Raw genomic sequence first — 72,089 nt, forward strand, 5'->3', positions numbered from 1 at the left:
AGAAATGCCAAACATCTCTAGACATTGGTCTAATCATTGTAACAGAGATGCCGCGAACCTGTCATCAATACTTTTCCTCCTAGTGCCAACACATCTCAGATGTCCCTAGGCAATATAGCTTAGGAAAAAGTAGAGCAGTTGCATGGGCGAAAACTTCTTAATCAGACAACCCTCCATGACTAGAAAACCACTGATGAACAATAGTGGCTTCACAGTTTTGTATTCCTCGCTAAATGCATGGGTTGCAACTAGTAACCAAAAAAAAACCATCGGCTCCCCGCCACTCTAATATTTGAATTGAGTGATCAAGTAATTATTAGAAAAAATTACAGCAACACCTTTAATTCTTCCTGACTTGCACCCACAATGTTTCAATTTTTTATTCTTTCAATTAAACCTCACAAGTCATCCGAGCTCTAGCATCAAATGTAAATGACTAATATATCGCCGGATTCCCGTTCCCACCCAAATACAACTTTTGTAATCTAGCTAGGTGAAATTCTATATCCAAACTTATCTCACATGATTCACATGTTTACAAATCCTCACTGAAATAGATGGTTGGATAACATTACCATCAAAACTTTTAGAATTTAATTGAAAAAATTAGAACTTTTAATGCAAATCACGAAATATTGAAGGAGTGTGCTATACTTTTTCCTAATTATGAATTCCAGACTTTTTCTCAAATGTGAGATTTCCACCCTCAAACTTCCCGGTTGGACGAAGATACATGATGCCAAACTGATGCAGCAGTCTGAACCACACAAGTTAGTACACCTGCTCAAGCTTTGCGACAGTATCAAAGAAATCATGGCCAGGTTCGTGACAAATTCAGTGGTATAAAGGATTACGGTAGCTTATAGCATTAATAGCTGTTGTGCGCACGTGTCAAGCAGATCGTCGGAGACTACACACTCCATCCCACGAAGTATTATCCACTTCGGCTAAGTCCGAACGGAGAGCGTGCCCCGTGTCCCCATCGGAGGTTGTCCCTGAAGCCCCTGAGCGGACCCCATCGGAGATTGTACCTCTCCGGTCCAGCGTCACGCAGACGGCCTCACAGTTTTATCTTTCGCCCTATGGGCAAAAAACACCTCGTGAGGAAGGTGTGCTCGTATCCCTCTTAAGCACATGCACACACCAGAGTTGCCCGATGTGGGACTATTAAAGGAGGTCCCTCCACAGCCTGCCCACAACATGCCCCCCACTCTGGAGGGTGCATGTGCGGACAGGGGGCGGGTGCCCCCTACCTGGCGCGCCACTGTTGTGCGCACGTGTCAAGCAGGTCGTCGGAGACCGCACGCTCCGCCCCACGAAGTATTGTCCGCTTCAGCTAGGTCCGGACGGGGAGCGTGCCCCGTGGCCCCCACCGGAGGTTGTCCCTGGAGCCCCTGAGCGGGCTCCACCGGGGGTTGTACCTCCCCGGCCCAGTGTCACGCAGACGGCCTCATGGTTTTGTCCTTCGCCCTATGGGCAAAAGGCGCCTCGTGAGGGAAGGTGTGCTCGTATCCCTCTTAAGCACATGCACATACCAGAGTTGCCCGATGTGAGACTATTAAGGAAGGTCCCTCCACAGCCTGCCCACAACACACGTGTCAAGCAGGTCGTCGGAGACCGCACGCTCTGCCCCACGAAGTATTGTCCGCTTCGGCTAGGTCGGACGGGGAGCGTGCCCCACGATCCCCATCGAGGGTTATCCCTGGAACCCCTGAACGGGCTCCACCGAGGGTTGTACCTCTCCAACCCAGCGTCACGCAGACGGCCTCACGATTTTGTCCTTCGCCCTATGGGCAAAAAGCGCCTCGTGAGAGAAGGTGTGCTCGTATCCCTCTTAAGCACATGCACACACCAGAGTTGTCCGATGTGGGACTATTAAGGGAGGTCCCCCCACAGCCTGCCCACAACATGCCCCCCACTCTGGAGGGTGCATGTGCGGACAGGGGGCGGGTGCCCCCTACCTGACGCGCCACTGTTGTGCGTACGTGTCAAGCAGGTCGTCGGAAATCGCACGCTCCGCCCCATGAAGTATTGTCCGCTTCGACTAAGTCCAGACAGGGAGCGTGCCCCGTGGTTTCCATCGGAGGTTGTCTCTGGAACCCCTGAGCGGACCCCACCGGGGGTTGTATCTCCTCAGCCCAGCGTCACGCAGACGGCTTCACGATTTTATCCTTCGCCCTATGGACAAAAGACGCCTCGTGAGAAAAGAAGTCAAACATCATTCTAGGTCTTCACCAATGGATGCAAATAAAATCGAGCAAACCCTGATGGGTTAAATACAAACAAAACAAACAGCTAGAGACACAAAACGTCATAATTCAAGTCCAATATCGACATGGTTATTAAAGTGTTGAGGCCTGTCATAACAAAGTCTTCATGCACCTCAGTTTTCCACGGCATGAACTTCAGAATCTGGCAAAGCAAATATTGACAGATCTTTCAATTGATTTTAAATAACATGTCATGTCAATTTCTTCTTCTATGATGCTGTATGAAATTAATGGATTGGACTGTACAATCAACTTCCTCGGTATACCATTCTACTAGCATGCTTATTGTGAACAAACAACACCGCACCCTCCCCGGTGTATCGATCTATACCATATAACAAGTCTCTGCCCTTCTTCTGGCTCAAAATCTTGCCAAAAAAGAATAAAACTTTGGCACTAGGAAAAAGATCCAATTTGAGCAGAAGTCCCCTCTCACCGTAGAATCTGCATTAATTTATACAACTGACCGCCTGTGTTGGCACATTTCTTTTTAAGCCTTTAGCTGCTATGGTGCTGTTGGCTTTGGCATTTAGTAGCAATATCGATTGCTCTCATAGGCATAAATTGCCCAAATACTAACAAATCCCATCAGAATATGCCGACATCACTGGTTGATCTCGCATAACTCCCACTTGCCTTCACCATCGACAAGTTTCAGCTCCATGGAATGGAATGGTATGAGGGCAGGACGCTATAGAAAAGTACATAAAATAGTTGAAACAACAAATAAGGAAAGGAAGATTTAATCTAAGCTCAGAAATGAACAACAAATATTATACCATCTGTGCTTACCTGCGAAGATGTAATAACTGTTATGCCCATTTCATTTGCCAGTCTGTATAGGTGTTCTTCAACATCTACACTGGTGGCACTGTAGCAAGTGAAAATAGTATAAGAACCTGATTGGCAGTTACTATTTAAACCACTCAACAAACACATCAAGACAGAACTTGATAGATTGCATACTTGGTGCACTCGTCAAGGATACCAAATTTAGGATGATGGAAAAACAACCGTGCCTAGAAAGTACATAATTAGCCATGTGTTAGCTGCGGAAACTCAAGTAATACAGAAAGGGCAGTAAAATAATGATGGTTCCTCAATTATGAGTAACAATTGAGGATGTGACTCACCATGCCCAGCCTCTGTTGTTCACCTAGCGATAGAACATCTTCCCAGTTAGAAGTAGCATCCCAACCTTCCCTTTCAAGAAGGTACACTAATCGAACATTCTCAAGAATAGTCTTCAGGTGAGCATCCAGAAGATCAGAAGCATCAGGTTTGTCACCTACACATCATGAATACTACAAATGTCAAGCATTTTGTATCTAATAGCAGAAAAGAAAACATTACTCTCCCTCTCTCTTCCCCTCTCTTGTAATATATTCACTGTATAGCACCTGCGAAAAAATAGGTAAAAAAATGCAAGTGTTTATTTTGGGAGGGGTCTTTACTTGTATGTATTTTGCAATTGCAACATATACAACTCTATAATAGCCACCAATGGGTCATATTGACAAGTAATAAATAGATAATTCATAATAGTTTCATAAGACACCTTCGTGAGAACTTTTTTCCTTCTATACATTCAACCAATGTCAACTAGTGATTCGAAGTTGCTAAGGCTACAAAGCTTCTGGAATCCATTAACTAATTCAAAATACTGCCATGTTGAGACATGTACAGGAGAGTCGAACATGTCTGATTTTAAAACATGAAATTCCTGACTGCAAAAAGTTTGGAAATGGTTCACATAAACCAAAAATTTACTAGGAAATGCATAACTTTCAGATATCTTTCGCAAACTCCTAGTCCTTTCTGTAGAATATTCCACAACACAGTAAAGTTGGTTTATTGGAGATGTTTGTAATAAAAAATTGTAGAATTGTTGAACCAGCTGATGGGCATATGAGGTTAAAAGAAGATATGGGAATTCAAGATGCGCTCTGTTAACCTGGTTTATTAAAAAGGTTAACCTTTACATGCAAAGATTCTAAAAGGAATTTAAGTAGGATTAGCAATCTAAATTCAGAAGAATTTGGGCCTCCCTGTTAATGTAATGCTTTCCTGTATGCAGAGTGTACGATTAGAACAAGGTCTTTCTGAATGTAATACACAAATAATCTCAGTTTGGGGATCAAGTTTGAGAACTTCCTGCATCTGATGCACCTGAGTTATGCCACATTTTAGTCCTCAAGAGACACAGCAATAGAGCATGAGGCATGTGGCAACTATCAGGCTTTTCCTTCTCAAGAAAGACAGAATGAAACTGCTAGATACAAGAAACATGTGAAGCAGTCAAGATAATTTTCTTAAATGCTTGAACTATTTACTGGACAAGTCCTTGAGGCTGACACATAACAAAAACAAATTACAGGTACATGCACGCATGCCATAGCATAGTCATGTTCTAGAATTGGTATAGCAGAACCTCTCCCTTTTCTCACAAGCATGTTGGATCCTTGGCATATGATTGGGTCTTTCCCCTACCCATCACCAGAACTCACAAGTGGGTTGTAAGGATCTCCTATTTCCCCTCTTTCCTCAGAAATAACACAGAATAAAAGCATCTGAAATTCTGAATGAAACATATTTTAATCCATCCCACACAAATTCACCCATAACAATCTAATACTTACTCATCCTTTATTTTACTATAGATCTTTGATTAAATCAACCAGTAATCAGAAATAGGCCTTTGGTGATTTACCTGCATGGAACATCGCAAGCATCGTCATCTCTGCTTCCTCACGTGAGAGAGGGTATATGATTTGATCCCTCAGGGTCCCCAGACTTGTATACGGTCGCTGGGGAACATAGAACATGCCTTGGCAGGGCTTGACAAGCCTTCCACTCACCGTAGGCCACAAACCTCGAAGGACTCTGAATACAGAACTCTTCCCACTCCCATTAGGTCCTTCAACAGATGATGAAAAATTAATAAGATCAAGGTTGATCAAGCTCCCGATAGATTTAAAAGAAAAACATTATGCTATTTACCAGTAACAAGCAGGCTTTTCCCCTGTTCGATATCAAATGTTAGATGCCTAGCCAACAGCTTCTGTGAAGGGGTAATAATATCCACCTTAGAGAAAGAAATAATATCTTGAGCAGGTGAGTCACTTGCTTCAAAGGACATTGAAGCATCAGGTAGAGTAATATCTGCATATTCCACATTATATAGAATTATATTTTTCATTTTCCATCAGGGATCAGATAACTAAAAAAATCACAAAGGACCACATTCATGGCACTAGCATGCATGAATTTTTTATAAAATAAATGGAAAGGGAAATTATACATCCCAACTTCCACAGCAGATATTTTAGTGATGAATTTAATAAACTGAAATGAAAAATTAAGGAAAGAAGCAGCCTAATATATGCATACGCTACATATGTACAGCAAGAATTCATGCACAATTATGCATTTAAAGTAGCATTCAGGTGGCTTTTACTATATGGTTGGCAATAACATCCCATAGAAACTGCACATGAAAAATTATGTACTTGCATGCAATAAGTTCAATGTAACAGTAACTCTAGCAGAATAATATAATTCCTAGCACCATTGCATCTAACACTCACATGCCATGCGCCCTTCTACTCATTTAGCACCTGTATGGGTGGTTGGGCTTGGAGAATAGAGGTGCAAAGGGGAACAATGCACTGATATAATGATCAAATGAGACTTACCACTCTGGGAAGCATCAAGAAGCTCCTCCAGCTCAAAGATCCGATTTATACCACCAGAAAGTTCAAGGAACTTCTTATGCAACTCAAGAATGTCCCCAAATGCCAGAAAGCTTTGTGACACTACGGATGCTAAGAAGCGCAATGCATGTGCCAGCTCCCCTGAAAGAAATATACCACTGTGAATATCAGATAACCTATAATTCATGAATATATTCACATGACACTCATAATTGGTTCAACCTTGTGTAAAAGTCAAAGCACGATCTCCTTTGTGCTCCATAGCATATAACAAACTAAGTCCCCAGGTCACATTGTGCGGAAGTTGTTTCGTGACGAAGTCATCTATTATACCGTACAGCCATTTTTTTCTCAATAGGATCTTTGAGTGATGAAGCAAGTCCCTAAACCTTGAATCAACCATCTGTTTAATGTAGAAAACATGTTTAAAGCATCAGGAGCTATAATAAACTTTTTTCATCAGATAATTATATGACAACGTAGGAAAATAGCCAGGTTTGCCATCCCGTACCGATACCGGTACCAAACTAGTGCAGTCTTGTACCGTACCGACACTCGGTACACCTCACCATCTCGCACCATACTGCATATTCCAACACTGTAATAGGATGGTACCAGTACAGGATCTAATATCGAGACAGCAAACCTTGCTTAAAGGAAGGTCTACAAAGTTAAAATACCAAATTATGCAACCAAGTGAAGTCCCGTTGATCCTAATATCATATATCCTCAACAAGACAACTCTGATATGAGGACTCATAGTGATAGTAAAATGGTTCAAATTCAAACAATTGCACCTAATTTTGTTTAAACATATGGGATAAGGAAAATCAAATGCCATTAAATGGTGCAGGGATGCTTTCCACTAAAAGGTCCAGGAATACACATTAAACTGAGATTTATAAATGTTCTAAGTGCAAGTATTCATTCAGCATAATCTAAATATGACAATAGTAGAGGTATCACAAAGATCATGTTAAACTAAGAGACAGAATTTCTTGAGCAATTTATAAAAGAAAACTACTTATCATGAACAGACAGGTGAATACAAAGACACATTGCAGGATATACCCAGTCTAACTCTGCAGAGCAGTCTTAGTAGGCGCTTTCTGCCAATTAGTTGAGCGGACAGTAGCTTGACGAGCAAGATTATATGTTTGGTGTGCTATAGACGTAAGTATCTTAGATTATGTGAGCTTGATAGAATGATCTTAGATAATAAAATGAAGTGACAACAAAAGTAGAGTACAATAATTAGAAATATGCCATCACAGAAAACATGAGCGTCATGATACAAATGGATTGTCATGGCCTTTACAAGAAACTTACAGTTCTTTCCCGAGAACCACCGCCAAAGAAAGCAACAGACTCAGCATGCGTACGGAGTCTTGCATGCATAAACCTAACAAAAAGGACCAAAAAAAGGAAGTAAACTATGAATATAAATAGGAACAAACACAGGAGCAAAATTAAATAATGACAAGATGCATGGAGTTAGAAGTGACAAAGGTTACCTAAATGTTCCCTCAAGCTGTTGTTCCCTACTTGCCAGCTCACCAAAATCAGGGGTGACACTTCTCAAGAAGCCCAAGCCTAGTAACATGTAAGTGTACAGTATAGCAACTCCTCTTTGTCCAGTTAGGAGTTTCATTCTCCAAGTGAACCTTCAGCATTTAGACAACATCAGCAGACATGTAAACATCTATATCAAGGTTTCACAATGACCAAATCTCAACAACCAGACAAAAGTTGCATAAGATATATAACCCCAGAAAGTACCTACCAGAGAATGTCTACAGAAGGTTTTACCATTCCAGTGACCAATCCTGCAAGATCACTGGTCAACTTTTCCACATCATGGGTTAGTCGCTGGTCTGCATCAATATTTTTACCTGCCATGTGAAACACCTGAACACAGAAATATTAAATTATGCTTAGCATCAGAAAAAAGCTGCTATTGCAGCTTATCATAAAGATAAACAACAAAAGCATCCTGTGACTTATCATCCAATATGATCAGTGCAATGGAATTTAATGTCAATAATTAGTGCTAATATGACTTAAACACAAAATTTGATAAGATCAAAAGATCAAAAGCAACCTCTAGTTCCTATTCACACCACATCCAGATCAGTGATTGTGATGTAAAGGCCGATATACCAAGGTGCTAGCTGAGAGATCAAGGGTGCAGATCAAATGAATGTAATGCAAACCAGCAAGAACAAGTATCAAAAGTTGAGTAGTGACACATGTCCTGGCAGTTAATGGGAGCCACTTATAAATATCAATTGTAAATTTGTAACTTGAACTAAAGACCAAGGTTTTGCATCCCAGTGGGACGGGGGGCATCTCGGCCATCCCATCCCGTTCCTGTGAGAAAATAGAACCGTGATGGTTTCGGAACTCTAAAACCCATCCACATGAGGAGAAAAGAAGAAAGAGGAGAGAACAAAAGGAAGGAAAGATGAAAAAAAGGAAAAAAAATGAAAGAAAAGAAGATGAGAAATGAAAAAGAGAAAGGGAGAAAAAAAGAAAGGAGAAGGAGAGCAAAAAAAGAAAGAGAGGAAAAGAAAGAAAAGAAGAAACATAGAGAAAAAGGAGAAAAAGAAAAAAAGAAAGGAAACAAGAAAGGGAGATAGATAAAGGATATCTACCGGGATGCATGACCGAGACAGCGGGGCATCTCGTTCTATGAAAAAATCGGGATACTTTCGCCATCCCACGGGATTTAAAACCTTGCTAAAGACCTTTCACTCAAAGAATCAAACTTTATCTTCATCCTTAATTTATCATTGCCTTTATCCTTTGCAGTTCTTTTAAATTCCTTGCATTTTACCTTCTGAATTTTTTGCCTTTATTTTTCAAGTAGGACACAAGTTTACCAATAGTGATATGGTACCTCGTAGCCCCAGCTACACTCCACTTCTCATCCTCTTTCTAGGCAGCATGATGATAGCAGAAGTCCTTGAAGATCAAGGCACCTAGACCAACACTACTACTATCATCACAACCCCCTTTTTATATCCTTTCTAGCTATTTAGACATCATGTAGCACATCCATGCAAGGTCCGTGGAACCGGAACCGAGATCCATGCTAGCTGGCCAACAGTACGAGTTAGTACAGATTTGTATTGGACTAGACCGGCATGAACCAACATAGAAGAGAAGAAAATCGGGCAAGAGGAAAAAAGTGAAAGAGGAGAGGGAGAGGGTGGCCAGAGGAGATGCACGAAATGGCCATAGGCGAAGGGCCGCCAAGGACTCCGCTTCTTCTGCCAAATATCGACCAAGAGAAAGAGGGGGGAGGGAAAGAAAAGGAGGGAGAGGAAGCCAATAAAGAGGCCGTCGGAGGGCCTCCAGCTGGCTGCCGGACGGCAAAATCACAGCCTACAGCACCATGAGCATAAAACGGGGGCGATCGTCCCTATTTCATGAAAAAAATTTTAAAAAAAATCCAACTACAGTGAAGCCAGCAATGGGTGTGTGTTGGCTTCACCATTTCTTCGATTTTTTTAAAAAAACTTTTGAAATAGTAAAGCCGACAAACTAATTGTCAGTTTCACTATTCATCATTATTTTTAAAAAGAATGCGATGAACTAAACAGGAGTGATTGCCCCTATTCCACTGCCGCAGTTCCACCTACGTATTTTCTGCCGCTCGATGGCCACAAGCCATCCGACGCCTTCGACGGCCTCTCAACCAGTTGTGGTTGTACTGTTGCTCCCCCTTCTCTCTCTCTCTCTCTCTCGATTAAACGCCCCATTGGGTGACACCAAGCGCGCAGGCCTCTGCAGCCCTCCGACAACACCATCCCCTCTTTTTCTCCCCTCTCTTTTCCTCTCCCTCTCTTTCCCTCTCCCTCGTCCGGTGTTCTGATTTGGTTTGACGAACCATCCCTGTTTGCAGTCAGTACAGCTCGGAACGTCCTGAACTGCCCAATTCGGGATGGTTCAGCGAACGCTGCGTCTATGTGATCATTTAAACTAGTTGAAGCCTGCAAACTTGCTATGCCACTCTTGACGAAAAAGGGCAAAGAAACACAAACATGATGCAAAAAGACAGCATGAAGGCTTATGAGATGGAACAAAAAAAGGGCTGATTCCCACACTCCAATCTGGTCACTTAGGTTCTCCTAGTTGGATAGAGCTCAATTTAGGAAAACAAGAGAGGAGTTAAAAAGGAAAGAGTCATGCAAGAAGCTCAAACATTGTGAGGAATTCCTGATAAGGACTCCTCATGCATGGAAAGGAGAAAGCCAGCTGTCCCTGGTGGATTTTCTTTCCTTCCCTTTTCTTTAGCTTTGTGTGATGAGAGTCCTCACTAATTAAAGCTCCACTTTATGAAACCATGAAAGCTGCCCTTTTATAGTTTTTTTTTTCCCCTGTTGTAGAGTCCTAACAGATATACTCTGTAACAAACAAGTGTCCGTCTACAGACAACCTTATGCTTCAGTTCTCTTACACGACTGAAACAAGTTCTTCTTGTCCCCCATATATTTTTAGGACCACTAGAAAATCCTCTGAAAAACTCTTTAAACTGACTTTTCATAGCTTTATGATAATGGGCCAAGCTTGTCCATAGAAGACGTGTTTGCGAGTTTCTAACTTTTTAAAAATGTGCTGTTCTCCCTGTTTCTCTCATTTCATCCTGAAAATTTTAATACAGAACCAAGGTTCTCAACCCATAGGTCACGCACTTTATACCCTCACAACTTTCACTTGAAATCATAATCTTCCTAGTTTAGGGATTTAGAGATTAGGGTTCAGCTCTGAATTAAAAATTTTAGCATGCTATGATTTCAGTTCCTGGTATATTTAAGTGCAACCTAGCTTAAAAATTCTCTCTGCTAACCTTCCTGCATCACATAATTAACACTGTAATGACCCACCCAACCCCCCCCCCCCCCCCCAAAAAAAAAGGTTATAGAATAGTTGTGCAGTCCTCGTTGAGAAAGGAAATCCTCTTTTAAAATTATCAAAGACATCTTCTTACCAAAAAACTACTATAATATTTACTGAAAGAATCTTAATTTCATGAAGAAAAGATTACCTTGTAAAAAGCATTTCTTCTCAAATAATATTTAAGTAAATGCTGAGTCAAACGAATTCGCCATCCAAGAGCAAGCTTGGCTGTGAGATACCTGTAATCCACAAAAAGCATATTTTACACAAGGGATCTTAAATTGTTGCATGGTTGCACTTCCTTAGCCAGCAAAGCTAGGTAACATTCAAATCAGTAATGGAAAAATATGAAACCCAGTATGTATATATCGTTTGCTGTAGCATTGCAACTAGCCTAAAGAGTTGCCAGGAAGACAGTAATCACATACAGAATATAAGATGGACAAATGATGTTTTATCATGCAAAAATGTATGGCAATCTAAAAAGAATGTATAACAGCAAAGGTGGTGTGAAAAAAAGATATTCAACAAATGATTAATGCAGGAAACAATGCATGCAGGAAGCAATATGGACTGCATGCCTATGAACATTCAAAGGCCATACCACTAGAATATAGAATGAACACACATGAATAAGTACATATAGAACCATGATCAGCCTCGAGCCAGTCTCTTATAAAAGCACACATTTATTTAACCATCTCTCAATCAATGCATGTTTGTTATCTTTTTTTCGCATTTCTTTTTTTAAGTAGAAACATGAAATCCAATGCAAAAAAAAAAATGTCCTTCCCCCACGCATCCCAATTCCTCCTAGTGTCCCAACTCCCCTCAACTTGCCATCTTTTTGGCTTCCTTTCCCAACTCCCTCCAACATTCCCGATGACCTATCCCATCACCGCACTGCCCTCTTCTCCTCTGGGCCACACATTTCATCACCCCGACCATCCTCATTGCCAAGCTGCTCACTTCCCATGTCCCCCCGCCCCCGCCGGTGGGACCATTGTTGACCTCTCGACCTTCTTGTCCTCAACACCTACTGCTGCTTCAACGCCTCCATCGAGGCCTTGATCGCCCACATCCTACGCTCTCTCTTCCGCTCCTTTCTTGCCCTGGTCCACACTACTCTGACTGCCTTCAGCGAGGCATCTTCAACTTGGCCAAGCGCATCCTCAAGTGCCTCATCCTCCACCACCTCCACCTCTGGCCGCATTCACTAAACATGTTTTCTGAGTTCTATTGTTAAAAAAAAAAATGTAGCAACTACCAAACATGTTTTTATTATAAAAAATCTAGAAAAAAATTGGAAACAAAAGTCGTATTTCTAAATTTTTCTTTAACAAAAAAGTGACCGTAATATCAAATGCAGCCTTAGTCATTCAGTAACTGACCACTACAGATAAATCATTAAATCCATTCAAGTACTATCTGTCACAACTCACAACATCTCTTGGCATTGTGGTATAACATTGACTAGCATATGATAATATCCCTAAAGTCATTATTGCCAAGACAAAGAGGGCTAAAATACTAGTATTTTCTTGTTGCAAAATCATGTTCCTACTTTCCAAATATATAGATATTTTTGTTTTAAAAAAGGTTCTTACACCTTTTCCTTTCTAAAATACTTCAATATTAGCAAGTAAATACTAGGAAGCTTTGTTTAACAACAAATGACTCGAGGCTTTGAAATGCAGGCGTGCTTTACATGCCATCATTGGTTTATTGATTGGGTGGGCCCCTCTAAGACTAAGAAAAATCTAAAAGGTTTGATCCAAAATTCAAGAGCAACTCTAAAGGCTAAGCACAAATTTTCTCACATGCATACATCTTGAACTTTGCAAGTGTTAATTCATAAGCATCATAATAATATAAGAATATATAAGTGAGATGTAATTTGCTCCTCGCGAGAGGATAGGATATCTACTCCTCTCAACTCCAAAATCAATAACAGGGCATGCAAATCAAAGATCCACTATCGAGCATGATCTATACCATAAAAATGTCTCAAAATCAAAATCATGAATTTTAGTGGTCTCTAATCTATGCATCATGTAAAACACAAAAATGGACAGTTTTCCATGTACTTGTGTGCCAAAATACACAATAAAGCACTTAAATTGATAATCCACCTTATTGATCATGATCTACAGATGTTAAAACATATAGATTGAAAATCAATAAATTTTATTGCTTAGATTATAGCAAAACATGGTCTCTTATCATTTTATCCATTCATTTTTGTGGTCAATATGACGTATACATTGGCCCACTGAAATGCATGATATTTGGTTTCTAGGAATTTTTAGTAGTATAATCATGATCTACAGTGTGGATCTTTGGTTTGGATTCCCCATTATTTATTTTGGATTCAAGAGGAGTAGATTCCCTCTTCTCTTGAGGAACATAGTCCATCTCTGTATATATTTATAACATATTTTCACACCATCTATCATGATCTATACCACTGCAGAAGCCTATAAACCAACCATCAACAATTTCAATTTAACCTATGTCTCACGTGGACACAAAAATAAATAGTTTTCCATTGTCCAAGGATAAAAAAAAGAATGACGAAGTAATTTAAAAGAGAATTCATCTCCTGAACATCATCTACGCATATCAAAACATATATAGATTGAAAATTGATAGATTTTAATACTTCTATCATAACAAAAATGGTCTCATATCATTTTCACCATTCATTTTTGCACCCAATTGATGCATAGGTAACTATCAAAACATGCAACTTTTGGTTTCTAAGTATTTTTAGTTTATAGTTCATGATCAATTATGTAGATCTTCAACTTGAATACCCATTTGAATACCTGTTTTTATTTTGGACTTGAGAGTAAATACCTCTTCTTGAGAGGTGCATAGTCCTAACTAGACAATTGACAGCCCAGCACCGATGATTCGAGTCATTGGATGTAATCTACCCCTCAAAACTCCTTACAGTCTAAAAAACATGTGATCCAGAGATCCCTAGCCTATGCATCGCTTATACATCTAGTGCTCAAAAATGGATAGTTTAATAACATGTCAAGCAATGCATATTTATGCATAATCTAAGGATGTCTAAATCACATGATTATTTGACATTAAGCAGTTTAGAGATATTAGATTACATCTAATAGCTCGGATCATCAACGTTAGGCCCCAATTGTCTGGTCTACACTGACCTTTGTTGGGCTATTGTTTAGATGCCCCTGGCTCCACTCTCTCCCTATGCATACACACATGCATGCATGCATGCATGCATCCATGTATATCCACACACACACATATATATCAAATATATATTGCGATAAAAATACAAAAATAAAACGATCTAGAAGCAAAATTTCATCAGATTGGCTCATATAACTAGGCATTCAATAATCAATTAGGGATATTCAAGAAATAGATTATGTATGTTATATATGTATGCTTCTATGTATGAACTATGCTATCTCATTTATAAATGTGCTAGAAATTAAAAAAAAAAAAAATTACCTAGAAGCAAAATATCATCAGATGGGTTCACATTATTGGGCATTAACTAATTAGTTAGGGATATTCAAGAAATAGACCATGCATAAATCTTAGGAACTAGCTAAGTCAAATTTCAGCTAAACAAAAGATAAAGAACATACCTTAGTGAAGGTGCAACAATAGAGGATGCAGCACTTTGAAGAACACTAATACCAGTTAATCGAATAAAGGCCGCCTTGTCCTGCTCCAAGACATACTTCACACTAGTCCCTGTAAAAGTTAAAAACCACAATTAAGGAGGCAGTTTAGCAGTTGTTTTCTGGATACATTTTGTGATAAAGTTTCACACACCATTCAAGGTAGCAATGCGATCTGAAATCCATGTTCTAGATGCAACAAGTAAAGCAACTGCAAACAACTGTGCACCCTGCCGATCAAGTAGTGTGGGAACCTGGAAATGGAAAAACCCAAAACAAAAGGCACATGAATACTAAATTTATGTGCACTCATGTGTATCATGACCTTCACATATCAATGTTCAAAATAATGGTGCTCGAATTGCTTCAACAGCATTTTTGAAATTTGTTTAGTTTTCTCTAAATTATTGCAATCAATCAACATGACAACTCTATAAAAGCATGCATGCACACATATACACAAAAAAGCAGGGGAAAGACAAAGTATAGTGTCACTGGATTCTGAACCAAGCCAAAGGAAAATAATTGAATTGGCAGTTCTAGATGACGATGCTTACCAGTATTTTAAACATTGCAGCTACTCTAAGTGGCAATATTCTTGGAGTCTTTTGTAATTGTGGAACAATAGGCAACGGAACCTTGTATTCTATTTTAGGAGATGATGTTATCACCTTTGTTGAATAAGAATGCCCCCTGGGTTTTGGTGATGCATTATCCTGCCATTTATAGCCAATGAACAAATTACCATGCACAAAACCTAGAAATCAGAAGAAAATACTCTAATATGTCACAAACCTTTCTGCTGGTAGTAAAAGCTCTTTGAACAGCCAGTGAATCACTTTGTCGAGAAGATTCAGAAGATTTTAACAGATTAGGACCTGCTTCATTAGAAAATGATGGACCATCCCTGCATCATTCAAGAAATTATAGTTTCAGAATGTCCAAAATCTGCCATCTAGATAGAACCAACAAAAAAATCATACAATTCACAAGCCATTACCTCTTATACTGAACACTCCACCCTCCCTCCCCATCCAAGGACAACACTATGTCATGAAATGCAACCAGTGCAGGGCGGTGGGAAATAGTAATACATGATGTCCCCATTGCTCGTACCCTAGCACAGAAACGTTCCTCCATATCGGTTGTGACAGCACTTGTACATTCATCGAGAATGGCAAACTTAGGCTTATGGTAGAACAACCTGGCCATTCCCAGTCTCTGTTGCTCACCCAGGGATAGTTCATCACCCCAGTTAATTTCCTTGTCTAGTGGATAGCGTTCCAGCAAGTATTCAAGGTCAACCTGCCGATTGGATAATGGCCAGGATATTTTTTGACAAACAATTTCTGAATTATGGAAGAAAAATGACAACTGAAAACAGATGGAGAATTAAGAAGATAGGAAGGAGTTTCAATTAATTTACATTTTTCAACAGCTCAACCATTCCATCATGTGTAAGTGGTTCAGTCTCCTGATCTGCTGTAAGAGGATAGATTAATTGGTCACGAAGTGTTCCGACAGCTGTATAAGGTCGTTGCGGCACATAGAATATCTCCTTATTGAGATCAGAACCAATCCCAGGTTTTACAATGTGACCAGATACCAGTGGCCAGAGGCCTCCAAGAACCCGGAAAAGGGAGCTTTTTCCACTTCCGTTTGGACCTGAAGAAGAAGCAAGAGAAACACATAGGCTTTTAGTACTCAAAAAGAGGCTGCATTTATTTGGATGTGTTAGTGGACATTTATGCAAATAAATGTCGCTTATAGCACAACCACAAGCATGGCAGAAAAATAACAATTAAAAAAATATTGACAACTATAGCACATGCAATAATCAGGGTCTGTTCAAGGTTCAAAGTCTACACTAAGTACAACAAAATGAAAAATGAAGACCCAGTAGGACAAGCAAATGATGACTCATAGCAGATACTTTTCAAATACGGACAATCATAAACTGTTTCCTATGTAATTAGGCAAATTTAGATGCTCCCAGGTTAGAAGCAGCGGACACTTCAGTTACATGTGGTTGAATAGTTTGAGATCCAACACACATATCACCAATGGTCAACTGGTTCACTAAAAAAGATGCTTTGCAATTATCCCATATTATAAAGCAAAAAATTGCAAGTAGGGGAAGAGAGAATCGGTTTATCAAGAAATAGGAGCATTTCAAATTTTCAATCACATTCTTAGCTTGAAAAGGAGAAAGAAATAACTTTGGAGGCCATGCACAATCTCTTTTCTGCTCCTCTGGTCTTTGGAAGAATACAAGCACTACGCCCCCACCCCTCCCCCGCCGCCCAAAAAAAAAAAAAAAACAAAAAAAGGGTTTCTGAAGACTTTGATCATTTAACTAGGTAGAAATTTTTCCAAACTACAAAGTTTGGCAAGGAGGAGCACATATGATACTTTTACACGAAGTATCAGCCAAAAGATTGTTGCTTATTGAAGTTCTTTATTAGTTGCATACCACATGAGAAGGTGTACAAAACCTGCCACCCGATTAGTGATAATGCCATGCATAAGGACTAAGAGGAGACAGGATAATACTGATCATGGAGGGAAAGGAGGAGGCCATCAGTGATGCAGTACAGATTGTTTTTGTAAAAAAATCTTATGATCCATAATCAGGATTTTACAATTTGGATAAAAATGGCCCTAAATGATCTGTATCCCATTCTTGGATTGGGATCTGTTAGGATAACATCTAGATCCATATTATAGATCATATAATCCCCTGGATTATCATATCCAACTTCATCATGTTCACTACCAATAATATGTGGAAGTCCACTTTATAAAATTTATTAGGCTATATGATCAATGAAGGATAGGAAGAGATCATCAGTCATGTAGTCCAGATCATTTTGTTGAAAAAAAAAATCTTATGATCCATAACCAGGATGATATAATTTGAATAAAAAATGGCCCAAAAATGATCTGGATCCCATTCTTGGATTGGGATTAGTAAGGATCATAACATCTAGATCCATTTTAGGTATCATATAATCCCCTGGCTTATTGTATCCAACTTCATCATGTTTGCTACCTATAACATGTGGAAGTCCACTTTATAAAATTTATTAGGCTATATGGCATTTAGAATTACTTTTTTTTTTATCTCTAGTAACTTAGTAAGCTCAAGCATGTAAAACACTCGAGCTTGTTAAGGTTTTGACTTCTAAAAAGTTAGGGAGAAACAATGATTTAGATTTATCTGAAATCAAGATCAATAGGCAAAACTCAAATATTTTTACAACCATTCGTTAAAATCCCCTTTTTCCCCCTAAAGTTATTCTGCCTAAGACACTAATTGAATTGAGAAGTTGTATATGAATACCTTCAATATTAGAGATGATGTATGTTTTATACTTTTATTAGACATGATATAAATGGGTTTTTGATGGTCAAAAGTAGACTTCGTAAATATATGGCCTTTTATTCTTCATCTATATACTTTATACTCATTTTTTCAATTATTGCTTAAAAGATTTTAATCTTATGATCCACAATCCAACCTGACGTAACCCACTCAACAATATATGACTAAATCCAACGTGTACCAATAATGGTCCAGAGGCTTCCTAGATGATAAAAATCACTATTTCAGTTCGCTTTGGTAGTCTTGAAAATCTTGTCACCGGAAGGGATTGATGCACTCTCCCAATTCCCTACTAACGGGCCAATGAGATAGAGTTTTTGGTTCATGGGTCAGCCCACCTGAATGGCCTAGAAGGTGGCTTACAGACCTTGGAATTATAGTCACTAGTTTTACATTTTGGGAATAATTCAGTGAGGCCGAAAACTTCAGAATTTAGAAAAAAAATCCAGCAAATTTGGAAATATTTCTAGCAAAATTCAGAAAATTAAATTAATAAATAACAAAAAGAAATCCAAGCATACATATGCTTATACATAAATGAAATCACAGATATATAAATACATTATTGCCTACAAAATTTCACAACAAATTCACTTCGTAAACCAAGGACTCAAGTCCCAGCGGAACATCCCGTGGGACCCTAGGACTGGATACCATCCTGTGTGTCGGGATGGCTGTCCCACTAGCATCACAGCATCCCAATTGGAACATCTTGGGATATCCTCTATCCCAAGTATCGAGACAGGCAAGACAACAGCGCATCCCATTCTATGGAAAAACCGAGATAACCCCATCCCACGAAATTTAAAATCTTATCGTAAACTTTCACATTATATCATCTTCAATTTCAAGGATTTTTAGTTTGGTATATTCCAACGAATCAATAAACAAGATTTTTAAAAAAATTCAAATTGAAAGTTTGGTAAAGATTTTGGATTTATAAGTTCAAGAAAGATAAAAGAATTCATGTCCACTCTCCATTGCTGAATGCTTGGAGAGGAAAGGTTGATGTAAAAGAAGATGGTCAAAAGTTTTACAACAAATTCATGTTCCTCCTCTAAGTTATTCTATAAAAATGTTAAAGAAGGAGAGAGATTAGTTTAGCTCCCTTCATGTTCCCTGAGATAGAAAATACCTGGATCAAGGTTTCCTGTATCGATACCGGTGGCCGGATCGGCCGGCCGGCAGTACGATACGGCACGCCTCCGTTCCGTTCCGAACCGAGACGAACCGACGAAGAAAATCGGAAAAGAAAAAGAGAGAAAGAGAGAGAAAGAGAGAGAGAGAGAGAGGAAAGGAGAAAGAAAAAGAGGGAGGGGAATCCGTCGGAGGCCCTCCGATGGAAAGCCATGGCCGTCGGGCGGCGGAACGGCCTCCCGCGGCTCCGCGCGAGGAACAGAGGCGATCCGCCCCTGTTTCTCAATTTTTTTTTAAAATTTTTTTTTCAAAATGAAGTCAGCAAGTGGTTTGCCGACTTAATTAAGTGAAGTCGGCAAACCACTTGCCGACTTCGTTTTGAAAAAGCTTTTTAAAAAAAAAAATCCGAGGAACAGGGGCGATCCGCCCCTGTTCCCCGCACGGAGCCGCGGGAGGTCGTTCCGCTGTCCGACGGCCACGGCTGCCCGTCGAAGGGCCTCCGGCGGATCCCCTTCCTTCTTTTTCTTCCTTCCTCCCTCTCTCTCTCTATTTCTCTCTCTTCCTCTCTTTTTCTTTCCGACAACGGCATGTATCGTTTTGCATGCCGGAACCGTCTCGATTTCCTGTCGGGATGGTTCGGCACGCCCCGTACCAGACAGTTCGGCCCGATATGGCAAACCCTGCCTGGATAGCTTGAGCCTTGGAGTATTTGGAATGAGATCCATGTACTTATCTAGCTTTTATTTTCCCTCCCCAGATCCATCAAGTCCCTCCCATCCATTTAACTGAAAGAAAGGGGAGACCTATTCCTTTTTTCTTTCCTTTTCCTTCTCGCCATTTCCCCAGGCTGCCATCCCATCCACTTATCTGAAAGATGGAACCAATCTTTTTAACCTTCTCTCACCTTTTCCCTGGGTTGCATGACTACATCGCTTTCAACCATCCATGGAAACCGCAACATTACCGAGCGATAGTCTGAACAATTTATTTTCTCATGAACTAACAAATGAATAACAGAATAATTTGGCCTCCATAACATGAATAATCTATAAATTTTTGAAAAATCAGCAAGTATCATGACTATGCTTGGAGTATATATGTCATAATACAATAGTCTTTCTGGCCATCCGCAAATTATCCTAGATAAAATGGTAAGCTACATCTCCACCTAAGCTTGGTGTTATGCTGCTAATTACTAAATCCTTCATCAACTTTCATCAATGTCATCACATAAAAACCATCTAGTGCATATGCCAACACTTTTCTTTGTCAGAATCATTGGTCCCGTTATCATCATAGATTATGATCTATAGCAAAAATATCTAAATGTTTCCATCATGTTCAGATAATGTCTACAACGGATAAATAGTCAGAACAAGTTCAATATTCTAAACACAAACAAGGCATGAAGTCATCCTTTAACTAAATCTGAGCAAGAGCATTTGGGAATCACTAATGACCTTCCAGTAAAGGTGAGTGCTCTTGACATTTCATAAGAATTAGATTTGGCAGATTTCTATGAACAAAATAAAATTGATATTAATAAGTAGTTTTTTAAATAAAGGTGTAATTGATGAAGAAAATAGCACTATTTGCAAAACATTCTGATTTAAAATCAATCATTTCATTTCAACATGTCTACACGAGTGAGGCAAAAATTGCAATTTTAGATATTTGAAAACTATTACTTGAAGGATGAAAGCTTATTTAATACTTCAAAATCATTCGCTGAACCATCCTGCCGGTGGCTAACTGGTGTGGTTCCGGTGTGCGATTCAGAATGCCTGTGAAAATGGAGGGAGGGAGAAGGAAAGAGAGGAAGAGAGAGAGAGAGAAGGAGTGAGAAGGAGAGAGAAAGGCCCACGATGGCCGGCAATAGCCCATCGAGGTCACCAGAGGGCCTTCGAGGCTCCGCAAGATGCAAGAAGAGAGGGATAGATAAAGAGAGAGGGGAAGGGAGAGAAGAAGAGCCAGGAAAAGATGGTAGAGATGCTGCTGGATGGCCACCATGGCTATCGGACGGCCCAAAATCGCCCATGGTTCGAAACAAAAACGAAGCCCTTGTTTTGGCATGTTTTTTTTAATCAACACGATAAACAGTGAAACCGACAATAAATTTGCCCCTATTTATCATATTTTTAAATGACCTAAATCCATTGTCGTCTTCACTATTTATCATGTTTTTTGAAAAACATACCAAAACAGGGGCGAAGCCCCTGTTTTGAACCTGCGGCGGCTGCAAGATGGTTTTGGACCGTCCAACAACCCTTCGACAGTCTCCCCACCGCCTTTTCTTGCTCCTCTTCTCTCTCCTCCCCTCTCGCTCTATCTCTCTCTGTTCTCATTTTCTCTTACAGAGGACTACAAAGCCCAAGAGGCGCCAACGTCTCCGTTAGCCTCCCTTTTCTTCCCTCCCTCCCCCCTCTCTTTCTCTCTCTTTTCCTCCTCAGTTCATCCTTCGTTTTCATATCAGTTCGGATCCAATATGGTCAGATACAAGAGCATACCAACTCGTAGTCTCCTACCATCAGCTAACTGGCAGAGGATCCAGTTCCAGGTCAGTGATCCTTGCTTTAAATCATAAAGGTTCTAAATATTACACAGTGATAACAAAAAAATAAGGGACAACACTTAGGTTGCTCCACTATAATCCGGGTGTCATGGGTTTGAAACTCGAAAATAGCCTCTCCAACCACATAAGCAAGGTTGCATACATCTAATCCTCCCCAGACCCCATAGTGGCAAGAGTCTCATGCACTAGGACACCCTTTTTTACCTCAGCAAGTTATCTAAGATGTAATCTTCTCCTAAGAGTCTTTTATGTTGCTCAAAAACCTTCTGAAAAGGAAAAAGAAAAAGTTTTCAAGGTAAAGTTTATCTAGCCAGAACCAACTTCCATTATTTTAGCACCGCACCATCCAGACAGCTGAAAATTCAATTTTCTCAAAAACTTCAATTTTTCGGGGCCTTTTTCTATTAGTCAAACAGAAACATCCAAAATTGCTCGCAAGAAATAATTACAGGTCTTGGGTTTTGAATTTCTTTAAACAAAATAATTATAGATTTAAGATTAATATCTACACTCTAGTATAGAATTATGAGTAGCATGAAAAGTTGGGGAAAAAATACAGGAGGTTCTGGACTTAGACCTCAATTCTAGTTTCATTATAACAACCTCGAAAACAATGGCCAGTCCTCGACATTGTAATAGAAAAATATAATTAAAAAAAAATACCTGTGATCAGAAGATTAGAGCCTGAGTCAACCCTAAGACTCAGATTATCCACCAATACATTTCCTTTTGGTGTCACAACCTGAAATTTTTTTTTATTGGCATCATAAAGACAAATATTACAAAGATAATTGGAAAATGATGTATATTTCAGTAAATTTGAGCTACCTTGACGTCTGAGAACTCTATGTAACTCGCTTCACTGATATAATTCCCACTTGAGCCATTTCGCATTAATGATCTGTCCTGAATGGCAGATAGCTCCCTAGAGACAGCCATCAGCTCATGAATGCGATCTGCATAACCACTGCACAAGAAACTGAGTTGGAAGGAAATCTCCAAGGATGGCACATGAGCGATCAATGTTTCGTGTCAAAATTTAGACATCGATAAACCTCTAAACTGGAATTTGACAAGGACATAGAGTAAACTGTTGACTATAACAAGCTACTTGAACTCTTCCACAACAAAATCTATACACAGCAGCATGACAACTAAGACATAATATTTTCAGAAACAATTATGGGTAAACATTGGTAAAAGCAAGTTAATCCATGCATATGAAGGAAAAAATGTAGAAAACAAACTAGAATAAGCATTAAATATCAATTGGGACTTGAACAGTCAAGTCAGAAAAAAGAGTGGATTAAGCAACAACCTGAGACGATTCAACCGCCGAGAACTTATAGAGAGAGTCCCAAGGGATTGAAATAGTGAAATTATCACGCTTGTATGATAACGAAGATTGCTCAACATTTCTGCTCTTCCTAACGTTGAAGCATCAGGTCTAAGATTGCCAGCAAAAAAGGGCTCAATAATCAGGACAACTGCTACTGTAGCACCAAGATATTTTACGAGAAAATCTTGAATCATTCCAAACCACCAATTGTCATGAAGAACAAGATTCAAGTGCTTAATGAGAATCTTGAATTGTTGTTTGATATGAAATGCTTCTCTATTCTCTCCCTCGTAAAATGCGACACTTTCAGCATGGGTCCTTAACCGTGAGTGAAGCTGCCGATAATCCCCTTCCAATTGCTGCTCCTTGGACATCAGTTTCCCAAAAGCAGGTGAGAAGTTTCTTATCATAGATCCCGCCCCTAATACATATGCCTGAGAACCAACAACTAATTAGCATTGTTAAGCTACCTAGTACATAACATATAATTAATTACAGTCATGTTATCATTAAAGGATGCATATAGCTGGCAGCATATCTTACAGAGAGAAAAAAAATGTGAGAAAGAAAATGGAGACCAACAATAGGGGCTTGTGAAGAAACTAATTTATTTGATTTATAAAAGAGGAATAAATGTTACCAGTATCCAGAGCACATATTTTGGACTTGCATAGGAACAGAGGCGCCACGTATATATCAGGGCATCAGTAACTGCTGTGAGATCATCTTGTATGAGGTCACTCAGTTCTGAAGAGAATTTTGGTATATCACTGGCAATTCGTTGCTCTGGATTGGTGACTTGGTCATCAACATGTGAGATTTTGTAGTATACCATATTCTGCATTCCAGAAAAGGATTATATGGAAAATGTTTGGATGTACCTAAAAGACAGTCTGAAAAACCACATGACAGATATGCATCCCAACTAGATATATATGATAAAGAACTCAAGGATAATTACACAAAAGACAAAAAGGACATGTTACAAAGGAGAACTCTTTATAAGTGTCATATCACAATATCAAACTAATGAGTTTCTAGCGATTAAAACCAAACCTCACAGTCTCAGTACAGGACCGCATACCAGTAGGAGACTTGTATAATTTTTTTATTTATATAAAAAAAATATATATTTTTGTTTCAAGGTTTTTAAGCTTCCTTTATTTAGTTTTGAGTAGAAAATAGAATTTTGTGAGTTCATTTTTTTATGTTTAAATATAATATATTTTAATGTTTTTGGTTACAAGTCAAAAGAATTGGTATGACTATATAATACACATTAAATTAACTAAGTATAGCAATGAAAATAAAAGGTTATACCACTATATGGATCTGACTAAGATCTACAACATGTCAAAAAGTCATACCAAATACAGAATTTTAGCATGATTTTGCTATATTTCTAATTTCTGCCCATTTATGGGATGTAACGGGAAAAGAAAAGAAAGAGGGAAATACCTAGATTGGAGCTCCTGCTTACCCTTCCACACTCTCCCTTTTCCTCTCATCCCCTCGTTGTCTTTTTCTCCTTTCTTACCTTGAAAGAGAGGGAAAAGGGCGTCAAGCCCTTTCTCCCTCAATAATTGAAGCCTTGAAGGACTCTTATTGAGCCAAACTGCTCAGAACCAAGCAATTCCGAGAGGTTAAGACAGTAAGGACTGGTGCTACCAACCGAAATGGTGATTAAGCCCAGTATATACCATGACTAAAATATATGGACTAATCACAGATAGTGATAGCACAGAAAATGTTGCACCTTCTAAACTAGTGGAGAACTTGAACCTGAAAATAGAGTGAAAGGGGTATCCCTTTTAACTAGCATGGTTAAATGACTATGATCAAGTGACCATGTTGAAGAAGTCCTATGTGAGTTCCCGTCTGCAACCATGTCCTTTTGGGACATCCTTGGTTGTCCGATAGGAAGGCCATGCATGAAGCATATCATAATACTTACTCCTACACCATAACAATTAGGACGCAGCTTGTTATACATCCTATGAAGCCTGTAGCACCACCAGTGAAGCTGAAGCAAAGCCTGTAGCACCACCAGTGAAGCTGAAGCAATCAAAACTAGCACAGATGACAACAAAAGCAATCAAGCTAGAGGACAAGCCAATGCACAGTAGAAGCAATTGATCCAATCAGATTTCTAAAGTTTCTAGTTGCTACAATAAGGTTTCCAGGCTTCCAGCAGGCATCCCAACCATCCCATTTTCGTGAGAAAATGGAATTAGGAAAAGGTCGGGACTCCATAACCAATCCATGTAGGGAGAAAAGAAAGATAGAAATGAAGGAAAGAGAGAAGAAGAAAGAGAAAAAAAAGAAAGAAAAGAAAGATGAAGAAAAGGAAAAGTGAAAGGAAAGCAGAAGAAGCAAAGGGAAAGAAAGAATGGATGGAACAAGAAATAGAAAGAAAGGAAAGAAGGAAGAAAGGAAAGAGAGAAGAAGAAAAAAAAAAGAAATAAAGGAAGGGATGAGAAAAAAAAAAGAAAAAGGAAAGAAAAGAGGGAGGTAGAAGAAAAAAAAGGCAAAAAAGGATAGAAAGAAAGGAAGGAAATAGGGGGAGAGAATGGAGGATTAAGGTTTTAAATCCCGTGGGACGAGACTGTCTCAATTTTCTGATGGAACGGGATGCGCCACTATCCCACCCCGTCCCGACATTTAAGACAAGAAATGTTCCAAGATGTCTTGATTGGGACGTTGTGATGCTGGTGAGATGGCCTTGTCCCGACATATGGGATAGTACCCCATCCCAATGTCCCGCGGAATGCCCCATCGGGATCTAAATCCTTGTAGAGAAAATCTACCAAGATGCATAATTAGAGCTGCTACTGACACGAGAGGACATACCGGGGCATTTTATTCCATACGAAAACCAAAACACCTCCATCCCACGGGATTTAAAACTTTGGCTACAATTTTATTTTTAGTCGATATTTTCTATTCTAGTGGTTCAATAAATTACAAGGTATTGTTCATATACAGTACCATGAACAGCAACCAAAGTTGTTTTTGGGTTATTTTAGCCATCAAGCCTCTTTTACTTGGTTCAAAGTCCTAATCTGAGTCAAGTTTGCCCATGTTTAGAAGGTTGTTAGGATTAGTTTATTTTCTTTTAAAAGAATCCTAAAACGGTTAGGAAAGGGCAGCAAAGGTTTTTATGAAGGGCTATGTGTGCTGCTGGGAAGATAGAGATTCATTTAATTTTCATTAATAGTCACAGACCACCTTTCTCACCTACTTCTATTCTTCTTCCAACTTCTCTTTCCACCCTTTACAACTGTTTCCACTATCTTTTATGCTAATCACTGCTGTTAAATGGCAGATATCGGGCTGATAATCAGTTCCATAACCAGATCTGGAGCCATTTTATATGAACAATCAAAAGACAGGTTCTAGTCGGTGTGCAAAATTCAAATCTGAATCGATTCAATTGCTGTGAAATTTTGTGGGACACCTAACTCCAATTGGGATTACACCACTTGGCAAACGTTCTCAAAATAAGCAATATAACAACCATTGGAACCGAGATATATACCTCTATGTGATTGAAAATACCATATTTTCCATCTGCTAAAAGGCATGGATTGCCAAACCATGCGAACTAGCTGGTTCGAGTGTACCAAACCGAACTGGCCGGTTACTGACATGGTTCAAGGCCTCACTTCGAAATATTAAAAGCCTCCTCCTGTGGTCCTTTAAAACCCTCTCCACATCCTTTGAAACCCTGTTGAACTTGCTACCTTGTCATAGACCCTCCTCCCTTGGCCTCTCTCTCACCCTCCCATGTGGACCCTTCAACACCCTCACCTCTCTCCCACTCCTCCTCTGCACCCCCCCCCCCACCCTTTTTTTTTCCTCTCTCCCCTTGTAGTATTCCTTTGAAACCCCTCGGAGCTAGATAATGGCCCTGATCTCCTCCCTAGACGTCGATTCTACAAATGAGTCCCCTCACTCTCTCTCCCTCCCTCTCCTTCTTCCTCTACACCCTCTTCCCTCTCCTTCTTCCTCTCCGGCCCTCTCCTTCCCCATGGTTTCGATACACCATAGCTTGGTACAGTATGAACTAGTACCATACTATTCCAGTCACCAGCCTACACACCTATTGGCATTGATTCTGCCATCCTTGTGCTTGAGTTTCTCTTCAAAGTTCAATCTTATTAGACACCCTTTTACATGAGACCTCATCCGTGGATGATTCAATTGAGATTTCATTGTTGAAGCATAAGATACCATATTTCAAGACCTTATCATGAATCACACCCAGTAAATTCAAAAGCTAAGTTCTTTTTTTGATGTTCTAGGCAATATCATGTCTTTTTTCCTTTTTGAATGCACTGGGAGCAAATTCATGCCACTTCATTACTTTGTAGCATCTATCTTTAGTTCTTAACATAATTTCCAATTTATACATGTAAACAATCAAAAATCTAGGATGTTATTCAGATTAATTATTTATGCATATTGCATTAGGACTGGAAGTGGGCTTGGGCTTGGGCCGAGCCGGCTTCAAGTTGGGCTTCGAGCTCGGCTCGAAATCATTCAGGCCGGGCTCGGGCCAAAAAATAGGACCCGTTTTATTTTTGGGCTGGGCTCGGACAGACCTTTGGTTCGGCCCGAGCCTAGTCCGAGCCCAGCCCGAATATCAGCCCAAAGTTCAGCCTGAGATTTTAGGACAAATCCCACGGTGCATAACAAAGCCTAAAGGACGGGGACGCCATTTTCTTCCAGAAAGTTCTCCCAGAGTTCTTGGACGCTGGCGAGGTTCTTGAAGACACCAGCAGCGACGGCCTGAGTGGAGGGTGTGCCGACACAGCAGACCTCAAAGAGGGCGGCAATGCCCCCTTGGGAGCCAACTGCCATGACGTTGTCCTTGGCAAGGGTCAGGGTTTGGAGAGTGATGCAGGCCTACTCTCGGACGGCGCCCCCACCATCGCCGGACTCGAGGGCGCGGGCGAGGTGGTGAAGGAGAGGGGCGCCATCGGTGACCAGCATGTGGCGACAGCTCTCGACGGCGGCGATCCTTGCAATCACGGCCACGGCCTTGGCTCGGGCCTCGCCGCTGGAGGTGGAGTCGAGGCGAAGCAAGGCCGGCACCACCCCTTGAGCGGCGATGATCATGATGTTCTTGTCGTCCTCCTAGAGGAGCGCAATGAGAAAATCCAACATGACGATTCTTGACACCGGGCTCCCGATCTAGAGGCGGGTCACGAGGCTCCTAGCCTCAAAGCGGACAGATTCCCGACGGAAGGTCTTGGTGGCCGCCGCAGCCGCCTTTTGCGACATGGGCGGGGGTTCAAGGAGGGCGCCGGTACGGAGGAAGAGGTCGGCATCAACGGCAAGCTAGTCGAGGGCGGTGGAGGCGGCGGCAATATCGCTCTGGGTGCGGAGCTTGCCAGCTGGGGGATCAAGAGAGTGGCAGTGGAGGGCAAGGGTTAGGGTGAGAGAGAGGGTTTGGGAGGAGGAGGCAAGGAGCGGAGCAGAGGTCTTCAGCGGTGTGAATTGTGGGCTAGGCTAGCCCAATCGGGCTCGGGCCCGAGTCTTTTAGAAAATTTCGGGCCTAAGCCCGGTCCGAAGTCCCAAAAAAAATTCGGACCGGGCTCGGACGGGGGTATAACCCGGCCCGGCCCACTTCCAACCCTATATTGCATATATAAATAGTTGACAACATGATCTTTTAGGCTCATGTTTCACTATAAACCATTAATTTTTTCACAGAGCTGCTTATAGTCCTATGGCACACATCGTATACAATTAATATTAGATGTCACATCTCCCGGACCTGGTTTAAGGATTGCATAACAATGACCACCATCACCAACAAGCTTTATACTTTCTGATTGGTCCATTTTATTGCCCCTTCCACACTCTGAACCCCTTGCTGATAACATATCTTTTTTCAACATTTTCAGAAGCATTTAAACAATTTTAAATCTTCATTCACATAACTCCTGATGCTCCCACGGGAAACTATAATAACCAAATCAAGCTCCAGGTCTACCATACACTTTCCTTGAACTGGCTCACTCTATCATTTCCTATTAAAACTGTCTATGGCACATAACTATTTTGATAGTAGTTCCATACCCATGACCCCAAAGATTCCTTCCACCCCCAGAACCCTGCAGGTGTACTTAATATGTGCGTATGTATGCAAGATGGAAATTCGTAAGTCTGTCAAAGGCAATGAATTACATGAACAATATAAGAGATCAAAAGAAAGAAATCATGTGTTCCAACAGCCAACTTGATCCAGAAACAACGTTTACCTCGAAATAATCAGCATGTATGAGCTCTGTTAATATTTTCCTGAACCGCAAACTTAGGGACCCTGTCAAGTACTTTGAAGTAGAAAACAAGGATGACTGGAGAAAACATAAAAGAATATTTTCAGCAATCAGGCGCAAAAAGGTTGGTACACGCCGAAGAAAAGCAGCTCGAAACAAGAATCCTTGAACTTTTGCCAATCGATTGCTCAAGGCAGTTCTCAATGCCTGCAATAACATTTGAATTAACATTCTTTCACAAACTGTGTAGTACATCAGATATGGAATTATCTATCTCTATAGGCAAAAAATTGATTCCATCCAGGAGCACTCTAGTATACCGGCTGTATGAAAGCAAATCTTGGTAAAGGTGAAATAAACAAACATCATATAGCTAAACTAACTACATGTATTGTAAACACAAAAAAATAGATGGATAATAACAGAAAAATCTTGCTTTTTTTTTTTTTTTTTGAGAGCAGCTAGATATGAGTTTTTAACAGTGAGTAGCAAGCAATGGGCGACAGTTGTCCAGGAGTGTAAATGGCTGCATGCAGCTCTAAACTAGCATGAAATTTATAGAGAGCACACAGAGTTTGCTCAATATCTATCTTTCTGTAGAACTAAGCCAGTATGAGAAAGAAAAATATTTCTTAAGTTGAAGGGGATAAAAACCTAAAACATCAAGATTCTAGAGTTCTCACATGGAAGACCTCTTCCAAAAGTCACATTCTAGATGACTAGAGCTTGATGGTTTTCCGTAAAGTTCCAATGATTTGCAGCTTCAATTAAGTGCTGATTTTCAATGAGGATGTCAATCCTAAACTGACAAGCCAAGAAACTTAAGAGTTCAAACAATATAACCAATATAATTAGGCACCAGGAAATTATAACTAGTACAAGCATCACAGGGAACATAATGGATTGACACATGTGAAAGCCTTGGATGAAGATTGATGTGATTAAGTGCACTATTTTACCAGGATATGCTAGCTTCTACCATATCACATGATAATGACCGAAGATTCCTAAGACACAATGCATTCTTACCAAGCCAAAACACTAAGCATCGAGCATAGATCTCAACAGCATATAATCAAAGTTAGCAGCTTTCAGTTATGCTCATTCTTTCCAAGGTCACCATAGAAGCTTTCAAGTTCCTAAAGGAGCGCTATTGGTACAAAAAAAATAAGTATATACACCTGACCATTAGGTACACAATTGACAATAATATGCATTCCATGGTATGACATGGTTCGATGTCATCAATTTAATGGACAACTTGAGGGAGGAAGTGAACTCATCTTGCCAATTCCACATCTTAGTTAAGTGGACAAGATGACAAGCAGGATGCGTCAACAAGAATCTGCAAACCTCTGATACTTTACCACCTGTGGATGCAAATACAGGCTGCAGATTATCTAATGACCATGGATTTGTTCGGCACCATTGTGGAATGAGATCCATCATATTGTCATTATCAGAGAATGACAAATAGCTGGGCTTGAGGACACATTCAAAGTTATTTAGTACTACTTCATCGGAATCATGGACTACTCATCTGTTCATTCTGGTCCAGAATTATTTTGCCATACCTACAGGCTACACTATCTTCAAATTGTCTATTTTGTAATATGGGCATTCCAGATGACTTGCAGATTATATTTAGAATACTAGGAAATTTCTGAAGTGAATAACTCTGAACTTTAACATGGCAAATGCAAAGCTAAATTTTAAGCCAGCCAGCTTGCTAAGAAAGGTGCTTGTCAGACTAGTTCATTAGTGAACTCTAGGAAGCACCTTCACAGAGTAGGTGCCAATCTGTTTCTTACACTTGACCAAGCCTTGGAGTTGTTACTTGTTCAAATGATAGCAATTTCCCTTCCATTGAGATTTTTTGTTTATACAATAAATATTTATTCATAATTAATAATGAGAGAACCAAGGAACTTGAACCATTAGTGTTATCTAGACCATAACCAGCAATTAGCTTCATAGAGACCAAAAATTACCAGATTATGCGAAAGTACAAACTACAAACAAAAGTATAGCACTAAGAAAACAATGAAAGCATGGTAGAGCAAAAGGGAGGAAGATATCAAAGTTTCAAAATGCCACAAAATATCAACAGTGATCAAATACTTACTGCCATATGATAACTATCACTACTGTTATGATTATGAACAAAGAACAAGACCAGCAAAAAGAAGCTAAATGCTGCATGACATCAACAGTGATCGAATACTTACTGCCATGTGATGACTATCACTACCATTACTAGCATGAAATAACTGTCATCATTGTAACTATATCATGTGAACATTTGTAGTAATTAATCATATGCTACAAAATATATGTTCAACATAGCTGTCCAAGGATTAAATAGAAATGACATCTAGAGTGCCAAAAATGTGAAAACAAAGAAGCTCACAGCTGTGGCCACTAAGGCCATAAGATTGCGCATGCCCATTGGGCCCATCTGTGAGAGCAAGATTGAAGCTAGAACATGTAGGGATCTCAATCCCCTCTTTTTCGCCTTGCTGTCCTAATTGAATTATCATCTACACCATTCTGACTCGAGCTCTCCTTATTTTCACCAAGCGTAGAGAGTTTAGCAGAAGATCCTGGTCTGCCAGATCTGCTATGCCATCGTGATTGCATATATGCAACAGTTCCACCAGCCACTAGAACACCCGAGACCAGAGCAAGTGTTCTCCTGTTTGATACCATAAACTTTAGACGTCGAGATAATACTGGAGACATACAAGACATTCCAATGTACAATTTTTTTAAATTAAAAAAAAAAAAAGAAAAAAGACAATTCTATTATCCAAATGGTAAGCACATGATAATGATGTTACATATAACAAAATTGGCTTCACAATAAAATAATGAAAATAATGAAACAAAAAGACCTACAGAAGATTTGAAAGCTACTAAAAGATTCAATGCCAAAATTATAGGGACATATTGTAATACATGTAAAAAGATTTACTGATTCAACAAAAAGATAACAAATGTTATAAAAACCACAGACATAGGTTAAGTGCAGAGAAAGTGTCATGTAGCAAATAAAACGCAAAAGGAATTGAAATCTAGACTGCAACTTTTGATTATTACCATAACCATAGAATTTGATTATTTGACCTCTTTTACACAGTTGTCATCAACATTATTACTAACACAGCTCCGTAGTTTGATGCAAGTTTATTCAAATTCTTCCTCACTGCCTCCATTTGAGTTTGTGTTGAGACAAGGTTTGCCTAGCCGGTACCAGGGCCCATACCAATCAGTGACAGGATGAACCCTTTTTTGCTGATTTTCAAATGACGTCAGCAAACCATTTGCAGACTTCATTTCCAAGTCAGCAAAAAAATTACAGGACTTTCCTTCTTTTGAAACAAAAAAGGGGGAACCCTTGCTGATAAGCCGAGAGGGCAGCTCTCAAGCACCCCCCCTCTCTCTCTCTCTCGGCCTCTCCTTCTCTCCCCCTCCCTCTCCCTCTCTCTCCCACCCTTCCTCCATCTCCGTCTCCCTCCCTCTCTCCTTCTTCCTCTCCCTCCATTTCCAATCAGTGCACTGAATTGTGTTGGTAAACGACTAGTCCAGTTCAGTACACCCTAAACCAGCCAATTCAGCACAATTCAACAAACCACGTGTAGAGATTGGTTGCAATTCTAACTCTTCAGTAAAATACACAACCCAAATATCACACCTCATTTTGTCCTCCATCAATTTATCAATTTAATCAGTGTGGTCTTGTTCAGTTATTAGTTCAAAAGCATGTAAATAATCAATTGAAATTGCCATATTTAAATATCTTTTCTCACACACATTTTAAATTTTGTCATATGACTTTCTAGCACTATAGCCCCGAACAGATCGAAACACTAGAGTGTATTATTGCAAAGGACAAAACAATATAATCTGATACAAAGTTAATATGTAGGTTACCGTGGCAAAGCCAGGAAGAAAATAGGGTGAGCCCCCATAATATTCCAAATCTCTTATACTAATTTATAGGTCCAGCCCCTAAAAAATCTTCACCATAATGCAACCCCCCCCCCCCCGGCCCCCAAAAAAAAAAAAGGGGGGGGGGGGGGAATGGTGTAATTTCCCGGCCCCTAATTTTACTGTGTATACTTGCTAATGCGATCAAATAAACAGAAGAAAACAAAAGGAGGAATCACAGGCTCAAAAATTCCCCCTCCAATCTCCCAAAAAGAACCAACTCTTACAATAGCATGTCCTCTCTTACCTCACATATCCAGTAATCAGAAAGCTTCAATTAGAATGGAGATAAATTCTGAAAACTTTTCTATTTGTACACTGTTACAACAGCAGGTGCATGCAGCAAGAAAAATATTAATTCACACACTCACTTTTTGGAAACACCCAACACTTCATATCACCAGGATGAAGGGTCCACATCTGGGTCCCAAAATGCAGGATGGTAGTCAATTGGGTGTTGGGAAAAAAGGGCACATCAAGTATTGCATGTCATTTTTAAAATAATGTCCACATTTCACATGAAATACCAATAAAGAAATTTTTCCATTCAATATCACTAACATATGTGCAATAAAAATACCATCTTCTTTCTCTTCTATGATACTATAACAAATAATGATTTTTTAGTGCATGTACAAATTAAATTGATACTCATAATGCAAGATTGTAGAGTATGAAAAAGGTCGTACTGCACATGTCAAATGTCTGGTTAGGATTAATATATGCCCTCATTCTGGACTGAGACTGCATCCACATTGCCTTGCTCACCTACATCATGTAAATAATAAGGTCGAAGAGACTCCTTAGACCTATATTTGATCTGCAGTTAAGTCCTTGCTCACATCAGTTTCATGACAAGCTTGCATAACTATGCGCCTCAATTTTGTGTAGCAAATTTATCTTGCTAATATACATAGTGGGACTACTCAATGCTACTATAGGGTTTGGTTGTGTCTCAATTAACTTCTCTTACTGAGGATACTTTTATTGTCAAAATAGTGTACCTAATCTGACAAGTGTTATATAAGCATCTAATGCTGTTACAGCTTATATTATAATGGAGATAGATATTAACCTTCGTCAGGTTGTTTAATGAGCTGTTGCAGAACCTATTGTCAAAATATTTTCATCCATATACTAATTTCCTTGTTCACATGGTGAGCCAATTTGTTAATTAATCCATCACCTTATTGTGGCTCTTTTGGTATCCTTCGATACTTCTATGGCACTTTCACTTGTCATTTGTCTTTTATTTCTCCATGAATGATGTACTAACACAATCCATGTTCATAAATAATTCAACCAAAAGTAGGCCAATGGCCCTGAACAATGTTTAGCCATAAGTCCATCATATCTAACCAACTGTCAGCCTATAATTTTGCAAGCTAGCATACTTGCAGGTTGAAGCTCATTAACACACTATAAGCAAGCAAATACATTCTCTACAGCTTTCTGCATTTGCATAGATGTCAATTTTATAATTCACATGGAAACCAAAAAAATTTTTCTGCTTCTCATGGTTCTCAATGCAAAGTCAGTTTAAAGATCATGTGCAATACTGTCGGTCAACAGAAGTTTGGAGAATAGAGTTCATAAGTCTATTGAATATTCCCTTTAAACATCTTATTTTAACATTATTATATTTTCTTTTTCTTTTATGGCTATTGTATTCTTTGCTTTGAGGGCGGACCTTAGTATAATGGTAAGGTTGCTACTTGCTCCAATGTAGCCTAGGTGTTATAGGTTCAAAACATGGAAATAGTCACTTAGCATGAAAGGGTAGGGCTGCGTACATCTGCCCCTTCCCATACCCACAGTGGCGGGAGTCTCATGCATTAGCAGCCCTTTTTTTAATTGTATTCTTTGTTTATAACAATATATCTGTTGAAGTCCATCACTGTATAATTAAGTTGCTTCTTTCTTAACATGTTATCATTGTTTTCTTTCTTTTTTTCCCTTTTTTTTTTTTTGTGTGTGTGTGTGTTGGGGTGGGGAGCTTGTTAGGTTAAATACAGTCCAATTTACCAAGGTGAGAATGAGGCGATGAAGCATCCTTAAAGAGCCAAACTCATGGTATTCCAAAAACACAAGTAGAATAGATCCACAAACCTCCTAGAAGCCAGAATGCTGCGCCCATGCTCAGTTAATGGCAATAACTGCAGAGAAGGCATGTTTTAAAAATACTTTATCAATCAGTGAAAAATTTCTTCCACAAGGCACAGGCTGAATGTAAGAAAAGGAAGAAACCACTGTTCTGGTCATCCAATGTTTGACCCTGGCAGAGCAGAGAGATAAAGAAGAATTAATCTCAAAGTTTTTCTGGGCCAGTAAAGTACAACTAAACAAAGAAGAAACTGTTGTGAAAACTGAAAAGCATTAAATGATAAGAAGATAAAAAGGAAAGCAACAAAAGGATTATTGCAAGTGTCCAGAAAATAAACCATCATTCTTTATCAATCCTATACACAGCATAAAATGAATGAGATATTTTTTTCTTCTGTCATTACATTAAATGAATTTCAACTCAGACACTCTTAAATATGGAGGAGGAATTATGGTCATTAACTGTCCATTAGCTTGGTCAATGGAGTTACATTTACAAATTTCAAACCAAAGGATTTGGATAATAATGCATTTTTGTGATAGTGATACTTCTAGTGCTGATCTTTTGCCTTCCCAAATGTTCCAGGCTCGGAAGAGCTAAATTGAGACGGAAGATAGAAGACAATCTTGCTCAGGGTAGATGGATGATTCTTGTTTGAGGTTGACAGATTATTCCTAAGGAACATGTTTCATAGTTACGTATTGTACTTCTCTAAGTGAAGTATTTTAAGAAGGAAGGGAGAGAATGGTGTATAATTCTTGTTCTGCATACATCTATATTACCATACTGATTTTACATATTCATCTTCATACTTGGTCTATCTAGTCAGGAGCAGAAATCACCTAAACAAGATGTCCTATGGTATTACTTCATATTGGTTTTCATTTAAAGCATCATATCATCACAATTATGAGCTTATATAATCCCCTTTACAAAGTTATTCATCCATGATGGTTAGCAATTACACAAGGACTCATCAGTATCCTCCAAACAATTCATTATGGCCATTCTTAGCTTCCACAAGGCAATCCCGAGATCCATAATGCTGTACTTCTTTGTTTCAATAGACTAATATGTTACTTAAAAAAATACTTAACATTGGATATCACTGAGATTTTGGGAATACATATACATATAGATAGATAGATAGATATCAAAAAAAGCACCCTCTAGCTGTTCTTTCTTCCCAATTATACTATTGATCCCTAAAATCTTGTTGTAAAGCAGATATGAATTGAATACATTTAATTCAGAGAGCAATACATGGGAGCTCCAGAAATATCTTAGACTGATCGATTTTTCTTAAGCAATACCAACTTGGCAGGGGTCCCAACGTCTGGGCCAACTTAAAAGTTGAACATTGCTGCAAACAGATTTCTGATTCACCATAGCATGTGCCCTTGTATTATATTTTATTGCATTCATAAGATTGTTTATCATTTGCATTTATTACGTTATTCCGCATCAACCCTTATATCTCACTAGAAGAAACATGTGCAGACAATTGAGAATACGTAATGGTGACAAAAGAAAATCATGGAAATGCAGAAAAAATATATAGGTAAAGACAATGGAAAACTGACAGAGTTGCAGGCAACTAAAGCATGAAGTGCAGATTAAAAAAAAAAAAAAACTGTAGGTGTTATCAAACCAGTGGAAGATGCCATAAAAACTAAGTGTCAATATGCCTGTTGAACCATTGCCACCTGAAGAATCGGTTACCATGGCTTTTAATGTCAATGGCCATGTCTACCAAATTTACTCAAGACTAAAAGAATGCTATCCTTATGGTAACATATGCATATCAAACATTCAATTATAATACCAGAACTTTGGGGGAATTCTTAACATCTATAACTAGATTTTGAACAATAGTAATAAGACCATCTTTCAAGAATGGAACATTGTTATGTCCCATGTAATTAAACATAAGCATGGTGGTAGTTAAGTTCCAGAGATAGATGCAAGATAAGTGGCAAAAATTAGAGCTGAAGTAGAAAAAGTTTATGGACAGCACCTCCAGCGGGCAGGTGTCAAGAGAGGTGTACACATGGTTAAGCGGTTAGATTCTTAAGCGAGTGGAATCTTTGAATTTATAAATGTCATATTTTTGGAAAGCTTTTGCACAGGATAGGACAAGAAGGTTGCATCCAATCCACATATTCTTTGCGAGTTTGGCTATATGCGAACAAGGGGACGAAAGGGTCAACATGACAATATCTCTCTCTAACTTTCCTTCCAATTTCCAGGAAACAGCTCAGCTTCTGATCCAATCATTCGCTTTGTCTACGAATTAGGCAACAAGAACAGGGTTTGCAACAACAACAATAAAACATTTGAAAGATACGTATTATTACGGTGTTGTGATGTTGTGAAAGAAAAATTCTTTGTTGAAGACAGATTACTCAAACTACATAACCAGGAAACATATCCCGGTACGAGGTAATACCTCAAATACCCGTTCAATCCCAACCAACCCTTGTTCCAAAGAAACAAAACTAACAAACTTGTCTTCTTCCACAGAAATCAAGAACGACCAAAGTAATTTAAATCCAAGAATCAACTTTCTTTCATGCAATCAAATCCTAATAACAGCACAAAAGTAAAAGAAATCCAAGATACAGGAAGTGACAACAAGAAAATCTAAGAAAAACAAAGAATCGGAAAATCCTACTTGCATCAGATGCAGCGCATAGATCGCAAGGATCGTAGATGACGATGGAGAAGCGATCGTCCCCTGCTATGCCTCCCAGAACGGCCGCAAGAAGCGAAGTCGATGCGCTTGAAGACCTCCTTAGGGTTCCCAAAGGCAGGCAAAAGACGGGAGAGACAGAGGAGAGTAGGGAGACGAAGAATGGGGAAGAGAGAGAAAGGAGGAGGAAGGGGGAAGAGAGAGAGGGGACCGAGTCGGAAAGGCGCTTGCGGCTCGTGGGTTCGGACTATCGTGTTTTTATAAGTATTTTCGGCGACGGGTAAAATACTTCGACGGTGAAATTTAGCTATCGTGGGAGTTCCCTCGGTTGATTGCCGCACGGTATTTTGATTGGGCACACTAAGTGAGTGACACGTCATCCAACGATGGCCGCACGCCAAAGTACCACCACATCTTTCTGAGGATAAATTCGTTGGGGTCTAGCGTGAGGGAGACGCGTAGGTACAGTTTATTTTTTAATATTTTTAAGATATAATTTTAATATATTATAGAAATAAAAGAGAATATACTAAATATAAAAAATAATTATTTTATAAAATAAATTTTAAATATTATTATTGCTAAAAAACTAACAATTATATATATATATATATATATATATATATATATATATATATATAATGGAGTCAATGTTTGGGTAGAGCTGTCGATTTGTCAAATGTTTGTGTACTATTTTACCTACTATATAATATTATAAATATTATTTATAATATATTATTAATAATATTTAATTAAATAATGAAATGAAAGATATTTTTATCGTATAAAAAAAATAAAAAATATGTACTAGCATATAACTGTGCAAAATATTAGCAATTATTTCTTCAGCTTATCATGTGTAGAGAAAAGTGCACAATAGCGACATTATACTTACATATCGCACGGGATGTAATTTATATTGTTCTTTTCTAATTAGTTTTGAAACTATTAGTTGTCATATTATGCTAATAAAATATATGTGAATGATGATTTTTTTTGCGCTGCTTTTCTATATATTACAGCTACAACATTATTTAGTGCCCCCATCATCATTCAAATGCAAGCAAAATAAAAGAAGACATTCACGTGATTTGGTAGGAAGTAATGGATGATGACCACCAAATGCGTTATTTCCCAAATATCTAGTTATGCTATATTAAGATACCAAAAGAAAATCTACCACAATAATCCAATGAATTTAATATAAAGCATTTTAGCCTACTCTTAAGCAACCAATTACTACAATCTATAAATTTCTCAATGATGACTTTTCTCCATATTAAATAAGAAAGAGAGGTGGGATTTTATCTGTAATGAAATCTCGAGAAAGATTATTTGACAACTTATAAAATTAAATTTCTGAATAACCACTTATCTTGATAGGTATTTTAAATGGTCATTTACTTTTTTAAGGAACAATTGTCTGGTTAGAGAAGAGCCCTATCAATGCAAAGCCTCCAAGATGCGATGCTTGCGGTCTCACCCAACAGAAAATGGGGACCAAGAGCATTCCCATACTTGGGAGAGACCGTTCGTTAGCAGAAATCCATGTTGTCGCTTGTTTATCAACTGGTTGGAGTTGTTGGCACAACACGTGAAAAGTACTCAGGCCCATGGCCTTCGACAGGCCCTCACTTGGAATGCAGTCAAAAAAGCATGTGAACTTCGACCCAAAAAGAGAAAAAAAAAAAAACATGTGAAAAGTGTTGAGAAGCATACATCATGCCAAAGCGAGTTACATGGAAGTTCATATCTTGAATTCAGACAACTACCCATGACTTTTTGTTTTTTTTTTTTTTTTTTTGGTAATGATGGGTTTATGGAATCATACATCAAATCCCACAATCTAGATTGCTCCATAATAATGCATATATTTTCTCATCGATCAAAAATATCATCATGTGATTGGATGAACATCTATATGTTCGCGACTAAATATACCATTTGATCACTTCGGACATTATTTGTATTTATCAAAAAAAAAAATTTCTTCCGGCACCGCTCACTGCACACACCAGCCAGGGCCGGTCCTGGGGCAGGTCAAACGGGGCGACCGCCCAGGCCCCAGGCTTAGATCTTGTATTGATGTTCCAATAGAGTGTAAGGATGGTTTTCTATAATATTATAATAAAAAATAATTAAAAAGATTAATGATGGATTTTATACACTGCTTAACGAATATATCTATAGAAAATTATTGCACGTAGATTAATTTTTTAATGATAATTAATATTTAAAATATATTAATTTTTAATAGAGAAGATCATATTTTTTTATTTAGTCTTAGGTCTAAAAAATATCAGGACCGATCCTGACACCAGCACCTGGAAGGGCTATGCACCAATAGCACGAGAATAAAGGTACTCCTCTCTTCTTCTACCGTAGAAAAAAAAAAAAGAACGTGGTCTCTATTATCTTCTTGGGAAGGGTGAGTTGGGGAGTGGGATCAGGCTATATTTTTCTTATCTTATCAAGGCCACTTTTCATGCTGTCTACAGTACAGTTCGTGGGTGTAAAGGAAGCAAAGTAACTTCTAAAGAAAAAAAAAAAAAAATTATTCCCTCCTTGGAAACATTTGAATATTAGAATAGAGGCATGGGTCAAGCCCATTATGGAAGATTCAAGTCAATATCTCCCACTCTCGTATATCCCACATAAATATTATATCTATTATTTACAAGCAATTCTTAATAGATCAATTCATACGGATATATTTGTCATGCAACCAGCGAGTACATCTGCATTAAGCTTATTATGCACTGGTTAAGATCACATAGAAATTACAATAACAATTTCACTGTACCCTAGACTCAATTAACTACATCAGTCCAAACATCTTTAATTTCTTATAAATATATATATATATATATATATATATATATATATATATATATATATATATATATACTTCTCCCGACATATATTCACAATTAGGTCATAACCAAGTAAGGTAGACATGATTGTCCAACTGGGGAATACATGTATCGATGTAAATATAAATTGATCTTCCTTTCCTACTCAAATCTCTCTATCTTAACCTGGCTGTTTTTCTAACATGTCCCGAAAGTTGCATCATTCTTGATCGAAAAAAATATATCAAAGTAACAGTCACTAGATCAAGATTTCGAAATACAGTCGAAAGTCTTGAGGGTACTATAAAAGGTTTATAACCTTTAGGATCTCACACAGTAGAGAGCAATGATTTATTTTCACAAGTATGAATCACGTACCACGACATTCAAATTTCTCCTTGGAGCATATATCAATATAATTTATAATATTTATATTTATGAACACCGTACAAACCTCAGCTAGTCATCCTTATTTGACTAATCCAAAATCTCATAGGGAGACACTTTTAATTTACTTTTCTCAATATCAGGTGTAACTGAGATTTCTTGTCTGACCTCCAACAGGCTTTGTGGATCATGAGATATCCATGTTGATATATATATATATATATATATATATATATATATATATATATACAAGGTGACTCATAATTATTTTAAGCTTGATCTCTCCCAATGATCATCTCATGCTTAAGAGTCTCATCTCTGCACACACCTCAATGTCAGAGGTAATTACTCATGTAAGAAAACAATCTCAAGCCTGCCTGACATACTCTTTTCCTCACATATCATTTTCTATATATGTGTATTCAAGATGGAGGATTACAGTTCATTTTCAAAACATAACATACATTTTTATAGACAAACTTATGTCTTTGATACAACCTAACGGAGTACTTGACAAGATTACAATACGAAGCAAAAACAACATTTATATTTTGTGCAATCCCAAAACATTCACATGCCTATCATGCACTTCTTTTGGAAGAGACTTTATAAAGGGATCCGCTACATTACTATGCGTAGATATGTACTTCACTGCCATTTCTTTCTTTGCTATAAAGTCTAAGTAATGATAATCAATGTGTTTGATCTTTGAATGATATTTGAGATCTTTCAGAAAAGCAATTATTGTTTTATTATTACAATAAATCGTCACATGATCCTTTGAACTTTCAGTAACCCCCAAATGATTAAGAAATATTCTTAACCAAACAGCTTCTTATATTATAGTATAACTTGCTACGAATTCAAACTCTATTATCGATATGGATACACCATACTGCTTCTTGTTACTTCAAGATATAGTACCATTATTCAGCCACAATGCATAACCAGAAGTTGATTTGCGTTCAATTAAATCGCCGGCTAAGATGGCATCAGAATATCCGACCAAGCATAAATCAGGCCCATTGTAGCATAAACAATAATCGGTAGTGCCTTTCAAATACCGTAATCAATGTCCTCTTTTCGGGTTCGATTGAAACCTGCTAACTAATCCAATCGCATACCATATATTGGGACATGTACACAATATAGCATACATCAAACTTCCAACTGCACTTGAATAAGGAATCCTTGTCATTTCACTTTCTTCTTCTAGAGTCTTTGGGCACATATCAAGGCTCAAATCTTCACCTTTTGCAAGAGGAGTATTCATAGGCTTGCAATTCTTTATTCAAAAATATTTAAGAAGTTTTTTTATATAAGGCTCTTGAGAAAGAGCAATCATCTTTCTACAACGATCCCTTTGAATTTTAACTTTAAGTATATAATTTGCTTCGCCTAAATCTTTTATGTCAAATTTTGATGATAACCATTCTTTTATGGTTCACATAAACTCCTTGCAATTTTCAGCCAGTAATATGTCATCAATATACAAGGATAGAATTACAAATTTATCGATGGATCGCTTGATATACACATAGTGGTCCTCACGAATCATATTAAAATCATACGATATCATCGTCTAATAAAATTTAAGATACCACTGCCTAGATGACTGTTTAAGACCATAGATAGATTTTTGTAACTTGCACATTTTGTGCTCTTAGCCTTTTTGAGCAAAACTAGTAGATTATTTCATATAAATCTCTTCATCTGGTTCACCATTCAGAAAAATAATTTTAACATCCATCTGGTATAATTTCAAATCCAAACGTACTACAATAGCTAGTATAAGATGAATAGAGACGAATCTCACCACTAATAAAAAGGTTTCCACATAGTCAATACTTTTTTGTTCGATATAACCTTTTGCCATCAAATGAGCCTTGTATCTTTCAATTGACCCATCCGCCTGTCTTTTGATTATGAGAACCCATTTGTTCTCAATGGCTCTATGCCCAGGCGGTAAGTCAACTAACTCCTAAACTTTATTCTCTATCATAAACTCCATTTCTTCTTTCATTGTCGTTTTCCACTTTTCTTTAGCAGGATAAGAGAGAACTTTACTCACCGTCTTGGGTTTCTCACTATCTTATGGAGTAACCATCAAGATCTCACCTTCATTCTCACCACTTCCATCTATGACCCTCTTATTTTGTAGAGTAACCATGAAGGTTTTACTTTTAATCTCAAACCGACGTTTCGATATGTGTTTACGGCAACTCCTACGAGGCTTTTATGAAACATGTTCACTAGGTAACGTATTGCTCCCACTAGGCTTATGAATCTCACGAGCCTCTCCTTGTATGTCATTTTCATAACTAAGAGTATTTACGTTATCCAAGTCATTTAACTCATAAAAAATAAAGTCTCAATCAATTTCACCTTTACTAGAAAATCCATTTTACAAGAACGTGGCATCCCATGATTCTATCTTGGTTAAACTCCCGTCGATATGTTCACTTATAAACACGTATCTCTTCGAGTGTTCGGAATACCTTATAAAAATATATTTCTTTCCTCGTGGACCTAATTTTTCATATTTATGCAAGGAATCGTAAGCATATGCTGCTGAACCCAAGATCACAAATGTTTCAGTTCAAGTGTTCTACCTGTCCATAATTTATAAAAAGTTTTATTAACCGATTTGGAGGGCACTTAGTTAAGGATATACGCTGCAATCAATAATACATCCCTCCAAAAAAAATCGATAAGTTGGCTTGAGCCATCATAGGCCTAACCATTTTTAATAAGATTTTATTTTTTCTTTTAGCTACTTTATTTTGTTGAGAAGTTTCAGGAATAATCAATTGCCTTGTTATTCTCTTGTTATTGCACGGCTCTTTGAATTGGTCAGACAAATATTCACATCCTCGGTTAGTTTTAAGAGTCTTAACTCTTTTGTCTAATTAATTTTTGACTTCATTTAAGTATATCTTGAAGCATTTTAATGCATCAGACTTATGTAAAATCAAATAGACATAACCAAATTGAGTATAATCATCAATGAATGTAATAAAATAAAGAGCTCCATGTCTTGCCCTAATATTCATCAGGCCACAAATATCAGAGTGGATTAATTATAATGAATATTCAGCTCTGGTTTTCTTTTCAAATGATTTTCTAGTTGTTTTTTCAATAAAGCAATTTTCACAAGTAGGTAGATCAACTTTATCTAATGATCCCAAGAGACCTTCTTTTGCCAATCTATTCATTCGATCATACCCAATATACCTTAATCTAGCATATCATACATTCACATCATCTTTCTCATTGCTAGAAGAGGCATTTAATGAAAAACAACTATTAACATAAGAGTTTTATATAATATGATTCATATCCAGTACAGTAAAATCATCAACAACATAACCAGAACCATAAAAACAAGCACCATGATAGAGTCTTAAACCAATATTATAGAATTTCAAAGTAAAACCTAAACGAAGAAGAGCAACCACAGATATCAAGTTATGTCGAATCTTCGAAGTATATAACACATCATGTAGGTATAAGGTTCGACCTCCATGCAAAACAAGTTTACATGTATCGATGCTTTTAACTTCAACCCTCGAGTTGTTGCCCACATAAATCTACTTACTTTCAACAGAAATTTGACAGTACTCCATGAAGGACCTTCGATCCCTCGCTACATGGTCTGTTGCTCATGATTCTATATTCCACAAAGAAAATGATTCAATGAATATTACAAGGCTAGAAACGTAAATACTATGATAAGTATTAGAATAAGATCAAACCTTCTTTTGCTTGGTGCACTCTCGAGTGAAGTATCCTTTTTTTCCACAATAGAAGCACTTCATCTTGGTCTTATCTTTCTTAAAATAGCCTTTCTTTCCTTTCTTGAAGAAACTCTTCTTTTTTGGACCTAGTCCTTTTCCCTTTTCCTTTCTCTTCTTGTCATATTTATTCCATTTCTTGAATCTCTTCTTGAAGCCCAAAACTCTCTTGCTAGATTTAGCTACATAAGCACGACAAGGAATATCTTTACTCGATATCAGGCATTCATCCTCCAGGATGTAATGATTTATGACATCCTCAAACGTTCTAATACTTTCATTATGAGTTAAGTTGACTTTCAGATGTTCTCAACTATCAGGAAGGGATCAGATGATAGCTTGAACTTATTGTTCATCAGTGAGAATATAACTAGTTGACTTAAGCTCACTTATCATGTTTGAAATCGTCCGCAGATGTTCCTTCATGGTATGATTGGACTTTTTCTTGTAGGTGTCAAAATTCATAGTCAACATCCTCAACCTAGCGAGAGTAATCTTTCTATACATCTCTTTCAATGCAAGCCATATCTCATGTGCTATAGAAAAATGCTCAAACTCTCTTATAAGATCATCTTGTATACAGCTAATCAGTATAGCATGAGCTATATGTTCTTTTTTCTTCCAAGCTTTAAAAGCCTCTTGATCTCTCTTAGTTTGAGCAATATTTCCTTCACCAGGATCATCCATGACTTGGTTCAAAATCTCTGTCACTTCTTGTTCTTCCAGCACAAATTGCACCTTTCGATGCCAGATATTATAATTTTCACCATTCAATTTCTCACCCTTATTTAGGTCAGCTATGATATTCTTTGCTACAGCTATGATTAGTTACTACATAAATAAGATATTTCATGCAATTAATCCTCAGCATATCACACATTACTTTTGCACACATAATCGCTAAAGCAATAATAATTAAATATAAAGTTAGAAATCAAAAGGTCACTACATTTTCAGTCATCATCCTTGACTAAACATTTAATCACCATTACTTAGCTACATCGCACAAAGTACATAGTTCCACAAAGAAACTCCCACTTAATTAAGTATTTTTTTAAAATTTAATTTAATAACAAACTCCTGGATTGTTACATGATTAGTAAGTTTTTCTACATCTACGTTTTGTTCCTTTTATGCATTCATCGTAGCATAAATGATAATTCATATGCAAAAACAAATTTATTTGATCATTTTGATCTATTAAAAAATTTTAAACTAGTATTTGTGGGTTTGATTGCATCATAAAGAAGCATTAAATAACAACATAGTTCATAAAATACAACCAACATATATTTACATCACGTAAAATAAAACAATATATTTCAAATAAAATAAAAAAACATATGATATCCATGTTAACAAAATAAACAACAGGAGAAATATTCAGGTTATATTTTTTAACCGGCTCTCTTTCTCCATCTCGAGTACACCAAGGAATAAAATGCATCTCTCAATGTTTCTCGATTCTCTTCGAGATTAGTTCAAATTGACATCACAAAAGAGCACAACCCCTTCAGTTCAAAAATAGGTCTCTGGGGGATGCATGGATATGCACTGAGTACCTCCACCATACCATCAAAATGATCCATATTGAGATCTTCGCATATTATCCTCAACCAATATCTCGAGGCATCCAGCAAGGTATCCATCGAGATCTTTTCTTTCCTAAAGATATCTTCACCTCAATTTTTTTTTTTATGTTCATTAAACAGATACTTTAAATATTTAGCATGAGACACTAAACAAGCATTCGGATCAATCCTATGAATTTCATGATAGAATATATTTTCGATCATTTCCCTCTTTTTTATCATTTTTCTTTCTCTGACTATTTTTCCTTTAATAACACTCTTCGTATGAATCCTTCCTATCATTATATCTAGGTAATTTACACGTACAACATAAAAGAACATGAAATTAGGAACAATTCTGAAAAAAAATTATAATATCCGATATACGTAGAATCTTTCACTAATATTTTCATATCCAATTTTTATATTTATACCAAGAGCAAAAACAGAGAGAGAAATGTGCTTATCTAATTTCACAGTATTTGAGGAAAAGATATGGTGATTTGACATGGACAAAATGATGCACCTTTCTAGAGTTTCAGGAATTTTGTTTTCACCAGTTATGAAGAGGGTGATGATTAGGCATCATTTGTTCCTCGAGTTAATGCTAGAATCATTGTTGCATCTGTGCAATAAGAAGTGATCAGTAGCCTTTACTAACAGCCGCCATGTAGGCCAAGCATAATAATCACCTCATTCTAGTTGATGCCTACTCCTAAAATCCAATAGTACTACCACCTGTGATTCAAGGTGCAGACATCACCTAAACAAGAATGGTTAACTCTGTTTTATGAATAATGTGCTCATTCCATATTTTCTATCAAATGGGTTTAGAATGGTTATAGTGACCGCAAGGTCTTGTATAAAACTGCTATGTTGCAAACCATGAATGTAAATCTCTTGCGACTACAGTTATAGTGTAAGATAATATTAAAATAATAAAAAGTTGGAAACTATCAGCACTCCTTTCATGTAAGTCTACCTACAAATCATACAGCCCCAAAAAAAAAATTTAAATTAAATTTTCATTAATCATGCGAGGCAATTAACATATCAACATATGTGTAATTCACGTGAAAATACAATTATCTTTGGAACATATCATTTATTGACATACATAGCATTTTTAACGGATATAACAAATACGGTAGATAATTGACATAGCTCTAATACCAATGATGAATTTTACGGAATCATATCTTAAATCTCAAAATCAAAATTGCTCCATGATAATGTCTGTATTTTCTCATCGATCGAAAATACCACTACGTGATTGGACGGACATCCGTATATTCACAACCAAATATATCTCTTGATCATTTTGGACACCACTTGCATTCATCAGAAGATTTCTTTCTTTCTTTCGGCATCGCTCACTGCACACACCAGTACCTGAGAGGGCTATGCACCAGCAGTGTGAGAAAGAAGGTTCTCCTCTCTTCTTCTATCGTAGAAAAAGAAAGAGTAAGAAAGAGGTCTCTATTATCTTCTTGGGGAGGAAGCAGTGAGTTTGGAGAGTGAGTACAGGCTATATTTCCTTACCTTATCAAGACCACTTTTCACCGTCCAGTGCAGTTCGTGGGTGTAAAGAAGTAACTTCCAAGAAAAAAAATGAAACTGTTCCCTCCTTGGCACCATTTGAATATTGGAATAGAGGCGTGGGTCAAGCCATTGTAGGCGGTCCAAGCCAACAGGTGAAGACCTCTGAAAGTGAAGCAGTCTCCGCGGCCGGGACATTGTCCCCGCGTAAAGTCTTATAAACTGAAGTCAAGTAGTACTCTTTTATTTTCTTTTTTTTTTTTTTTTTTCATTGGAGTGGAAACGAACGCGGGCGGCGCTATTTAAAAGACCAGCTAAACTAGTCTTTCCTCCACCGACCACGAAAAAACTAGCTCCTTTCTCCCCGTCTACCATGTATTTCTGCCCTTGTTGTCATGATTATTTATTGTTTGATGATCAACTGTATATTTATTATGTGCTGTTTCCTGGCTATTGCTTGAAAATGGTATTATAAAAAATTAGCTTAGAACTCCGTATGATACATGATATGTGATTATTTTTTCTCAGATAAATCTTGTGATAATCAACAATTTTGATTCAGTAAAGCTCCTTCATAAATTCATAATTTTTTATAATTTTTATTTTTAATTATTTTTTAAATCTTTCTATCTTTCATTCTCTCTCTTTCAATTCTCTCCTCGTACACCCCCCAACTTTTTCAATAGTAAAGTCGATAATATCGACTGTCGGCCACTACTACGATCAATAACCGTAACATTTTCGAGTTCGAGATGGAGCAAAAATATAGCAATATAATGATAAATATAGTTTTGTGAGATACCGATTAGAATCTTGATGAGTGTACCTCCAATTAATAACTTATGAAAAATTTAAATTTTAAAAATTAAAAAAATTAATATTAAAATTTTGAAAATCTAAACTATAAAAAAAAATTAAAAAAATTTAGAAATCTAAACTTTATTTTTTTTTTTTCCATCTCTTCTTTTATTGCTTTGATCCTCTCTCTAAGATTGATGTATCTAATCTACGGAATGTCAGATGATCAATATCTATTCTTTGAATATAAAAGATAATTAAAATTTTATAATTAATTAATATTATCTAAAAAAATAATTTATAATTAATCATATATTAGATAACTATCTTTTAAATCTCAATTATTGCTCTTAGATTTTTTATTTAACTATCAAGTCTAGGTAAGTTCAAATAAAAAAAAAATCAAGAAGCATCGACAATAAAGTTTACGATATTAAAAGATCTTTACTGTTATCTTTTTTTTTTAAAAAAAATATTTTTTTCTCTTTTTTATCTTCTTTTTCTTTTTTTTTTCTTCCTTCCCTCTTCTTCTTCTCTTCTTTTATGGACGTTCGAGCTCCTCGACCTTTGGACCGTCGACCTCCTCCATCCTGGGTGCCGCATTGAGTTGCTCGATCTCAAGGTCTCTCACCCGATCAAGGCTCTCGAGGATGGAAAAACATAGGAAAAATTGAAGAAAAATAGAGAAAAAAATCAACGAAAGCAAAGAGAAGATAGAAAAAAAATTAAAAGTAAAACCTTTTCCCACCTTGCCATCCCACCCGTAACGCCATGTGTCCCCACCAGAAGCACCATTGGCCATGCCACGATCGTAGCCTTTGCAAGCTCTTTCTCCATTTCTCTCTTATCTCCGCACCAAATCCGTCCGGAAATCATTTTTCATCCTCGAAAGCGGATGAAGAGGGAAACTCCCGCATCAACCGGAGGGCCTTTTTGTGGCTCCCACGTTTACTTCGGCCATAGTTCTCGATACCCCCCATTGCCCTTTCTGCCCATCCCACCTCCGCTCTGGCCGCTGTCAGCATGCGGATGCACTCCTCCAAGCCTTGCTCCCCTTCCCCCTCCTGGTTCTCCATCCTCAAGAGTCATAATCCGCTGGCCCTCTCTGCCCACCCCATCTCTGCTCCAGCCGTTGGCATGTGGATGCACTCCTCCAAGCCTTGCTCTCCTTCTCCCTCTTGGTTCTGCGTCCTCAAAAGTCACAATCAAATGGAAGACTTGAAAAAGCGGTCAAATAGAAAAACTCACGCATGATCAAATAAGGAAGCTTGGGCGATCCACACGGCTCCCTCCTCTTGCATCTAAATGCCCACATGTCAAACGGAGGCTTCTCTATTGAGAGGCCTCCAATTATATATATATATATATATATATATATATATATATATATATATATATATATATATATATATATATATATATTATGTATCAATCTTCAATCTCTACTAAAAAAGAAAAGAAAGTAAAAAATATTATCGTAGATGATAGTAATTGCCTCTATCTCTCGTTTCCAGCTCCAAATGCAAGGGACTCCGCTTCCAAACATCTCCACCTTTCCTTACCAAAGAAACATCTCCACTATTACATTTTCCTCTTGTTTCCATTTCATGAAATATACCAACAAAAAGAGCTTTAATACATTGTTGAAGAGAGAGAGAGATCCGGTTGGCCAGGAATTTTAGTCATCTAGTAAGGTTTATTCTGGATAGGGCTCCAATTTGAACTGCCAAGATCATTCGCATCCATCTTCTATTAAAAACACTGCAATGGCTTGCTATATCAAAACTCCTCTTTTGCTCTTGTAATCTAGTTAGTTTTCATTGCCCGCGAGCCTTCTTGAGTTTCCTCATGATAAATTTTAATGGCAATATGACTAATGGTGACAATAGATTGCGGAGCAAGATTTGTGATCTAAGACTCGAATTCTAGGTTTATAGCCACCGGTGGAAGTTAAATCTTCGATATTTTGATTTCTGGAGCAGAATCGAGGATGGCTTGGGTAGATATTACCAATGATGCAAGGTTGGTTTGGAGTGTTAGCCTCATAGCCATCAAGGATGATTCAGTTATCATGGTCAAATGGATTCGAGACAAATGGAAACGGTTGATGTGCAATCCTACTATACAACATTAAGAGGATTCTGAGGGAGTGTGTCTACTTGGATACTAAACATGTATGACAGGAGACAAGTAGGTCCGTGGACTGGGTTGCCTCTTATATCGTGGAACATTTTGAAGAAGTATGATGAATTGATTTATCGGATATTTTGGTTGCTTTTCATGGTATTTTATTTTTTTATTTTGTTGGATGCACCGTACAATATATAAATATGATCTATACATCTTATCTTCAAAAAAAAAAAAAAAAAAAACAAAGAAGAGAGATACAAAGAGGGAGAGGAGAATAATTAGGTTGCCACCTCTGTCAGTCGATCCATATCGACTTGTTTGGTCTGATTTCTTCATTCTTTTTTTTTATTTTTTTTTGTGGCTGTGCTCTTCATTACCGTCATTAATCCTGCCGGCCTGTGATCTCCACCATCCAATCATATTCTCCTTTCTTGTCTCATTCTATGTTGGTATCACCCAGCGGTGAATCCAAAAAATTTTATCGCTGGGGCACATTATATATAATTCATTCACGTTGACTCTTCAGTCGTCGCCGTCGGCAGGGAGGAAGAGGAGCAGTGGGTGGAGAGAGTCGCGGAGTAATGGGCGCCGGACGGAGTCGGGGAGCAGTGGCGCCCGGTGACGGATGGAGTCACGGAGAAGAAGGTCTGAAGGATGGTTGGGGCCGGCGGAGTCACAAAATCAAGGAACACAGAGCTGGGGACGGCGGACTCACGGAGCAGCGGGCGCCGGAGGAGTCGTGGAGCAGTGGCCAGTAGGCACCGGGCTGCCGGTGGAGTCACGGAGAAGGAGGATTTCGGACTTAATTAGGACTGGGGCCAACGGCGAGGGAGTCGCCGAGCAGTGGGCGTCGGGCGGAGTCGCCGAGAAGAAGGTCTGAACGTGGCGCTGGGGCCGGCGGAGTCACGGAGCTGGGTGTCGGAGGAGTCGCAGAGTTGCGGAGGAGGGTTTCACCACTGGGGGCAGGGGGCCAGTAAAAAATTTAATGGAATTATGAGCTTCGGGCTTGGGCCCCGATGCAAGTTTATTGGATCCGCCCCTGGTATAACCTTTCAATCCAGTTCCCACTTAGAGTTCATATTCTCAATCCTCGGCAAAGATGCGATCAGATTTTATGGTCCAACAATTAAAAGCTTTACCGGCTTGATAAATTATCGTATTTAAAATAAATTAAAAAAATATAATTAAATATATAATATTATAAAATTTATTAATTTAAAAAAAATAAAAAAATTGATCGTATTTGAAAAGATGATGCGCTCTACATCGAATTTTTTACATCTCCTGTGATGCATAAAAAAATTAAAATAGAATTTTTAATAATATTTAAAAAATATTTAAAAGTGCTGTGTAGGGTTAAATACCGTCCATGATTCAAATTAATTAAATATTTTCAAAAAATATATATATATATTTATTTTTTTTAATTTTTTTAACGTGTCTGTGTGAGCAAGAATGACCGTCTACCTTGAAATAGATGATATCCAACCATGTATGGTATCTTATGAAACTATTTGAATACTGCAGGATATCTGCGTCCGAATTGACCAAAGAATTTTCCTTGGAGCTGGGTACGGGCACCTACACGCAAGCACCAGCGGCTCTGCCCAACCCCGTTCCCCACCAGGCCACTCCTGTCTTCTAAGAGATCACGGCCGTCCATGAGCATCATTGCCTGATCATTCCACATATGGTGTCCGTGCTCTCCGGTAGTACTAGCGTAATATCGCAGGCCCTACGGCCGATTACCCACCCATCGTCCCGCTAAAATTTTCCGGAAGAAAAGCTAAGCAAAGAGGAAAGGCGAAGGGCGTTCCGGAATGGCGCCTATAGTACCAAGCTCTCAGCCATGGGTGGAGAAATAGTACTCACTCTTCCATCTCTTTCTCTGCTTACTCTCTTCATGTCTCCTCTTTACCCATTCCTTTCTCTTTCCTTGGCGATGTTGCAGCCGGCCGAAGCAAGTGAAGGACGTGGCTCACCAGGACGAGGTCGTGCGTGTCCTCACCAACACCCTCGAGACCGCCAACGTGAGAGATAACCCCTTATCCGCCCTATTCCCTTTCGTTCCATTTATCCGGAATAACATCGATTCGATGTTTTCCAACTCTCTCTCTCTCTCTCGGTGCAGTGCCCTCATATGCTCTTCTACGGCCCTCCGGGAACGGGGAAGACCACCACCGCTCTCGCAATCGCCCACCAACTCTACGGGTAAGCATTACTTCTCAAGCGCTCCACAAATCCCATTAATGAATCGCGTCCATTTAGGCTTAGAAATCGTTGATGCCCTAGTCAGGGAGCTGGAATTTTTTATTATTTCTCTTAATTTTTTAGAATATGCTCCTTTTATTAGCGTGGTTTTGCTTTGGATTTTGGGAATCCCAAGTCTACTCGCTATTATGGATTTCTTCAAAGTTTGGGTTGGCTCTGTACCTAATGAGGAAGACGATGACTTTTGATTCATTTATGTTGGTGAAAGCTTTACCTCTAGCTGAATATTTTTCTTACCTTTCATTCATGGGTTAAGTTTTGGATCAGTACTTGTTAGCAAGAGGACATCCTATCGAGTGACTAACAATCTTTCAGGATAAAAGACATCAAAAATTTACAGGGGGGGCTCACAGCACTTCTTTAATATGTATTATAGCATATCATTCAGCGAGTGCATGTTTAATGTTGGATCTATGGCTTATAGTTTGTGTAGATGAAGGTAGTCATGTATTTGTCTTAACTCATTAATAACTTCAAACTAGCTAGTTTTTTAGTTTTCATGGTAAGCCTTTTTCTTTCTCAAAGTTGATTGGACTAAGAACTTTAACCCGTTGATAGATAATATAGCCTGAGAACTGAGCATAGAACATTTTCAAACTTTCTTAATTACACCTTGATTTATTTAAAGCCAAACACATATAGCCAGAATTTTGTTGTTGATCATGTTTCTTCTATGACCTTTCTTTTGTTTGTTATAGGTTTGTTCTTTTCGAGTCTTACATATAAAAGCTTTACTTTGAAGCTGCGGTGAATCTTGCCTTTTCCATCTGTTTTGTATCTCCAGTTTGGATCCACCATTTTAAGATATGTCTGGCTTAGTTCATAGAGTTCATGGTGTTCATCGATTTCTTAAGAGTTTCTGTTCTTCCTGAAGTTTGCCCCATTGTGGAGTTTGTTTGGAAAACTCCTTTTAACGTTATACATGTCACAGCCAACTTCATATTAAAAATCCTTTCTATGAGCAAAGTTATGCAGAGAGGAAAGTACTTGCTCAAGTTCTTCAAACTTCACCTATACTTACTTGTGGCTGCTTATAAATTATCTACACAACCAAAGTGACCTGTGCCATACTAGTGTTGTTGTTGAATTATAGGGAGGCAAAGCATCAGTGTGGCTCTACAACTCATTAGTCCCAATGGCTGTGCTTAACTGCTGCTAAAAGAAATGCCACTTAATAAGCAACTCATCAAGTTTTGCCTTAGCTGGTTCAATACTTGAGGGTATTGACTCTGGTACAGCATTTGGGACTTGTTAAGATCCTGGAACCCAATAGATGCGGTTGGTAACTTGGTAAATGCCTCATGCCTAGTTTCCAGCACTTACATTGTGAATCTGCAACATATGTCTTAAGAATTTCCTCTTCCTTCTCCTCCTCCTCTTCTTCTTCTTCTTCTTTGATAAGCTTGTAAGTTGCAGGGCTTAATTAGAAGTCTTTTTTCTTTAATAAATGGTTTGAACAGACCAGAAATGTACAAATCAAGGGTTCTAGAACTCAATGCAAGTGATGATCGTGGAATTAATGTTGTGCGGACAAAAATCAAAGATTTTGCTGCTGTTGCTGTGGGTTCTGGATCTCGACAAGGGTAAACTTCATATTAATTTAAAATAAAGATATATCTGTTTGCCTCGACTTATAATTGTTTCTTTAATTTCTTCTAAATTATTTTCTTATTTGTTGTAGTGGTTATCCATGCCCACCTTACAAGATCATTATTCTAGATGAGGCTGATTCAATGACTGAAGATGCACAAGTATATTATTGCATCCAATTGCCTTTACTTCTTTAGTTTAGTTTCTTGTGATGCCATTGCTGCTCTTAATGGGGTACTGGTTGCATAAATCTGCCTGACAGAATGCTTTGAGGCGTACTATGGAAACTTACTCCAAAGTTACAAGATTCTTCTTTATATGTAACTATATCAGCAGGTGATTTCTTCTCTACCACTGACGTAACATATGCATTGTATGCTTGTAATTAGTGAATAATTTATTTAATTTCTATTTTATAGGATTATAGAGCCACTTGCTTCCAGATGTGCAAAGTTTAGGTTCAAGCCTCTTTCTGAAGAGATCATGAGTAATCGTATTTTGCACATTTGCAAAGAGGAAGGCCTTACTCTGGATTCTGAGGTACAATAGTTGTTACCATTAAGCTTTTCACTGCATTCATTGTTAGCTTTGACACATTCCGTGTTGTTTATGCATCAATCTAGGCTCTTTCTACTCTGAGCTCCATCTCTCAAGGTGATCTTCGCCGTGCAATTACATATTTGCAGGTATTGCATTTCTCTTCTTTAACTTACATTTTACATTTATCTTTGTTTAGATTCGTCTCAAGGTGATTAATTTTGCCTCTATTTTATTTAGAGATCACAAATGTCTCAGATTCTCAAAATGAATAACTGCTTATCCATTTTTGTGTCTTTGAAATCTTTCAGAGTGCAGCTCGCTTATTTGGATCAACTATTTCTTCTGGAGACCTAATTAGTGTTTCTGGGGTATTGAATTTTCACTTATTCTCTTGCAAATTTTATTGTGTATTCCTTTTGGATTGCTTCTTGCAGTGTCCATCATTGTGTTCGAAAATTATGAAAATTTTGGGCTCATTTACTCTTGACACAAACACTCCATTCATGGCCATTTGGGGATGACCCTTATTAATTTATGCTTTACATAAATCGGCCAAGTTATTATCAAATGAATGTTGACTCATTATTTAGAAAACTTCTTTATCCCCTTCTGATTTGTGAATATCCTATGAAAATATCAGCGCATTCCTTAGGGTAAAGCATGTGAATTATAAGAATTCTGAATTGCTAAAACCACCATGAAGGAAACAAAAACCTTGCATTTCTAGTTGTCAATATGATTAATTAGTTTTCTAAAAATTATCTGAAAACATGAATTTTTTTGTTGCCATCTTTTTGTTGATTTTCCTGGTTGATATGATCTTAAATTCTAGGCACATCTTCGAGTCATTGAGTATACCTAAGTCATTCTTGCACTTTAAAGTCTGTCACATCTTGCTTACAAAGTTTTAATTTAGATTAATGATGTGCTATGCTTTAGCCTTCTGTCTACCCTATGTCAGACCTTGTCTTCTCTGCCTCTTCTTAGAGAATGGTTCCTGGTCTAGAAGAACCTCTCTTTTTCTTTTTTGGGCCAGCGAGGCGAAGGAGGTGTGGGTGGGGTTTGGTTTGGGGGGGAAGGCGGGGTTGCTTGGCTAAGATAGATCATGTAGAGATAAGATCGGTGTTTCCATCCACCACCACCACCAACTAGCCCTCTTTCTTGCCTGCAGTTGCCTTGGCGAGGTATTCAACACTGATTCATGGAAGGGTCATTTTTCACTTGGATAGCAAATTGCTTAGCATTTTCCAACACTAGTAGAGTGCATCTTGATAAAGCCTATCTGATGTCATTGGTATGCTGCCTGTGGCCTAATGATCAATCATTTGAGGAATGGCATGCTATTAAAGTCTGTTAATCATATGAACTCAAAAACTATTCAATGTTGTGTGAGTTGCTCTTTCTATAAATGAAGATCTATCAAATGACAGGCTGAAGATATTGTCTTCAATATGGAACACACCAACTGCATAAGGACTAGGGATTAAATTTCTTTGTAAAGCTAAATTAATTGATAAAGGATCTTTTGTTTTCATAATGTTTGCTCCTGCAGAATTTAATGCTGGGACATGTCACTTGCTTAGGAACTAAATAAAGAAAATTATTTCCGTGATTCACAATGTCTAAAAGATCCCCCTTTTTTAATGGTGCTAACTGATTAATCAAAAAAAAAAGGAGAAGAAAGCAATATTGATTTGTTTGTTTCTAACTTTACAAAGCAGTGGCTTGTAAAGTCATATATTTTGCCATGCTCATCAGGTCCTTAAACTTTATTTTTCTTCGAAATTGTTTAGTATATGTGTTGTAGGGAAAAGCGAAAAGCAAAAGTCCATTTATCCATGTGTCATTACCAAGCAACAAAATTCATGTTGACTATTCTTTCTCTTATCTGACTTTCAATTCTTCTGTACTGCTGAAATACTAAAACCATGATGAATTAATGCTTATACATCAATGAAGCAAAGATCATTCAATTTGATACATCCATGTTTTGTCCTTTATATTTTATTTCAGTTCTGCTGACATTTTTTTTTTACATAATTTGTCAGGTAATCCCTCAGGATGTTGTTCAGTCACTGTTTATGGCTTGCAAATCTGGTGATTTTGATGTGGCAGACAAAGAAGTTAGTAATATAATTGCAGAGGGATATCCAGTTTCACAGATGCTTTGTCAGGTAACCATTTTATTACGCCATCTAATTCACTTTGATATCTCCTTTTTATTATTAATCTATAGCTGCTACTGATTCAATTTCAATTTCAGTTGTTAGAGTTGATTGTTAATGCAGATGATATATCAGATGAACAAAAGGCAAGAATTTGCAAGAAACTGGGTGAAGCAGATAAGGTTAGTGCAGATCCTGGCATTATTTGTCCCATGTTATCTTAGCCCTCTTGTACGCAACATGTAGCTCCTCTGCTGTCCTTGTGTTAGACATCTAACCTCAAGAAACTAGGGTCTGATGTCTACACCAATTAGCTACCCTTGTAAACATGATTCTCACAACACTGTTATGGCTATATGGGAAATGTGGCTCAAAACCATCGTGAACCTTTATATGTTTCCTTTAAATTATTATACTTTTGTTTTATGATGATCATTATTAGTCATTGTAATCGCATATCTGAGTAATAGTGAAATAGCAACAATCTGATGCTTCATATTGAAATAAATGATAATATTTATTTTTAAGTAATGATTATGATAGATGCAGTTTAGAGATATTAAATCAAAAGTAACATTGAATCCTGCAATAGCGGTTGCATTAGATAATAGCTGTTTATGCAGCTATGGCGCTCATAATGTACATATGAGGTCTGTTGTATGAAGGCCATTATATATTTCTCTAAAACTATTAATACTTGGGACATTCTAGTATGCATATAAGTGATATATATATATATATATATTTTAATGAGATCTTGTTCTGGACTTCTGCAGTGCCTGATTGATGGGGCAGATGAGTACTTGCAACTAATGGATGTGGCCTCTCACACTATGCGAGCTCTTTGCAACATGCCAGAGGAATTGCGTTTTGATTAATTAGGTTTTGGTAACAAAATGTAAAATTACCAAACTCCAGGGAGCTGGGACTACTTGAATCACTGAAATGCTTGTAGTATTAGAGCTTTAATGTTTTCAAAGCCCTTAATTTATTTGCAAAGTTTTCTGGCAGCAGAAATCTGAACACTCAGGTTTGCTGCTCACGTTCTTATGTTCCATTTCTTTAAGCTGTACACTTGCTATTTCTAGATAAATCTTTTGTCTGCATTCCAGCAGCTTCCTTGAAATCTTCTAGCAATCTTGAGATTTACTGGTTTTTCTGATATCTCAGCCTATGCATCATGTCTAACTGAGCATTTGTTTGGCTGGTATCTGGACAAGGTTGCTGTCTATGAATAGCCTATATGTGGCTGAGCATTGATACATGGCCTATGAATGTCATGTGAATTGCATAGACTACTAGAGCAGGCAACGTTTTTTGCCCTTGGGTTTCAACAAAGGATTTTAGGTTCTCCTTCTTGAGGGGTTACGGGTACCAGGAAGCACTGGATTATCAGTTTATCTATGTCAAAATGGGGGGGATCACCAATTATTATCAGGATTAATGTGAACAGTAAAATGTATGGTCTAGGTTTTGGTCTCTCAGATGTTCTTAAAAAGCCACTCTCTTGAAGCAAACGCAAACTGCTCTTTGAATTAATTACCCTACTATTGTTTTTTGTTTCCGTTTAATTAGGGTACTTTGGTTTGTGGTTGTTGTAGGGATTTTGTGATGTTTATGATTCTCTTATCGTGAAGACTTTCTGATTTTTGCAGTATCATGCTTATGAGATGGGATGCCATGAAGATAACTAATGCAAGTAGTTAATGAAAATTATGCACATTTGGATGTTCATGTTTATACCGATGAGCTGTCTTAAGTGAGGATGAAGCGACAAAATCTTTGAGATTTGTGTTTGATTTTAGGAGGTGTTTGGTTGGGAGAAGTGGGAGTCTGTAATCGAAATCGAAATTGGTGATTTTCATTCCAACCATTTGGTCCGAAAGAGTCCCATTCCGATTTCGATTTCAGAGTGGAATAGGAATTGCTTAGTCTATATAAAACTCAATCCCTATTCTCCTCTATGGATTCAAATATGGATTCAAATTTCTATTTCAATTTTGATTTCGATTTCGATCACGAACCAAATGCTTCGAAGGATTTAGATTTGGTCATTCCGATTTCGATTCCAAATTATTTCGATTCCTATTCTTATTTCAATTTTGGTTACGAATCAAACACTCCCTTGTATTCTTTGCGCATGCATATACCTATTTTACAAAGCTATTGTACATGATTTATTTTTTCAGGTACTTGCATAACGCAAAGATGGACAAGTACTCGTTCCTGGTGCTCATTTCTTTAATGTTAACAGTTAATGTGAATTTGAAGCTTAACATGAGTTACATTCATTCTGTTGAAAATATTAGTAGAAAAAAACTTATTTAGCTTTTGACTAGTGCTCTGTTCGGATTCATGCGTTCTTTATCTGAGGATAATCTCACACTGCGGTGGAAACTTCACTGAAATTAATTGGGAGCTGATGCTGGAAGAGGAGATACATGGGAGTGGAGAAGGTTACTTCTAGATTTTTTTGGAGATAGGAGATTCCAATAAAATCTTGTTTTATCTTATCGCCAAAAGGCTGAACGAGAGTTTCTGTAATTAGAAAATCTTTCTACCCAATGGCTCTTTTTCTCTCTTTGTGGCTAACCTCTTCCCCGACTTCATCTCATATTGGCGTATTTGTTGGATATCTGATAAAGGGCATCCAAAGAGGTCCGAAATATACAACCAGAAGTTCTTGCTGCTTTGCTCATTTTACTTGTTATAAATCTTTGATACGTGGTATGGTGTGACGCATTAGAACTAGTCTAATAGAGCCAGTGAGCAGACACCTCAAGGTCGTCCCACGTCTATGATAACTTTCTGAAAGGTGACGAAAGTGAAGGTGATCTCCTGGTTGACATGGAATGATTCTGAGTTGGAAAGATCCTCTTGATGTCATGCTTTTCTTCTCATCCTTGTGTTGGAGTGATGGAATTGGAATGCAGCCATGTGAACCGACAACAACCTCTCGGGGGAGGAAAAATTATCTCCTGCAGTGCATGCACTAGCATGGCAATGCATGCCACCAATCACTGAGGCGCATCGTTGGTTCTATTTATCATGCACTCGTCTCTTGGTGGCATGCATGGCGATGTAATACATGCAACGTAGAGAATAATTTCTTGAGAGCCTGAATTTTAGACGAAGGACATGGTGACCACCTTATTTGGATGGCAAATCTGATGCAGAGTGAAAGAAAATGTGGGAGATTGCTAAGGGTGCCTTTGGTTATACTTTTTGATTTTAAAAAAAAATATATATATATATATTTTGATTTTTGCTATTGAGTAAAAGTAAAAAAGTAAAAAATATGTTTGGTAACTATGTTGCTATAAAGCAAAAAGTAATATTTGGAGATGGCAGATGAAGAGCTCGACGAGCAAGAAGGGTTTCAAAAGGGAGGGAGAAGGGGATGGGGAGGTGAAGAGCTCGACGAAAAAGAAGAGTTCGGGCTCTTTACTTTTTGGTTTAGCGTTTTTGATGTGCGGAAGCAAAAAAAGCAGAAAAGCAAATTTTGGAAAGTAAAAAATTTTTGCTTTGCATATAAAGCAATTATTTTGATTTTTTTTATTTTTACTTTTTATTTTTCATGGTATTATCAAATATTATTTTTTGATTTTTATTTTTAAAAATTAAAAAATTAAAAAATATTTTTTTAATGACTAACCAAATGCACCCTAAGGGGTCGGATGAGTGTTTAAGAAAGGAGGATGAGCTTTGTTGCAATGGCGAAGTCAAGACATTGAAGGATCGTTGTCCTGGAACAGGAGGGGTGTGAGCTTGGATATCAATGGTGAGGAAGTGGTGGATTGTGTGTGGGGATGGGCGATTGGATCCCACACTAGTATGGAATGGATCCTGGCCGCTTGAGGGATCCATCAATTCTCATTCATTTCTCCAAATCATCGAATAATCACCTTTTTTTTCTTATGCCTTGATTGATTGGGAGAGAAGAATAGAAGAGAAAAGAAAAAAATGAGAGAGAGAATTATTATTTTTTATTGGTTGGGAGTTTGCTCATAAAAGCAATGTAAAGGAAGAAGAGAAATGAAAAAGATACAAATCTTCTTAAATTTATAATTTTTTTCTTCTTTAAATCGAGTGAAATTGGAGAAAAAAGAATTAAAAGTTAGTAATTCTTTTATAAATTCCATCTTACCTTTTTAATCATAAAAAATAAAATTAATATTATATTTTAATTCTAAAACTTATTTTAAAGATCCCACCTAAGCCTTCCATCTGATTGAGACTCCCGCAGATAAAAAAATCAACAAAAATAAAGAGAAAGATGAAAAAAATTTAAAAATAATTTTTTTTTTGATTCTTTTCTTGAGTTTGTAAGTTCCTTTCAAAGATATTATAGTAAATAAATATTATAATATTTTTTTCTTTCTTTTCTTTATTGCTTCCAATAAAAAAGAGAAATTTTTTTTTTTAAACTCTCAATCAAAAAAAAAAAATAAATATATATATATATATATATATATATGTATGCGCGGCGGGCGCGCGCGCACGCATGTGTGTGTGTATAGACACATACATATATATATATATAGTGTGTGTATATACACACACATACATACATACATATACACACACATACATACATACATACATATATATATATATATATATATATACACACGCACATACATATATATATATATATATATATATATATATATATATATATATATATTGCCCCCTCAAACTCTCAATTATGGAGGTCTTGCTTAGCCCAACCCATCCCCACAAAAAAAATTAAAACAAAAATTTCTGCATACCCCAGCAATGTATCTCACCCCCATCTCCAACAAGTTTTCAGCTCCCAGCCGAGGGAACCACCGAACCATCACTGGCGTGGTTCCGCTGGAACACCACAACCTTAAATATTCGTCTCGCACTTGCGAGGGTATGTTGTCCCGCGTTCTGTTTACCGCACTCTCCACCCTCGCCCTTCCCTCGTGCCCCATCCCCGCTGCTTTTCGTGCCAAGAAAAACTCCACCTCCTTCCTCCTCTCCTCTTAGCCCATGTACCCTGCCTCCCCCTCTCTCCCCTCCTCAGGTACTCCTCTCTCTGTTTCCCTCTCCTCTCCTCCTCCATTTCCTCTTCTCTTTTCTTTCTAATTTCTTGCTAGGTCTACATTTCGATCCTCCGATCTCAGTGTCCTCTGATCCATGGCAGATTCGCGCTTCAAATGGCGTAAGAGGAAGCGATGCAGTAATCCCAAGCGCCTGAAGCCCCACGACAACGGCGAGGACGACGACGACGACGACGAAGACGAGGCCGCTACAAGGGAGGTGGCAGAAGAGGATGAAGACCATGACTCCCAGGCCAACAATCCGTCCTCCGACCCCGTCCTCGACCTCCGTGAGGCCGAAGTTCTCCCCGACACCGGCCAACGCATCTCTGACTTCCCCGCCGTCCTCCGCCGGTTCGTCAATCGCCCCCACTCCTCCGTCCTCGACCTCGTCGCCGCCGAGCTCTCCCTCTCCTCCTCCTTCTCTGCTTCCGCCGGCTCGAGGCCTTGGGCCGCTCCCCTTCTTGAAAACATCTCCCACGGCCAGCTCCAGGCTCTCTCCACTGTCCTCCCGGACAACCCCTCATTGCTCCAGCCGCCCGATCTCGACAAGCCCTCGGCCTATGTCTGCACTCCACTGCCACACATGGAAGGGAAGGGCGTCGTGAAGTGGCTTGGGAGGGAGCAACACATGGTCCTCCCCATGCATGCTGGTCGGTGCCTCCTCTTTGCTCATTCTTTCTTCTTTCATTCAAAATATTTGATTGCATGCTTCAAGTTGATTTCTTGGGGTGTACAGACTGGTTCTCGCCAATGACGGTGCACCGGCTGGAGAGGCAAGTGGTACCGCACTTCTTCTCGGGGAAGTCGAGCGACCACACGCCAGAGAGGTACATGACGCTACGGAACAAGATAGTGTTCAAGTACTGGGAGAATCCTGGAAAGAGGCTATCTTTTGTTGATTGCCAGAGGCTTGTTGCCAACAAAGAGCTTTACGATCTGAGCCGGATTGTGCGGTTCCTGGATCATTCCGGAATCATTAATTACCTCGCCACCTCGTCAATGCATCGCGGGCTCAGAATGGCTGGTTCTCTTCTAAATGAGGAAAGTACCGGGGAGCTTCAGCTAAAGACTGGACCTCTGAGATCCATTGACAGTCTGGTGTTGTTTGATAGGCCAAAGTGTAGTCTTAGGGTGGAGGATTTCGCTTTGCTGTCATCTTCGTCTTCTTCTGCATCACTGGATTCTGATTCTGGACTTTCTGATTTGGACAATAGAATCCGGGTGCGGCTATGGGAACATGCATGCAATTACTGCTCTCGGCCTCTGCCCAATTTGCACTATCAGTCACAGAAGGAGGTCTGATTTACTCCACAGTTCAAAGCTGTACTGCAGGGCATTATGCTTATATAATCCTCTTTCTAAATTTTAATTTATTTCTTGATTTTCTGACCACATATTTTACATAAAATACTGATGACCAGGTTAGATGCTCAGGGGAAAAAAAAAAGATCCTGAATATGACAGCATCACACTTGATAATGCTCTTTTGCCCATGGGCGATATTTTTTCAATTAGTATCTAATGCTACACTCAGTTTGAATATATAGATCATCTCCTTCCCCACCCAACTTCTATTTTTAAGTAACAATAATGTAGGAATAGTGTATGCCTTATCCCATTATGTTGGAGCTGCATTTATCATCTGAACCATTGTTACCTGGACACCTTAGAAGTTTTTTGCCGTGTCCAGTCACTTGGACACTCCACATCCAAATACTACATGACACTTCTTGAAGCTTCAAGTCAATGAATCGAGATGATATCATGGTTTCATAACAATTTTTCGCACCTATACCTGGAAGTTTTCAAATCTAGTGTAATATTTAGCACATGATTTATGAATTCCATGAAGTTGTAATGCAATTGATCCAACAAATTATATATTATATGCATATATTTAAACATATTTAAGTACACATCTATGTAATATCAATGTGTCCCCGTGTCTGATCCTTTGAAAGATTCCATATCCGACAGTTCTGGACACATGGATACTTGACACCCATGACATTGGTCCAGGTGACATTGATCCTAACCATTTCCAGATCATTTCTTATTACCTTTTGATTCTTCTTTGGTCCTCATATTGCCAGTGAATGTGTTTACACCAAGTCAGTATCTTATGCACGTTTAACTGTCCTTCCAATCGTTACTAGACATCTGCCTTACATTTCTTATCTATATGTTGCTTGTTATTATTGACCATGCTCCCAACATGACGTTATGATCAATGAAAACAATGGTGTTGGTGGGATTGCTCACCAGGTACCTCAATCTGAAGTATATGGTCTTTGAAGCTTACTTGGAAGGCTCAAGATGAACTTGGATGCCGTGCCATAAGAGAAAGTTGGGAAAATGCATGGATTGCATTGGTTCCCTTATAAGGGTGGTAGCTTGATATACACTCTTTGAAATATGATGCTCACATAGAAAGCTCAAGATGGGCTTTTATATACGTAACAGTTTGGGAAAAAGCGTGGAGTGGGTTAATTCACGTATAAGGGCGGTAGCTGGACATATTGCATATGATTGTTGTAAGTAACCATGGTGTAGAGGATTTACTAGGACGCAAGTATATGTAACTAAATTGATCTGTTTAGATATATCTAGATTCAATACTTTTTAGCAAAGTTTATCATTTCAGTATTGGATCCCATGCCGGTACCATCCTGTTACCATGTTGATATGCGGTTTGGTACAGTAGAAGATAGCGCTCTGAGTGTCGATATGCTACAAGACACCATACTGGTTTGGTACCGGTATGGTATAGTATGCGGTTCAGTATCGGACTGTATGGGGTAGTATGGCAAACCATGTTGCAGTGATAGTTTTTGGGTTGTTTGTCTAGGATTTTTCTGGTGTTGTACTTAGACTTATATTTATCTGCTATTAGGTGGCTGGTCATGTCTATCAATAGAGAGATATAGTGGCAGATTTATTTCCTGTATATGAGTCCAAAAAAGGACTCAAATTGACCCTTAAAGATGGGGCCAGATATAGCTATTTATTAGGTGGTCATTTTGGTTGTTTGGGATTTATTTTCTCTAAATTAAAGAGTTAGGATGGTATTGGGAATCTTGAAGAAATTGTATGGATTTTTTATTTGAGGAAAAAGGGTAGGCTGCGGGTCCCTCTTTTTCAAAAAAATATTCTCCTCTTGCTTGTTCTCTTTGTTCCTACTCTACTTCATTTTTCATTTTCTTTCTCCTTCCTTGAGTTCCATACAGCCATACGCTAGATTTTCTGTTACCTGAACTAAGAGTCAGATCTGTAGTGAACTGATGCACCGATTTTTTTTAAAAAAAATATTTTTAATCAGGAAGAACGTTAGCAGGTGCAAGACTGAATTTACATTACTTGCTGAGTAGGTGGCTGCAAACTTGAAATAATTCAGATCAGAACTCAGATCTGAGTTGGAGTGAAAAGCTGGATTAGTCATGTTTATGCTCCAAGTTTCTGATAGGCTGCATCACCCTTAGGCAGTCTGCTGTAGAAATGCTTTTTAACTTCATCTTTTGATAAAAGAATTGAAGAATCAAAAGGTAGGGAAAGAGAAGGAATAGATGGAAGAAAGAAGGTGCAGATGTCTGGTTATCAGATCTAACCAAACACCCTTCTCCCTAATTACAGAATTAGGGCATGCTCTAGCAGCTGGTGCAAACTTGGCATCAATTTGTATACAGGTGGTTCTGCATTGATGACCGTTCATAATGACCTGCTCAATCCTTTCATGAAGGCTTGTTGACTTAGAAATTTCCTCCATGTCCAATCACGTTTTGATGGTATTGGTTTGGAGGATGATGATGGTGATGATACGTGCTTTCAGCACCTACGTCTGTGTAACTATGTTGGGAACAGCAAAATTAACTACACTTTAGTGTAAAATGGGGTTGTTGACTGTCAAGGAATCACAATTTTCTTAGAAAAATGCTCCTCAGAGATTGGAACTCCTGTGATGTTACATTTATTGGTCCTATAAATATTTGTATTCAAGAAAGATAGCCGCCAAAAAGATTCCTGGATTTATGCTTTGATATCTGAACTCTGCAAATGCCTAACTAGTTTTATAGACGATAGTTTTGATGGACTTGTATCAGAAAAAGAATGGTTTGCCATGAAAATCTGAAGTTTCTTGTGCTTGTGATTACGCCATCTTCTAATCAGCAAAAAGATAATGCCAGCTTCTTGTTTTTAGTGCCTACCAGGTTTTATGATGTGATTCATGGTAACTTGTATGCAATCTCGTATTAAAATGGTCCATTAAATTCTTGAAGCATCATACTACTACATGTTTTGCAACCTGGCCTAATTACATAATTTTCATAATATTAGCTTCTTTTCTTGACATATTTTGGAGAATTTAACGGGCAATGCTAGATACCTCCATTGTGATGTAAAATGGGTATATTCATGCATCATCGTGGTCATCAAATTTATGATACTTCATGAGTAGTCTTCGTTTTTTATTGTAATTCAACAGGCTGATGTAATGCTTTGCTCAGACTGCTTCCATGATGCAAAATTTGTTACTGGTCACTCAAGTTTAGATTTTCTGAGAGTGGACTCCAAGAAAGATACACCTGATCTTGATGGGGATAGCTGGACTGATCAGGAGACGTTGCTGCTGCTAGAGGCCTTGGAGAAATATCATGATAACTGGAACGAAATTGCAGAGCATGTGGGCACCAAGTCAAAAGCACAATGTATTCTTCACTTTGTTTGTCTTCCAATGGAGCATGGTCTACTAGAAAATATTGAGCTATCACACATGGCTGTTGAATCTGATTCTTTGAAAGGGCATGAGCCTGGATTGCCACATGAGACTGGATTGCCATGTTCAGATTCTATTTGTGATACCACAGGTAATTCTACACAGTCCATTGGCCCTTCAATAAGTTCAGCATTTGTTTTTCTGTGCTGCTTTTTTATATTGTTGTTCTTTAATTTTCCTGTTCTGAGTGTTTTCTTATTCATTCGCCCTTCAAGAATTAAATTCAGGCGACCAGATTCCGTTTGCTGATTCTGCAAATCCAGTTATGTCGCTGGTAAGTAGCTACGTGAATCTGCATGGATTTACTTCTTTCACATGAAGCTAAGACACAAATCTGACTAGTATGCTTGATTTAATTGCCTTTGCTTTGGTTCATGGTGATAACAGGTTTATAGTTAAATCTCTTTTGCCTATCTTGAAAACACAAATTTGTTCGGAATATGATTGCTGCTTTAAATTCTGATAGTGCACTGGATGTTCATGAGGCAATGGAAGTGTAATGTGCATTTAGTCTAGATTGATGGTTATATTCTTCCATAATCCACACCATACCGGCAAAGCTACACACATATATATGCATGGACAATGGATGCATCCATGCAGCAATATCCACATCTTAAAATAACATGTGTTTCCCTGCAACACAGACCGTGCCAATAATCTCATAGCCTTAAATAACAAAAAAAAATAAAAAAAAAGAAGCAATCCTGTCAAAAGCATCTAAAATCAAGAAATCAAAGAAACTCTGTATTCTTCTTAACCTGCTCTCCTTATACAACTCTAAATGATGACATATCACCCTAATGTTTAATCAATAGGAGTTAATTATACCGGTCATGGTTTTTAGGTATGTAACAAGATGTAACATATCCACCTGAAGCAAAAAATCTACACAGACCAATAAGTGCTGGGATTTGTTGTACAGTGTAATTTGAATTAAATGAGATATCCAAAAATGTTGGAAAAAAAGCAGATTATGAATGCTCTGTTTTTTTTTTTTTTTAAGATTTTAAAAATGATAATGAACATTGTAGCTTGATACAATCTTGAGATATATCAGTTATCATCCTTGGCAACAAGTGTATTTTGGATGGTTTTGCTGGTACCAATGTCGCATGTCTTAACCCAATGCTCTTCAGGTTTTCCAGTGATGTAGAACCAAATATGTTGATTTTCTGTTAGAGAGGTTCCTGTAATATAAACAATAATTTTATTGAAGGTTAAGTGTGGCTGATTCGCTGTGCACTAGGTTGGAGTTGTATGGGCACAGGGTAGGGATGGCTATGGGTAGGATTTGGGTCGGGTATTGTACTACCCATCCCCAAACCCGAACTTAATATCCTATACCCAAACTCTACCCAATATCCGATCGGATAAGAAAAGAGATATCCATCCCCTTACCCAATAGGTTCAGAGATACCCACGGATAACCCATTTTCCTATTCCTAACCCATATCCGCCCCATACCTATCCCATATCCAAAAAAAATAAACAACCAAAATAATTTTGTGCATATTATCAATCAAAACAAAATTATCAATTCAACATACAACATAATTTATAAGTCCAGATTTATAGAAATCAAACATAGAAATAGAATTACAATTCAACATAAAACATATAAATAACCAAAATAATTTTATGCATATTATCAATCAAAACAAATTACCAAAACAAAATTATAAATATATATATTCAGGTATGGGTTCCGGTATTACCCATACCCGTAGGTTCGAGTCGGATTCGGATTCGAATTTGGGTAGAAAACAGCACTACCATGCCCTACCCATACCTGTGCTATAGTTTTCAGGTTTTACCTAAATTCGAATCCAAACCCGATCAAATCCTATTTTTCGGGTTTGACTGGATTTGGGTAGAGTGCATACCCATCGGGTCGGGTCGATTTTGCTATCCCTAGCACAGGGACCAGTAAGTGCAACACAATGTCTTTTACTAAATACTCTCTCACAGTCTGCATTTTTGGGATTCTGTGCTGCTTAATATCTTTAACTAATCCTGTCGGGTTGGTTCTAGTAGCTTTTCTCGTGGTTAGAAACTTTGGGCGAGTAAGAATTCATAACACATCTCAAATAGTTCAGAACGAGATTTGCATATTGCTCAATTGATCTCCAAGGATCATGGTTATGGTTATGCTTATAGTTCTTTTGGCATTTTACTGAAGTATGAGGTCCTTGTGTCATTTAATTATTTTGCTGTCTAACTGTCTGGAGAAGTTTCTAGGTTGCATTTTTGACCTCGGCAATTGGACCAAGAGTTGCTGCAGCCTGTGCTAGTGCAGCATTATCTGTCTTGACTAAAGAGGACCACAGGTTAGAATATTGAGCTTGTACTAGTGATTGGATAAGTACATGATGAACAACTATTTCCATATAATGTTTCTTTGCAACGGCATTCATGTTTAACTTGCTGACACTTGGGCTTAAGAATTACCTCGGTTGCAAAGTCTTGCCAATGCCATGTTTTGTGTATGGACCTAACTTTATTTGATGATTTCTGTAATACAAACTTCCATCCACTTGAGTTGCAAACAAATAATATCAGACTTTTGCTTCACGTTTGAAGGTTGAGTTCTGAGAGCATGCATTCTGAACTTGGTGCTCATGGAGCACATGCAAACTTTGGCCGCCAAAAGGGTAAATTATTTTATTCCTTTTCTGTTTATTCATTTTCACACTATATTGTTTTTCTTAAACATTCCATTTATCAATCCAGATGAATCTCCTGAAGATCCGGTGCCATATGCTAAAAAAAAGGCTCCTTCTCCTTTTTCTTCTGAACGTGTAAAACTAGCTGCCAAGGGTGGTCTGTCTGCAGCAGCAGTGAAGGCAAAACTATTTGGGGATCAAGAAGAGCGTGAAATTCAGAGACTGGCTGCCATTATCATAAATCACCAGGTCTGTGTTCAAGCTAATTTGTTGTTACCATGTGGTGTGCTATCTTTGGCTATTATAGTGTCATTTATTAAATTTCTTTGGGATATATCCTAGGGTTTATTACAGCTAATATCTGTCAGAGATGAACTGAAGTCTTAGGAGATACTTTAAACTACTATGTTGAAAGAAGATGTGGCTGGAAACTGACCTAATAATTTTCTACTTGCAATTGATTGATGACAACTGATTTTCTTTTCTCCACCCTCAAAAGAACTGCATCTTTTTCTTGGTGTTCCTGATGGAGTTCTTAGGGGATTTTATTTTGTTATTAGATTCTTGCCTTCTTGGCCATTCAAGCCCCTAACCCTACTTCTAGATCTGCATCATAAATGATGGTATTTGATAGATCCACTTGGAAAGGCTAACATGAATAGACTATTTTAAATGTAACTGACATAGGTTGATATCAAGGTTAATATAGAGATTAATAAAGAACCTCTGACCTGTCATCCTATGTTCTAGAATCTCCTCATCGTCACCTTCATTCCCAATTAGAATACCATCATCAGATTTGCGATTAGGAATAGCGTTTGATTCAACCATCTCCTCATCAGATCAAGGCATACCCCGCCATAGCCCTGGTTGCTCAGCACGACTGACTTCCACCACTTTTCACTTATTCTCTGTGGCCTTTCTGGTTTCTTCTGAGTACCAGTGTTTCATCACAGCTCCCACCCCACCTTCTTCCATAGTTTAATTTGTAATTGTTAGTCTCCCGGATCATTGTAGATTTGATCACCAGTTTTTATTTAATGCATGTAGAAGTTCTGCCATAGGATTGGTCATGTTTGGATGAGTCCAGGTTTTTGGTGTTGCCATTATATTTCCAACTGATGTGCCTCTCATTTATCTTTATGCAGTTAAAGAGGTTGGAGTGGAAGCTGAAACAGTTCGCAGAGGTGGAAACCATTCTGCTGAAGGAATGTGAACAGGTGGAGAGGGCAAGACAGAGGCTTTTGATGGAGCGTGTTCGGATGATGTCAACCCAGTTTGCACAAGCAGGAACTACTCTACCAACTGCAGCTGCTGCTGGTATGAATACGACCGCAACACAACCAACCATACCAGCCTCAGCTGGGCAGGCAAACGTCTCATCAGAATTTGGCAAGAATCTGCCCGGGCATCCTCAGATGTCCTTTATGCAACGACCACAGCCATCTGGTTTTGGACTCCGCTCGACTCTCTCAGCAATCCTCCCATCTCCTTCTGCATCCTCTCCAAATGTTATGTTCAGTTCTGGTATGCCAAACACTTCAAATCATCATTTGTTGAGATCCTCATCAGGAAATAATTCAAATATCGGTTAAAACAGGTGGTTTTGGGATGGGGGTTCCAATACTGAGCTGTATGGATTACGTTAGAGCCTTTGCATAGTGAAGTTGTATCATTTCTTGCTGTAATTTTCGAAATATTACAGGTTTTAGTCTTTGTTCTTTTCCTCTCCCTTGGAACATGCAATATCTAAGAGTTCGAGCCAGGCCTTGATTCTGCAATCATGTTTTCCTCCCAGAAGGAGGCATGACACCACTTCTCTTTGGGGGGAAAAAATCCAAGTCGTGCTCTCTTGGGAAAAAGGGAGCGCTATGAATCAGA

General features: G+C 38.2%; 3 protein-coding genes across 5 annotated transcripts; 2 read left to right on the plus strand and 1 right to left on the minus strand.

Annotated features, from left to right (window-relative positions):
• Nucleotides 1–2,314: 2,314 nt before the first annotated feature.
• Nucleotides 2,315–38,295, minus strand: LOC105051822 (ABC transporter D family member 1). The gene is given in 27 exon segments (XM_010932446.4): nt 2,315–2,961; nt 3,063–3,141; nt 3,237–3,289; nt 3,404–3,558; nt 4,981–5,187; nt 5,271–5,432; nt 5,966–6,124; nt 6,206–6,386; nt 7,313–7,385; nt 7,498–7,647; nt 7,767–7,891; nt 11,034–11,124; nt 14,521–14,629; nt 14,711–14,810; nt 15,114–15,272; nt 15,352–15,463; nt 15,557–15,861; nt 15,983–16,221; nt 22,314–22,392; nt 22,479–22,617; nt 22,969–23,423; nt 23,630–23,827; nt 29,259–29,483; nt 31,687–31,781; nt 31,784–31,971; nt 35,376–35,541; nt 38,045–38,295. Coding segments are annotated over 26 exon segments (3,987 nt in total). The 5' UTR covers nt 35,438–35,541; nt 38,045–38,295; the 3' UTR covers nt 2,315–2,874.
• A 14,544-nt stretch (nt 38,296–52,839) lies between these two features.
• On the plus strand, nt 52,840–58,825 carry LOC140851747 (replication factor C subunit 2). Its single transcript, XM_073243852.1, has 12 exons — nt 52,840–52,997; nt 53,085–53,163; nt 53,265–53,344; nt 54,865–54,987; nt 55,086–55,155; nt 55,257–55,330; nt 55,414–55,534; nt 55,618–55,680; nt 55,843–55,902; nt 57,583–57,708; nt 57,798–57,881; nt 58,476–58,825. The coding sequence occupies exons 1-12, from the start codon at nt 52,954–52,956 to the stop codon at nt 58,575–58,577; spliced, it is 1,026 nt and encodes a 341-aa protein (XP_073099953.1). The 5' UTR covers nt 52,840–52,953; the 3' UTR covers nt 58,578–58,825.
• Nucleotides 58,826–62,574: 3,749 nt separating this feature from the next.
• Nucleotides 62,575–71,929, plus strand: LOC140850826 (SWI/SNF complex subunit SWI3C homolog). 3 transcript variants are annotated; one of them, XM_073243575.1, is made up of 9 exons: nt 62,575–62,752; nt 62,873–63,421; nt 63,508–64,067; nt 67,252–67,633; nt 67,770–67,816; nt 69,784–69,872; nt 70,126–70,196; nt 70,276–70,457; nt 71,357–71,929. In XM_073243575.1, the coding sequence occupies exons 1-9, from the start codon at nt 62,719–62,721 to the stop codon at nt 71,801–71,803; spliced, it is 2,361 nt and encodes a 786-aa protein (XP_073099676.1). In that variant the 5' UTR covers nt 62,575–62,718; the 3' UTR covers nt 71,804–71,929. The 3 variants fall into 3 exon arrangements, with proteins under 3 accessions (XP_073099676.1, XP_073099674.1, XP_073099677.1); XM_073243573.1 differs by having other exon boundaries at nt 62,581–62,752; nt 67,758–67,816; XM_073243576.1 differs by having other exon boundaries at nt 62,596–62,752; nt 62,853–63,421; nt 67,758–67,816.
• Nucleotides 71,930–72,089: the final 160 nt, after the last annotated feature.

This window comes from Elaeis guineensis, chromosome 9 (genome assembly GCF_000442705.2).
Source record: "Elaeis guineensis isolate ETL-2024a chromosome 9, EG11, whole genome shotgun sequence".
In the NCBI taxonomy this organism is placed as follows: Eukaryota; Viridiplantae; Streptophyta; class Magnoliopsida; order Arecales; family Arecaceae; genus Elaeis; species Elaeis guineensis.

Excerpts from the sequence above, each read along its gene's own strand:
- LOC140850826 (XM_073243573.1), top strand. The coding sequence starts at position 62,719 with ATGTACCCTGCCTCCCCCTCTCTCCCCTCCTCAG. Across the intron at positions 62,753-62,872 it reads CCCCTCTCTCCCCTCCTCAG|ATTCGCGCTTCAAATGGCGT; the intron begins GTACTCCTCTCT and ends GATCCATGGCAG. Across the intron at positions 67,634-67,757 it reads TTCTATTTGTGATACCACAG|AATTAAATTCAGGCGACCAG; the intron begins GTAATTCTACAC and ends TCGCCCTTCAAG.
- LOC140851747 (XM_073243852.1), top strand. The coding sequence starts at position 52,954 with ATGGCGCCTATAGTACCAAGCTCTCAGCCATGGGTGGAGAAATA. Across the intron at positions 52,998-53,084 it reads CAGCCATGGGTGGAGAAATA|CCGGCCGAAGCAAGTGAAGG; the intron begins GTACTCACTCTT and ends GCGATGTTGCAG. Across the intron at positions 55,156-55,256 it reads CAATGACTGAAGATGCACAA|AATGCTTTGAGGCGTACTAT; the intron begins GTATATTATTGC and ends TCTGCCTGACAG.